At 62.5% G+C, this 55,456-nt stretch overlaps 2 protein-coding genes and 1 long non-coding RNA gene across 8 annotated transcripts; 2 read left to right on the top strand and 1 right to left on the bottom strand.

The window, feature by feature from the left end:
• Nucleotides 1–4,156: 4,156 nt before the first annotated feature.
• Nucleotides 4,157–18,729, top strand: FGFR3 (fibroblast growth factor receptor 3). Of its 5 annotated transcripts, none has more exons than XM_057705163.1 (18): nucleotides 4,200–4,334; nucleotides 4,704–4,914; nucleotides 10,338–10,604; nucleotides 10,744–10,797; nucleotides 11,628–11,800; nucleotides 11,884–12,007; nucleotides 12,084–12,274; nucleotides 13,017–13,167; nucleotides 14,435–14,625; nucleotides 14,964–15,109; nucleotides 15,406–15,527; nucleotides 15,608–15,718; nucleotides 15,816–16,006; nucleotides 16,089–16,211; nucleotides 16,290–16,360; nucleotides 16,548–16,685; nucleotides 16,819–16,924; nucleotides 17,010–18,729. In XM_057705163.1, the coding sequence occupies exons 2-18, from the start codon at nucleotides 4,806–4,808 to the stop codon at nucleotides 17,154–17,156; spliced, it is 2,415 nt and encodes an 804-aa protein (XP_057561146.1). In that variant the 5' UTR covers nucleotides 4,200–4,334; nucleotides 4,704–4,805; the 3' UTR covers nucleotides 17,157–18,729. The 5 variants fall into 5 exon arrangements, with proteins under 5 accessions (XP_057561148.1, XP_057561146.1, XP_057561144.1 ...); XM_057705161.1 differs by having other exon boundaries at nucleotides 14,961–15,109; XM_057705162.1 differs by having other exon boundaries at nucleotides 4,201–4,334; nucleotides 4,701–4,914; nucleotides 14,961–15,109.
• A 3,607-nt stretch (nucleotides 18,730–22,336) lies between these two features.
• LETM1 (leucine zipper and EF-hand containing transmembrane protein 1) lies at nucleotides 22,337–52,792 on the bottom strand. 2 transcript variants are annotated; one of them, XM_057705538.1, is made up of 14 exons: nucleotides 52,577–52,792; nucleotides 49,940–50,000; nucleotides 43,758–44,169; nucleotides 40,131–40,274; nucleotides 39,323–39,460; nucleotides 38,440–38,643; nucleotides 33,004–33,123; nucleotides 31,545–31,676; nucleotides 31,111–31,254; nucleotides 30,625–30,759; nucleotides 27,655–27,789; nucleotides 26,673–26,863; nucleotides 25,552–25,690; nucleotides 22,337–24,769 (listed from the first exon to the last, which is right to left on the bottom strand). In XM_057705538.1, the coding sequence occupies exons 1-14, from the start codon at nucleotides 52,653–52,655 to the stop codon at nucleotides 24,620–24,622; spliced, it is 2,184 nt and encodes a 727-aa protein (XP_057561521.1). In that variant the 5' UTR covers nucleotides 52,656–52,792; the 3' UTR covers nucleotides 22,337–24,619. The 2 variants fall into 2 exon arrangements, with proteins under 2 accessions (XP_057561521.1, XP_057561522.1); XM_057705539.1 differs by having other exon boundaries at nucleotides 30,625–30,756.
• A 218-nt stretch (nucleotides 52,793–53,010) lies between these two features.
• Nucleotides 53,011–55,134, top strand: LOC130834960 (uncharacterized). The gene is made up of 3 exons (XR_009048804.1): nucleotides 53,011–53,600; nucleotides 54,295–54,416; nucleotides 54,836–55,134. It is a non-coding gene; the product is annotated as an uncharacterized LOC130834960 (long non-coding RNA).
• The last annotated feature ends 322 nt before the right edge of the window (nucleotides 55,135–55,456 follow it).

The following is a 55,456-nucleotide window of genomic DNA, read 5'->3' as shown; positions in this document are numbered from 1 at the left end:
TTTTCAAAAAATAATAATAATAAAAACGCTCATTTAGAAGGCTCCCAAGACGTGCTGAACTCCAAAAGGGTCCTGGAAAAAATGCTGAGAAGGTTTAAGTGTAAATGGACCCAAAACACCATAATTAAATTTCCCTTAAATTTACCAGAGTTTGGGGTCAAAGAAAAAATAAAACTTAGGGAAAATACACTTGAGGTTTCAGGCAAATGCCAAGTGCTTAGGAAAATAGATTTCTGAGCTGCTCAGCGGCTACCGGCCTGGCCCCCGCCAGCCCCGGGAGCTGTAGAGGCCTTAACCCCTCCCTGGCCAGTGGTGGCCGCCTCTCTGCTGCCCTCATTCCCAGGCCCACTCCCTTGGGGGCCTCCCCCTAGCCCTGGCTGGCCCTCCCCAGCCAGACTCTCCACCCACTAGCACCTCCTGCCCTTTTGCACTGCAGAGCAGCCCTCTGTGCCAGGCTCCCAGCAGAAGGTGGGCCCCCTCCCCTCAAACCTGGGGTGGTGCCCAGGAGAAGCCTGAGGTTTCATCCCCCCCCCCCCCACTCTCCTGTGTCTACGGACAGCACTGGCCTCCTTTTTGGCTCATCTGGGAGCAACCACATTTTCCAAACCTAAAGTCAGGGTTTGAGGTCTAGCGGTCTGAGTGAACCAAGGGGCCAAAAGGCCAGAATGTTTGGACGGGAGCTGTCAGAGTACATCTGAGAAGACAGCCTCCTGACAGCACATGATTCACGGTGTTGCTCTTTTTGCCCAGCCTGCCAGGAAGCTCAGAGCTAAAATTAAGGACCTTGTACAGCCGTTAATACTGGCCAACGGATCCTGGAATATTTTCTCTTCTCCATGTTCTTAAAATTTCTGTTATAAGGAGCAAATCAATTGTTTTTTTTATTTTAATCCTCCTCCGATTTTCTGAGAATGAATTTAAACGGCAGAAATCACCCACGATGCACAACAGCCACGGCCTTTCTCAAACCTGCTCATTCTTCCTTAGGAGGAGGGGCCCCCAGCTCAGCCCGGCTCAGCAGGTCCATCCCTTGGTGACCTGCCCAGGTTCCTGGGGCCCAACGTCCCTGGCCCTGACAGCAGGAAGGGGCAGCCGTGGTTTCCAGAGAAGGTGGGGATGTGTGTTGGGAGATGGGGAGCTCCAAGGAGACCAGGCAGCCCCCACTGGGCGGTCCCAAGAGCCTCCAGGAGGAGGTGGACTGGGCACAGGAGACCTGAAGCCCCCTTGGGGCCTCAGTCTCCCCGACCCCGGCACTCAGCTTGTGGCAGGGCAGAGTGAAGCCCCCACCGGCAGCCCCTCCCCGGGCCGGGCACTCCATCCTGAGTCCCTGAGTGGGGCTAAGCAGAAGGCTGTGGCCGGGGCTCCCCCTGCCCTGGGTCCCAGGCCTGGCTCTGTCCTCGACGAGTGACTGGCGGGCATCGTGGCCGCCGCGGCTGGCAGGCAGGGTGGTGGCTCCAGTCCACGCCAGGAACAGCCCCATTGCTGAGCGTGCCCCACTGCCATGAGCCCAGCACCAGCCCGGCCAGCAGGGCAGGGGAGGCGAGGAAGGGCGGACGCAGGGCTGGCTGCTCACCGCCTGCTGTGCTCCCTGCACCCCGGGCGCCCTGCAGCCCGCGCACCAGCACAGGCCCCGGCAAGCCGGGCCGCCCCGCTCTGACTCACCGACCAGGCTGGGCCGGGCCGGGCTGCCCGTCAGCCTCCCACTCTTGCCTTGCCCTCAGCCTCCACACCCGCCTCCGTTCCCCGCAGTGCGCTCCCTGGGAGACGGGGTGGGCGTGCAGGGGCGTGGGGGGGGAGGAGTCAGCACCAAACCTGCAGCTCCGCTCCAACGGGCTGCGGAGCGCCTGTGGCACCAGGGGGCCAGGAGGACAGAGCCAGGCCGGTCCACGTTGCGGGAGGGTCTTGGGGGAGGCGCTCTGACAGGAGGGCAGCAGGAGGCGGTGGCTGCTCACACCCACTTCAGAGCAGCACTGCCCCGCTCTGGGGGGCAGGGCGCCCGCGCTGTGGACACCGGCTCGCCCGGCGTCTGGGGCAGGCCCGGCGGAGCAACCGGCTCCAGCTGAGCGTGCTGACTTGGAAACAATAATTGTGAACAAGAAAATTATTTTGTCAAGAAAAATAAAAACGCCTTGGAGGGATGCCCTCCCCCGGTGGCGAGGGGGAGGCAAAGGGGTCAGCGGCTCCTCCGGGGTTGGCGAGAGGCAGTGCTCGGACCCTCTGGAAGCAATGTGGCAGGATCAGACGCCGAGAGCTGTGAACATGCTCCTGAACGTCGACCTAAATGCCACCAGACAGCGCCACTGGAGACAGGCTGCCGTGAAGGGACCGCTTCCAACTGCGGGCGGCACCAAAGAAACCAGCCACCCTGGGGTGTACGAAGGGCAGGATGGGGGCCTCCAGAGGGAGAGCCGGGTCCTGACCTCCCGAACCTGGGACTGTGATCTTAATTGCAAGAAGAGTCTTGCAATCGTTACATTAAGGTCTTGAGATCAGGAGACCAGCTTGGATTATCTGCGTGGCCCTACATCCAATGACAGGAGAAGCCACGTGACTACGGGGGCAGAGACTGGAGCCACGCAGCCACAAGCCAAGGGATCCAGGAACCACTGAGGCAGGAAGAGGCGGGAAGGATCCTCCCCCGGAGCCTGGAGCAGGGCTGGGGGAACGGCCCCACCCACACCTTGATTTCAGACTGCTGGCCTCCAGAACTGGGAGAGACTAAATTTCCGCCAAGCAGTTTGTGGAAATTTGTGACAGCAACCCTAGGAAAGGAATCCAGGGTGTCTCGTACCCGGGCGTCAACTGAGGCCTGTCACTCAGGAAGATGGGGGCCCACGCCCCCCGCACAGGGGCAGTGCCCGTCTCCCTCTCCTGCTAGTGCTGTCCCTTGGCTAGACTCACAGAGGAGCTGATGATACCCCCGGCCAGCTGGAAGATGTGGGTGGGGCCAGAGCAGGCAACGAGGGCAGCATACAGCAGGGGCGCTGATCTGTCCGGTGGGCACAGGGGAGTGGGCTCTTCCAGGGTCCTGAGATCTAGCCTCAGAGGCTGCAACCTGGAGCCTGTGGGATGGCCAGAGCAGCAGGGGCTTTCATTGTCCATTTTCCTGATGGGCAAACTGAGTCGGAGAAGCCACAAGCCAGGTAGGCCAGAGACAGTTGGCTGGGGCAGCCCAGAGCCAGGCCCAGGAGTCCTCCTCTCCCCTCTGGCTCCTGCAGGTCCTCAGTCCCCCTGAGCTTGCCTGAAAGTGGGAGAAGAGCCCTCTTCCTCGTGAAGGGGGACCCAGAAGCCACAGACACATTGGGTCCTCCCGCCTGGCAGTGCCCCGGGACCCGGCACACCCCTCTGGCAGCTCAGGCTCTGCCACCAGCGGCCCCCTCGGCCTTCCTCAGAGCCCTGGGGTTGGCGTCCCCCACCCAGGGCCTCCCAGCCCCTGCTCTCCATTCTGATGTCCGCCAAGCACTCAATCTCCGAACTTTTTCCTCGGGGCGGGGGGGTAAGTGAGCCTCTCTGGCGAGGCACTCGGGCAGCGGAGCTCCGCGTGTGCAACAGGCACTTAACAAACGCAGCGGCGAGCCCCCAGCTCCCGGAGTTCAGTCCCCTAGCGTTTCCACCCGAGGAGGGCAGGCAGGGCTGTCCTCCGCCCCCAGGCTCTCTGTGCTGCTCACGCCTCGGGGCTCCGCCTGTGCAGCTCCTTCTCAGCGACGCCTCCTTGGTTTCACCCACAGAGACCACCCCTGCTGGTCCCCCTCCTCCGCAGGCTTCCCGGGCCTGAGCCCCCGGCTGGCGGCGGGTGGTAACCGGGACTGCGCGCTGTGCAAACAGAAGCCTGCGCTCGGCCTCTCTGTGCGCCCGCCCCGAGCGGGACCGCCCTCAGCGCCGGGCCCAGCCGAGCCACCGAGGGCCTCGCTGCGCAGCCGGGCTCCCACGCCCTCCGAGACCGCCGGGCGCCCGGGTCCCGCTCCGCCCCCTCTAATCCCCTCTGCGGGCAGGGGCGGGGCAAGACGCGGCCCCGCCCCCGGACCGCCCTAGGGGAGGGCGTGTCCCCGCGCCCGAGCGCGCCGGGCGGGCGTGGCCGGGGCGGGGCGGGACGGGGCGGGGCGGGGCGGGGCGGGCGCGGGCCGGCCCCCACTGGCTGCCGCGCGCCCAGCAGCCCGGGCTCAGTGCGCGGCGGCGGCGGCGGCGGCGCGGGGAGCTGGCGCCGTGCGGTCCAGCTCGGCCGGGCGCACGGACGCACCGCCCAGCCGACGGCCGGAGGGACGGGGCGCAGGCGCTGGGCCGGCAGGCAGCGAACGAGAGCCGCGCTCAGCGAGCCGGGCGCCCGCGGCCGCCAGGTCGGTGCGCGGGGAGCGGGCGGGCGCGAGGGGTCCCGGCGGGGGCGCGCGGCAGGTCCGGAGCGCGCGGCGGGCTCGGGTCCCGCGCGGTCTCTGCGGCGGGGCCCGGCCGAGGCCCGGGCTTCCCGCTCTGGAAAGTGTGCCGCCGCCGCCCTGGGAGGGCTCTGCAGCAGCCAGGGAGGGAAGGGGGAGGGAGGGACCGCGGCGGGGAGGCGGCGGCCGGCGCCAGGCGGCCCGGGAGCCCAGGGCGGCGGCGGGCGGGGCGGCCGGGGATCGGAGGGGCCGGGGCGCAGGAGCCCGGCCACCGCCGCCTCCGCCCCCGCGCGCCCCGGCCCGCCCGCGTAACGAGTTGCCTGCCGCGTCCAGCAGACTCCGGAGCGGCGCCCGCCTCCCGCCGGTGCCAGAGCCGGGCCATGGGGGGCCGCGTGCTGGCGCGCGCCGCCTGAGGACGCCGTGACCCCCGCCCCCGCTATGGGCGCCCCGGCTTGCGCCCTCGCCCTCTGCGTGGCCGTGGCCGTCGTGGTCGGTGCCGTCTCCGGGTCCCAGGGCATGGAGCAACGCGTCGTGCGCAGAGCGGCAGGTACGGAAGGACCCGACGGGTCCCGGGGAGGGGCCCCGGGCTCCGGCAGGCAGGGGCGTCGGGGCCGGGAAAGGGGCGCCGGAGATCTGAGAGGGCCCCAGGGCGCGCTCGGGGCTGGCACAGAGCAGCCAGCGTCCGGGTTTCTGCCGCCCTCCCTCCCCGGGGATCGGGGCCAGAGCTGGCGCGGCAGTTTGTGGGGCGCCCGGAGCCACAGGGCTGCCACCCAAGTGCTAGGCTGCGGCGGCGAGCGGGGCACCGCGGTGGCGTCCGCAGTCTCCGCCCCCCGTGGGTCCCCAGTGGGGCGCAACCTGCCCCCGGGCGCTGTCGGGGGGGCCCCGGGGCTGCGTTCCCACGATGTCCATCGTTCTGCGGGTTCTTCACTGACAGAAAGTTCTTGCTCTTGGTACCGCTTCCCCACTCTCCCTTCAGCCCCGGTTCATGCCCAGCCTCAGCCAAAGCGGGAGGCTGGACTTTGGAGGGAGGGCATGAGAGGGCGTCAGCCCGCCGCCGGGCCCCAAGCCCTCAGTGGCGTGCGTGACCAGGTGGCACTTTCCAGCCTCCTTTCCCCCCACCCAGCTCTCGTGCCCCGGGTTGAGATGACCGCCCCCCAGGGGTGCGCACCAAACCCCTGGCGGGGGCCGGGAGGGAGGGCGGATGTGCGAGCGATGTGGAGCCGCAGGACCCTGCTGGCTGTCCAGGTCCAGCGGGACGTCGAGGGTCTGCGGGGAGGGCCCGTGGGAAGTGGGCGGGGGAGGGGCGGGAGCGCGTCTTGGCACCGGGCCCCGCCCCACACACGCGCCGGGCCCTCGAGGTGCGGCGCGCGCGCTCCCCCGCCGAGCCCGGCCGAGCGCTTCCGGTGCCCACGCCCCGCACACGCGCTGCCAGGCTCCCGGCGGCGGCCGGGCAGAGAGGGGCGGCCTGGTGGGCGGCCGTAGGGCGACCCCCCCCCCCACTCCGGGGCGCTGGCCCGTGCGCACCCGCGTCCCCCGCCCGGCGGCCGCGCGGAGGGAGGCCTTCGCCCGGTGAGCTCACGCCCCACCCGGGCGAGCCCCGAACAGCCGCTCCTTTGTGCCTCGGCGCGGCCGCAGAGCGCGCCTTGACGGCGGCCGGGCCGCGCGGGGCGGTGTGAGGCGGGCGGCCGCGGGCGCGCGGGGCCAGGCGGGCGGCGGCCGCGGGCTGGGCGCGGGCAGATGGCGGCCCGCCCCCCCTGCGCCCCCGCGCCCCTTCCTCCGGCGGCGGCGGCCTCCCGGAACAATGTCATTTTTTTATGAATGGGACTGGGCCCGGCGCTTGAATGTGCGTGTCATTCAGCGGCGTGACAGAGGCCGTCGGGAGGTCAGCGCGCGCTTTTAGCGCCTGCCGAGTCGGCCCCCGCTTCCAGGGGCGCCGAATGGGCGGCCGCGGGGGGAGCCCCGAATGAGCTTTCGCATTCAGATAAAGATATTCCTCCCTGCGGCCCGGGAATGTCAACGAGCCCCGGGGGGCGGGGGCGGCGGCGGCGGGCGGGGCTCCAGAGCTCCCGGACCCCCTGCGGAGCGGCGGGGGCGAGCGCAGCGGCCCCCTCCCCCGCCTGCGGGAACGGGCGGCCGCCCCCACCAGAGGCGGGCCTGGGGTGCAGCGGCCCGAGGACCCCCCCCAGGGGCTGGGCGCCCGAGCCCCGGGGCCCCTGCGCCTGCAGGGAAGCTTGGTGAAACGGGTAGCGAGTTGATAGGTCAAGAAACTGAATGCGGTTCCTGAAGGAGCTGGGCCGCCGCCGGGCAGGAGAAATGCAAAGGCTTCGTGAAATCGACAAAGGCCCCAGCCTGGCACTTTCCCGGGACCGTAAATTGTGGAGCGGGAGCTGCCAGGGGTCAAGGACAGTGGGGAAGGTGTCCGCTGCTGGCCTGCCCTGGCCACCCCAGGCCCGACAGGGCAGCCTCCATCTCCACAGGAAGCCACAGTCTTAATGAGGGCCTGGGCAGGGGTCCCTACCAGGCAGCAAGGTTGATGGGGACCCCCCCAGCAGGGAGGGGTCTCTGGGGGGGTGCAGGGCACTTCCCAGCAAGGCCCTGGCTGCAACCTCCCCCACCTGTTCCTTGTCAGGGCTGGACTTTGAGCTCCACGGGCCTCTGGGTGGTTCATTAACCTGGGCTGAGCCGGAGGCTGGACTTCTGGCCTCTGAGCCCGGACTTCTGGCCTCTGAGCCCCTGCGCTGAACCGAGGAGCGCCCCCCCCCCCACTCCCCAGGGCCTGGAGTCCCACTTGGGGCCCTGTCTGGGGCCTGGTGCGCCTCCGTTTAACCGTTGAACCTAGAGAGGCGCCAGGGGTCTCCTTGAGGGAGGTAGCAGGGAGTCTGCCCAGACACGGGTTTGGGGGAGGGGGTGGCCGGGCAGCCCTGAGTGATTTACAAGTGAATGAAGGGTGAGGAGCCTCTTCTGGCTGGGAGGCTGGCGGCTCCCTGACCCCAGGCCCCGCTGGGCCCGAGGCTGCTGGCTGCCCACCCTGGCCCGGGTGCTTTCCTGCAGCCTCAGTTTCCTAGTCTGTCCAGGATAAGGGAAGGGTTGTGGGAGGATTAGGCTGGGTAATCCCGTAAGCCCTCATTAGGTCTCCTCCGGATCCCACCCCTTTCTTTTTCTAACTTTGCTGGAAGACTTTTCAGATTGTGTCAGAAAACTTTTCAGATCGTGTCCTGGTAGGGAGGCCAGTGGGGAGGCGGGAAGTCCATGACGTCAGGGTCCCTTAGGGGTGCCCCTCCCGGCTATTTAAAGCATACACCTGGCAGCGGAGAGCGCCATGCACCTCTGGAACCAGAGGGCCTTGCTCTTCCCTAGCTCCGGGGGCCTCCTTTGAATTTGATGCTTGTTCTCTGGGGTACTTCCCCAAGGCCCCTCTCGTGGAGGGTGGCCCGACCTGCGGCCCCTGTGCGTTGAGGGGGCCTCACCTGTAGTGACCCAGACCTGGAGCACGTCTCCCCCAGCGGGGTCGCGGCCCCCCCAGCAGACTGGCTGCGGCCGCGGCCAAGTGCGCATCACAGGGCCGGCCCGGGAGGGTCTCGAGCCCCCTGCTCTTCATCGGCTCCAGTGCTCTAACTGCTTGCTTGTGCGGGCCTCCCTGGCCCGCCAGGGAGGGAAACGGAGTCGCGGGGCCTGTGAGTGGCAGAGGCAGGAGGATTCTGGGCAGGGAGACGTGCCTGAAGGCCCGGCTTGGCCCCTCCGGGACACAGTACCTCCTGCCCCCGCCCCCCGCCCCATGGAGCTCAGGCCTTTGGGGGGGCGGGGTGCAGGCAGGAGCAGGTGCTGGGGGGCCCACAGTGGCCCGTGCCCACCCTCCCGTGGCACGTGGGCACCCACCACAGCACAGAGGACATCTGGCTTCCGACGTGTGTGGCCCCCGTGCCTGTGTGGGTGTGGGCGCGCCCCCTTTCGTGGGTGAGGAAAGCCTCCTGCCTGGGGCCATTGTGGGGGCGCTGAGCAGCGCCTGGCATGTGCCCCCACCAGCCCCCCGGGAGAGCGCCGCCTTGTCCCTGTCTGTCACTGTGTCCCCCTGCCTGGTGTCCTCCCTCCCAGCTTGGTGCTGCCTGGGGTCCCCGGGTCCTCTGTGGCGCGAGGTGGGCCTGGTGGATTGGACCTGCAGGAGGTGGAGGCGCGGCGGCCGCCCCTGCCCTGGTGTGGATGTCCCAGGGCAGGGTGGTGGGCAGGTCAGGGGCTGTGGCCGAGGGCAGGTCCCTGCCCCCCCCCACACCAGCGGATGGCTGCTGGGTCCTCCCAGCCCCTGCTGGACCAGGTTGAAGCGAATACGTGTGCGGATGGCGGGTCTGATGGCTTGACCCGCCGTCGCCACCCAGACCAAACCGGAACCAACCGCTGTTGCCCTTGGGCCGGGGCCTGGGGCCGAGGCTGCCACAGCCAGCCTGTTCTCGGCCTTCTGGGGGACCTCAGCCGGCTCCCAGCACTGGGTGGTCCCCACATAACGCTATGGCCAGGACGGGGGGGCCGGAAGTCGGGCCAGGAGCCCCCGGACTGTGGGGCCCCAGGGGGTGCAGACTCCAAGGACACTTCGGGGACCCTCCTGGTGGGCGCTGAACGGTGGGGCCTCCTGAGGTGGGCGGGCGGAACGGGGCCTGTCTCAGGAGCCAGGGCCTGGTGTGGCCAGAACGGGCAGCTGCGCCCTCGAATCTAGGCCACGCGTCGGCAGAATGACAAGTAACGGTGCGACCAACCCAGCTGGGTCTGCGTGGTGGGACCACCCACCCCTGTCCTGGGCCCAAAGCCCAGGCCGCCTGCCTGCGCCGTGCATTGTCCGGCTCTGGCAGGGAGACCTGGGGGGTGGTCAGCCCCTGGGTCTCAGGCCTTGTGGGCCCCTTGGGATCTGGGTAGCCACTGGGTGGGGGAGGGGCGCAGGGGCCACAGTGGCCCTCCGCCCTTGGCGAGGGCCCTCCCCCCCAGTTTCTCTGCACCTGCGAGGAGAGGTGGGGGTGGGCCAGGGCTCCTCGGCCTGGCCTGAGGGTCCCTGCTCCGGATGGTTTGCTGGCCAAGTCTGGAGTCTTCCTTCTCCTCATCTGTGCTCCTCAGCTGCCAGAGGGCGTCCTAGGTCCCCTCACCGCACTGGCCTGTGAGGCCCCACGGGCCAGAACGGGTACCACGTCTGTTTGCACTTCTGGCCTCTTTCTGGGTGTGTGTTTCCTCTAATGCATTGCTGAGGTGTAGTTTACACGTAAGAGGTTCCCCTCCGAGTTGGGGTACAGGCTGCTCACGCCCCCGAGAGCCCGCACCCCGGGCCGGCCTTGCCTGCGTCAGCGCGCAGCTGTCCTGGGAGGCTCCGTGGTGCGCGGGGGCTGCTGGGCCCCCTTCTAGTGCGGGGCCGTCTCAGGTTCCCAACTGCTCTTGAAGCCAAGGTGAGGGGTGGGGGCACCGCGTGGGCCCCCTCCCGGGGGGAACGGTCTTGTCCCTGTCCTGTCCCGTCCCCACCTCTGAGCCTCTGCTTAAGCCAGGGTCGCCAAACACAGCCCGCCCACCTCCCGCCACCGCCGCCCGTGAGGTCAGAGGGGGTCTTGCGTGTCTAACGTGTTGATGAAAGTGAAAGGAAGAGCACGTCCTGACCGTCGGAAGTCGGAGTGTTCGCTGTGGGATGGGAGCAGCCCCACTGGTGCCTGGCTTCTTCTCTACATAAGCGCTGCCACGGCAGGGTCGTCCTCAGGACGCACACCTGGTGGCACCACTCGCGGTGTCCGCCTCCCGGCCCTGTGGGACAGTTGGCAGGACCACAGGCTCCTCCCTGTCCCAGGGCTGCCTCAGCCCCCACCCTGCGCTCCCGGCCCCAGGTGCCCCCCGGCTGTGTCCTCCCCTGGCGTGTGCGGCGCCGCAGTGGCGGGTGTGGAGCACCTGGCGTCCCCGGTTTGGGGGCGCCGGCCTCACAGTCCCCCGCCCCCCCCGCCTTGCCCACAGAGGTCCCGGGCTCCGAGCCCAGCCAGCAGGAGCTGGTCTTCGGCAGCGGGGACACCGTGGAGCTGAGCTGCCACTTGCCTGAGGGGGCTCCCGTGGGGCCCACCGTCTGGGTGAAGGACGGCACGGGGCTGGCGCCTTCTGACCGCGTCCTGGTGGGGCCACAGCGGCTGCAGGTGCTCAACGCCTCCCACGAGGATGCCGGGGCCTACAGCTGCCGCCAGCGCCTGTCCCAGCGTGTTCTGTGCCACTTCAGCGTGCGCGTGACAGGTAGGGCCTGCGGGGGCCCAGGAAGCTCCCGGGCAGCACCCCGCCCTAGGGCCTGGGGGTCACAGGGGAGAGGGGGCCCCGGGAGGGGCACCCGCCTGCTGGCGGGGCCACCCGCATCGCCCCCTCGCCTGCGTTGCAGATGCTCCGTCCTCGGGAGACGATGAAGATGGGGAGGACGAGGCGGAAGACACAGGTGAGGCCTGGGTCCAGGCACGCGGGGCTGGGGGGGCTGGGGACCAGCCTTCCACCTGGGGCCCCTGCTCATCAGGCAGGGGAGAGACGGAGGCTGGGGCACCACCTCCGTGACGTCCCCTTGGGGGGGGGGCCGATGGGTGCCAGGCGAGGGCTGGGGGGGGCACCGTGCTGCCGGGGAGGAGACGGGCCCGGGGCTCCAGGAGCGGCCGGGGGTGGTGTGGCTGGGGCTGGGCGGGGAGGGCCCTGGAGGTAGGAGAGCCGTGGAGAACAGGACTGGGGAGCAGTGCCTCTCGGACTCCTGTCACTGCGTCCCCGCCTGCTGCCCAGGGTGCAGAGGGTGGCCCTGGGTCACGCACATTCCAGCAGGCTCCTGGTTGGTCTCAAGGCTCTGGGTTCTGCGGGTGGCTGGGCTGTGCCTCCTGGTAAACTCCCGAGACTGGCCCTGCCCATCCACCCAGCTGGGCTTCCTAACCTGGCTTGACCTGGTCCCTCTGCCAGCTGGGTCTCCCCTCTGGTGGGCCTGCCGCAAGTGTGCCTGCCTGGGTGGGTAGCTGTCTCCCCTGGGAGGACACCTTTGCGTCACGAAGGCTCCCGGCTGTGGTGGGGCGCCCTGGACCCTCTCGGCTGGAGCAGGTGCAGGAGGGAGATGGCCAGGAAGTGAGGGGACCTGGCTTCTGAATGCTGGGAGCTCCTGAAGACTTGTTCCCCCCGGGCGGGGTTCTTCAAAAGGTCAACATTCCCTACACAGGAGGGGAGACTGAGGCTGGAGGGGAGCAGGCAGGACTCCCCTCCCACCCTGGTCCCAGCCTTCGCGTGGCCCTCTACCAGCAGGGGCCCCTTACTGGACGCGGCCTGAGCGGATGGACAAGAAGCTGCTGGCGGTGCCGGCGGCCAACACGGTTCGCTTCCGCTGCCCGGCCGCCGGCAACCCCACCCCGTCCATCTCCTGGCTGAAGAACGGCAAGGAGTTCCGAGGCGAGCACCGCATCGGGGGCATCAAGGTGGGCCTGGCGGGGGTCACCGGGGCCTCGGCACTGGCCAGTGGGGCGCAGCCTGCCACCCGCTCACCCGTGTCCGCCTGCAGCTGCGGCACCAGCAGTGGAGCCTGGTCATGGAGAGCGTGGTGCCGTCGGACCGCGGCAACTACACGTGCGTGGTGGAGAACAAGTTCGGCAGCATCCGGCAGACCTACACCCTGGACGTGCTGGGTGAGGCCCGGGCTGGTGCGTGCGGGCGGCCAGCGGGCGCGGGTCAGGCAGCCTCTGAGCCCCCTCTGCCCCGCAGAGCGCTCGCCACACAGGCCCATCCTGCAGGCGGGGCTGCCCGCCAACCAGACAGCGGTGCTGGGCAGCGACGTGGAGTTCCACTGCAAGGTGTACAGCGACGCGCAGCCGCACATCCAGTGGCTGAAGCACGTGGAGGTGAACGGCAGCATGGTGGGGCCCGACGGCACGCCCTACGTCACCGTGCTCAAGGTGGGCGGGGCCGGCGGGCTGGGCGGGGCCCCTGGCAGGTGAGCTGGGAGGGCGTCCCGGGCGGGAGGCCTAGCGGGTTTGAGGGCGGGCGGTTGGCCACAAGTGCGGGACCTGCGGCGAGAAGCAGCGGGGGTCAGCTTGGGCCGGGGGGCCGCGGGCCCCGGCACACCAGGCCCTTCGGTGAATCCCGTGTCCCCGTCTGCCTGCGGAGTGGGGCCCTCCGCCCGCCTGCCTCGCTGGGCCCTCAGGGCAGGACGGCCTCGGCTTTGTTCCCGCGGCCCCGGGAGTGGGGGCCGCCCGAGTTGGGGTGATTGCAACACTTGCCGCCCAAAGAGAAACATCTGTAGAGACAAGACGGGCCTGAGGGGCGGTAGCGGGAGTGCAGACCAGCCGGGGGCGGTGCCGGGTGCCCCCAGCCTGGTGGTGTCCTGCCGGGACCCCAGCGGTGGGCAGGTCAAGGGAGGGCCCCTCTGAGGGCCACCAGCCGGGGGCCGCGCTCCAGGCTGTGGGGGTGGATGAGGGGAAGGCGCATCTGGTGACACCACAACTGCTGCTGTGAGGTGCCTCCACGCCTCCTCCAGGCAGCCTTCCTGGCTGGCACAGCCTAGTTCGCCCATCTGTTCCTTGCGGGTCTCTCACGTCTGCCCCAGAGCCTCAGGGTCTAGACGGGGCCCGCTCCTGCGCGGCCACTGCCATGCCCGGCGGGGCTGCCATGCCTGAGCCGGGTCTCTTGTCCCTGCAGTCGTGGATCAGTGAGAGTGTGGAGGCCGACGCGCGCCTCCGCCTGGCCAATGTGTCCGAGCGCGACGGGGGCGAGTACCTCTGTCGAGCCTCCAATTTCATAGGCGTGGCTGAGAAGGCCTTTTGGCTGCGTGTTCACGGGCCCCAAGCAGGTAACAACTCTGTCCCACGCCTGCCTGGCACGCCGAGCTCCAGCTCCAACGCCCTGGCCCTGCGCCCACCTGCACGCCCCGCTGCTCGCGCCCCGTCCCCGGCTCACTCTCTGCTCCTGGTGTGGCCGCCTCTGCGCCACGGCCCCTCTGGCCTCTGCAGGGACGGCCTGCTTTGGGCCCCCGTGGCCCGTGCTGACCCGCCTGCACCCCCGTGTGCACCCCTGGAGGTCCTCGCCCCCCCAGCGGGGCCCTGAGCGCCCGTCTCCTGCTGCTCTCTCCTCTCGCTCTCTCTGTCTCTCTCTCCATCTCGCTCTCTGGCCCCGGCTCCTGCTGCTCACTTCCTGCCCGTGTCTCCGCGTCTCCGTTGTCTGTCGTGTCTCCGTTGTCTGTCGCCTGCTGCCTGCCTGCCCTCTCCTGGTGTGCGCTAACCCCGCCTGCTGTGCTGCCGGCCGCACGCCTGGCTCACCTGGGACAGAGGATCGCCGGTGGAGGGACTGGCTTCGGGCTCGGTGTGGACGCACGAGGCAGAGGACCCTTGGCCGTCGTGGCCGTGGTGGCGGTGGCGGCGTTTTCCTTGCAGCCTGGCTGGATCGTCGCCGTGTGGACTCTTGCTGTGGTGCCCGCGGGAGGTGCTGGCGCTCTCCTATCGCGCTCTGTTCTCTCTTTGTAGACGGCGGGCGCTAACACCACCGACAAGGAGCTAGAGGTTCTGTCCTTGCGCAATGTCACCTTTGAGGACGCGGGGGAGTACACATGTCTGGCGGGCAATTCTATCGGGTTTTCCCATCACTCTGCGTGGCTGGTGGTGCTGCCAGGTACCGGCTCCTGCGGCTCTCTCGCTCTGCACCTGTCCTCTCGGGGCTGCAGCTTGGGACATGCCAACGCCACCGGGGACAGGCAGGGGATTGCAGAGCCCTCGAGCCAGGCCCTGCGCCTGCTATGGGGACAAAGTCCACATGGCCCTGTCTGCGCCCAGAGGGCCTCCCTCACGCGGCCCATCCCAGCAGGGGCCCCCGGCAGCTGACGCGGTGGCTTTGGCGTCTCCTGGGTGGCGGGTGAGGGTGCTGCTGGCTCTGCGGGGCGCTGTCTCTCCTGGCTCTGCCCCGGCGTCTCTGCCTGCTGGACCCTCCATGAGTAGGGCCTTGAGGCCTCGGCACCGCCCCAGGGGCTGAGCCCTCGCCCCGGCCTGCGTGCCTGCGGCTCAGGCCCAGGGCGGCCTCGGGGGCCTGAGAGGCTGGGTCAGGCCCCGACGCCCATGTCTCTGCAGCTGAAGAGGAGCTGGTGGAGGCTGGTGAGGCTGGCGGTGTGTACGCGGGGGTCTTCAGCTACGGGGTGGGCTTCGTCTTCTTCATCCTGGTGGTGGCTGCCGTGACGCTCTACCGCCTGCGCAGCCCCCCCAAGAAGGGCCTGGGCTCGCCCGCCGTGCACAAGGTCTCCCGCTTCCCACTCAAGCGACAGGTAACAGAAAGTAGATACCAGGTTCCGAGCCTCCTGTGCCCCCGCCCCGGCCTCCCGGGCTCCCGAGCTCAGTCCCCTGCATAGTGTCTGGGGCCCTGCCCGGGGACAGCACCTCTGCTGTGGGTGGGCCAAGCCCTCCCCGGTCTTTGGGGTCACGGCGCAGAGCCCGGTTACCTTGGGCACAAAACGTGTCAGAATCTTCACTCAGTGCTACGCACAGGTCAGGCACCCCTCCCAGGCCCAGGCTTGGCCTATGGTCCTCAGGGGCTGCACTCCTGCCCCCCCCCGCCCCGTGGTGTGGCCCCGTGGCACCAACCTGCCCCTGCCGACCCAAGCAGGTGTCCCTGGAGTCCAGCTCGTCCATGAGTTCCAACACGCCCCTGGTGCGCGTCGCCCGGCTGTCCTCGGGGGAGGGCCCCACGCTGGCCAACGTCTCGGAGCTTGAGCTGCCTGCAGACCCCAAGTGGGAGCTGTCCCGGGCCCGGTCAGTGGTGTGCGAAGGCCTAGGGCCCACACGGGGGGGTTCCGTGGCGGGGAGGGGCCCCCACTCACACGTGACTGAATTCAGATGGGAGTCAGTCAGGGAGGCCCCTGCCGGAGATGGGGCTGGGGGAGGGGAGGAAAAGTGCTCTCAAAGGCCAGGAGACCGGGGGCAGCGTCCTTCATCGTGGGCAGGGCCACATGGAGGGCTTCCTGGAGACGGCGGCACTTGACCTCAGGCTGCCTGGGACAGCCCCGCGCAACCGCCTGGGCTCACCTCGCCTCTGCTTTTGCCGCCAGGCTGACCCTGGGCAAGCCTCTCGGGGAGGGCTGCTTCGGCCAGGTGGTCATGGCGGAGGCCATCGGCATCGACAAGGACCGGGCCGCCAAGCCCGTCACGGTGGCTGTGAAGATGCTGAAAGGTGAGGGCGCGATGTGGCCGGGCTGGGGGGGCCCGGGCCGGGCTGGGGCGGCCCCGCCTGACGCGCCCCTCCCCGCGCAGATGACGCCACGGATAAGGACCTGTCAGACCTGGTGTCGGAGATGGAGATGATGAAGATGATCGGGAAGCACAAGAACATCATCAACTTGCTGGGCGCCTGCACGCAGGGCGGTGGGTGCGGGGCGCCTGCGCGCAGGGCGGTGGTGGGCGGCCTCCCCCCCCCCCCCCCCCCCAGGGCCACCCGCCTCTGAGACCCCCGTGCTCGCAGGACCTCTGTACGTGCTGGTGGAGTACGCGGCCAAGGGCAACCTGCGGGAGTACCTGCGGGCGCGGCGGCCCCCGGGCACAGACTACTCCTTCGACACCTGCCGGCTGCCCGAGGAGCAGCTCACCTTCAAAGACCTGGTGTCCTGCGCCTACCAGGTGGCGCGGGGCATGGAGTACCTGGCCTCGCAGAAGGTGAGCGCCGCCGGCGGGCCCGGCCGGGCGGGGCGCAGAGGGAGCGGCCGGTGGGACCCCCTCAACCCTGGCCCTGTCCCAGTGCATCCACAGGGACCTGGCGGCCCGCAACGTGCTGGTGACCGAGGACAGCGTGATGAAGATCGCGGACTTCGGCCTGGCCCGCGACGTGCACAACCTCGACTACTACAAAAAGACCACCAACGTGAGCCTGGTCCGGGAGGGTGGGGCCTCGAGCGGGAGGGCACCTGGCCGCCAACACGCCCCCTCCCCCCCCCCCCAGGGCCGCCTGCCCGTGAAGTGGATGGCGCCCGAGGCCTTGTTCGACCGCGTCTACACCCACCAGAGTGATGTGTGCGTGGCCCTCAGACCCGGGTGGGGAGGTGGGTTGGGGCAGGGGCAGGGGGAGCTGTGGGGCAGAGCCGGGGCCCCTTCGGTAGCCCCCCGCCCCCTGCGGTCCAGTGGGGTCTGCCCTGGGCCTGCTGAGGCGCGGGCGGCAGGGCGGGGCGGGCTGACGGTGCTGCACCCCCACCGCCCACAGCTGGTCCTTCGGGGTCCTGCTCTGGGAGATCTTCACGCTGGGGGGCTCGCCGTACCCCGGCATCCCCGTGGAGGAGCTCTTCAAGCTGCTGAAGGAAGGTCACCGCATGGACAAGCCGGCCAACTGCACACACGACCTGTAAGCGCGCGCTCCCCGCAGCCACCTCGGAGCCCCGCCCTGCCGCTCCCCACGCCCCACCCCACGGAGCCCCGCCCCCGGCAGGGAGGAGGGGCGGCGGGGAGGGCGGGGCCGACCTGAGCTCCGCCCCCAGGTACATGATCATGCGTGAGTGCTGGCACGCGGCGCCCTCGCAGAGGCCCACCTTCAAGCAGCTGGTGGAGGACCTGGACCGCGTGCTCACCGTGACGTCCACAGACGTGAGTGCGGCCCGCTCCCCACGCCGGGGCCGCTCGGGTGCGGAGGGGGCGCAGCTCTGACCGCAGGCCCCCTGCCCACCCTCAGGAGTACCTGGACCTGTCGGTGCCCTTCGAGCAGTACTCGCCGGGCGGCCAGGACACCCCCAGCTCCGGCTCCTCCGGGGACGATTCCGTGTTCGCCCACGACCTGCTGCCCCCGGCCCCCCCCAGCAGTGGGGGCTCGCGGACGTGAAGGGCCTCGGCCTGCAGGCTGAGCCCCCATCAATGTGAGAGTGGACCCCAGCCCACATGCTGCCGCTGGCCTGCCGGGACCACCGGGTCCTGCCGGCCCGGGCCCAAGACCTGGAACGGAGGACGGACAGACAACGTCTCGTGTGTGTGCGCGCGCACGCCTGTGCGCTCTGGGGTCCCTGGGGTGGGATGCCTGCCCTGCTGCACAGTGACCTCCTGGCCACCTGGGCCGGCAGCACCGGGGGACCAAACATAGAATGTAAGGGGCTCCTCCCGTGGGGCCCCTCAGGGTAGGGAGCTGGGCCCCTCCCCAAGCTCCCTTGCCCCCACACTGCCACCCCACAGGGAGCGCCGGGGTGGGCGGGGCTCTGGTGTCCAGAGGGGGCTGAGGCCCCTCCAGGTGCCCAAGCTGAGCCTACAGGGAAGCCCCCATGTGGCGCACCTCCCACCCACGTGGCACCTTGCGCCTGGGGTGAGTGCCAGCAGCCCCCCACCTCCAGGCCTCCCCACGTCCCACCCTGCCCCTCAGAGACTGAAATTACGGGTACCTGAAGGCGGGAGCCTTCACCTTCTATCCGAAAGGTCTATTCCAGAAATGAGTGTACGTTTATATAAACAGATGCTGTGTGTGTGATACACACATACATATATATATCTATCTATCTCTGTGGAAGAAGGACGCGTGAGGGTGCAGGGGCGGGGGTGCCCTGGGCGGGGGAGGCCCCCTGGGGGATTCGCTGTGGAGACAAACGCAAAAGCCAGCAGAGGATGGAGGGGCTTTTCTGGCACCGCAGTTTTGTTTTAACAGTTGTTCCTGGATCTGTGTATCTGTAAAGCTATGTATCAGCCCCAGAGCCCGTGTCCCCGTCGCTCCCCAGGCGCCCAGTGTTCAGCACAGCAGAGGTTTAAGTTTTAACTTATTAACAGTGAGAAGGTTTATGCCTCGTTTAGGGGGATTGCTGAGGGTGCGTCCAGCCCACAGCCCAAGGCCGGGGCCAGCCCCCGGCCCCCTAAAGGCTCGTTCATAGGTTGGGATGATTCCTGAGAATATTATATTTCCTTTGGCCTTCTTTTGCAGGAGAAGTAGATTTCTATAGAATTTTTCTTTAGGAGATTTATTTTTTTAGACTTCAAAGCAAGCTGGTATTTTCGTATGACTTCTTCTAATTGCCATATGTTCCAGGCAGGGAGGCAGTTTCAGGGGGGGCCAGCCCTGCACGCAGGTTCAGATGTTATTAGATGTTACAAGTTTATATATATCTATATATATATAATTTATTGAGTTTTTACAAGATGTATTTGCTGTAGATTTAACACTTCTTACGCAATGCTTCTAGACTTTTATAGCCCGGACTGCTACCTTTCAAAGCTTGGGAGAATAAGCCACAGATGCAGTTTTGTTACTTTTTGTTTTACTGTTAGTGGCCCTGAGTCTGGGCGGCTGTTCTCTGCTTGTCCACGGGCTCAGGGTGGTCTCTGTTCTCAGGGCCCCCAGCCTTGTGGGGGCCAAAGATGTTGGCCCAAACCGGCAGACGTGCTTTCCGAAAAAAAAATAAACAGATGACTGGTTCAGATCTGTGCTTTCCTGTCTCCTGTCCTGGGGTCCCGACAGCTCCCAGGTGCTCACCGCCCACCTGGGACAAGCCCCGTCATCTGTCCCCCGAGGAGGGAGGGGTCACTAGTTGCTGCGGGGGGCGGGGGCCTCTGGGCTGGACTGGCTGCCTGGCCTCGCACTCTCCAAGGCTTTCCAGCACAGGTCTCTGGCTTGGACAAGATGTGTCCTGGGCACAGCCAGAGTGAGGGTGGCCTGGTGTGCTCAGCTGCACAGGGGCCTGACACTGGCATGGCAGAACCTCAGGGTCACTGGTGGTCTTCACTGCCTTGGTCTGGGGTCTCCAAGGGCAGAGGATGCAGGTGGTGTGGTGTTTGTGGGAGGGGGCAATGGGAAAGAATCCAGGTCTGCCCGTCCCCCGTCCCCAGCTCATGGGGTTCAGGGGCCCTGGGGTGTCACGTCCAGGTACTGGTTCCAAGACCTCCCCCTCCTCACCCTGCGACCCTTGGTGTCTGCCTACCCAGTCAGCTGGGGAGGGGGAAGTTTCTAGGTGGGTCCCCCGCCCTAGCGCCAGGAGCCCCCTGTAAAGGAAGCCCTCACCACCTGGCCCCCCTGATTCAATGGTCGGCACCTCTTCCTCCTTCCAGGCTTGGCATCCCCCTTGGGCCCCACCACTGCCCCCTGCACACTGCTACCACTGCTTCAACTTTGGGCTAGTTGGGGTGCTGAGAACCCAGTGGTATGATCTGGGCCCATCTACTCCAGAGTTCACAGCCTGAGAGGGAAGACAAGAGCAGGGCACCCATGCAGCTGTGGTGGGGAGGAAGTCTGGGAAAGCTTCCTGGAGGAGGCGGCAGCGCCCAGGCCAAGTGGGGAGACTAGGATGGATTCAGGGACAGGGGGCTATGCAGATGCATCCTCCCTGGAATCCACTGCCTCCCAGGGCTGGCTGTCCCTCCCCCAATTGCCCCTGATTTGCAACTTGGTGCCCCTCCCTTGAGGGACTGATCATCCTCTGGACCGGTGTGCACCTTCACTCTGGCTTCCCAGAAACTCCCCTTAGGGCTGTGTCCAACTCACCTTCCAAGTGAGGGGGTTTCTGGGGCGGGAGAGGCTGCCAGGGCCTTGCTTCTGGACAACGGGTGTCGCCCAATACCTGACCGCCCTCGGGAAAGCGCCCCCAGCCCCAAGCCCCTCCAGCCTGCCAGAGGCCCCGTGTTTGTGCCCAGCGCTCGGGGGACACGCGGCGATAGTGCCGGGGACGGCACGGAGGCCAGCGAGGGCCAGAGCCTGGAGGGCGCGCGCGCGGCCGCTGCGGGAGCGGGGAGCGGGGAGCGGGGTGGCGGGGAGGCGGGTCCGGGCCCGGGCGGGCGCAGCGCGGGCGGGGGGCGCCCTCTAGCGGCGACTGGGCTCCGGCGCCCTCGGCCCTGCACGCGGCTGGACTCCGGGCTCGCGCTCCTGACACCCAGGGGCCCGGCTACGGGCGGGGGCGCGGCTTTCTGGGACCCCGGACGGGGACCCGGGGCGGAGCCCTGGCCAGAGACGGACGGGACAGGCGGGCAGGTTGCGGGGCCGGACAGGGGAGCAGCTCAGCCCTCCGCCCCGGAACCTCCCCGCCCCTCGCCCGCCTGGCCCGCCCCCACCCGCGGCCCCGCCCCTCCGCCACCGGTGCCCGCCCCTCGCCCGCCCGGCCCCGCCCCGCCCCTGCTGCCCCGCCCCTCGCGCTCCCGGCCCCGCCCCCCCCGGCGCGGCCTGCCCTGCGCGAGTCCTCTCTGAGCCCCAGAGCCCGCCGGGGTCCGGCCCAGGCCGCAGTGGGGCTTCGGGAGCAAGGCGCCGACACCCCGCCCGCCCTCGGAGGGTACGGAGCCCCCATCCTGGGGCCTCTAGGTCCGCCTCGCCCTCTGCCTTCCCTCGCGGGCCTGCGGCGACTCACCTGGGGTGTGTGTCCGCGCCTCCGTCCCGGCCCCCTGGCCGCCCCCACCCTGAGGGGGCCGCCCGCCCACCTCGCCAGCCTGGGCGCCGACCTCGCGGTGTCCGCCTCCCCAGGCGGGTGCGTGCATACACAGCTGTCCACGGCTCGGCCCGCGGGCTCGCCGGAGCGCATCATCGCATCACCGCAGGTGAGAACATGTGCCCCATCCCCCCCGGAATGGAGCGTCCCAGTCGCCTCCCCAGGGCCTGGTCTGGAATAAGCCTGTTCTTCCCCCCTCCTCCCGCATGTGGTTTTTGGAGGGGGACAGCCATGGACATGCTGGTGGCTCCTGTGGGGTCACCAGACTTCGCTGGCTGGGCGTCTGGGACAGTGCCTGGGGCACACGGCCAGTGGCCCGCACACCCTGCTCCCGGCCTGTCTTGTCAGCTCCCTGTCCCCATGACTCCAGGGCGGCCATCTGGGGGGCTGCACCGCAGGACAGGTGGGTTCCAGCGTCTGGTCCGTCAGCTGGAATTCTCCCCGAAGAGCTTCCTGGGATGGGCTCTGTTTCCTTCCAAGAAGGCAGGGTGGTCCCCAGTTCTTTCCTGTCTGTCCCCTCTTCTCACTAGAAGAACCTCCATCAGCAAGGGAAGACTTTCCTGAGTATCACCTGGGTGTGTGGATTTTTGTTTACGATCGATTTTGTCTTCACTGTTTTTGATACTCCTGTCCTCGCTTTGGCCAGAAGTGTCCCTTGAGGTTGGCTGCGGTGTCCCTGGATACAGCCCCATCCCCGTGAGCAGGCCCCGCCCCTGCCCTGGCTCAGCCTGGCCAGAGCCCTGGTGCCCCTTGACATGGCCTTCTGAGAAGCGGAAGTGAGACGCCTGCAGGCACACACGGCCCTGCCCCTGGCCATCTTCTCCCCGGGCCTGACCTGAGGAGGGTCCCAGCAGAGTGGACACATTCAGTCCACAGCATGAGGGGACTGGGTGCCTGCTGGGGGTAAGGTGAACCTGGACGGGAGCCACTGAGGCCCAGCAGCCCCCTGCCCACGCCCGCACCCCAGGAACTCTCTCTTCCACATGCAAGCCCGCAGAACCCGTGGGGACAGAGACCGTGGCCAAGGCCAGGCTCTGGGAGAGACAGGGTGCAGGTGAGGGTGTCCCTGGGCAGGGTGTCAGGGTTCAGCAAGGGTGGAAAGTGTCTACCACTGCTGAGGCGGGCTGGACATCCCAGCTCACGGTGGGCAGTCTGTCCACGTCGGGAGGGTGGAGAGAGAGGACACTGTGCCTGTCCTACTGCTCGGACCCTCTGCCTGGTGGTCCTCCCAGCTGGGCCTCAGCTCTCTGCCCAGGGTAGGGTGCCCCCAACTGGGGCCCAGAGATGTGGGTCAAGGAGGGAGCGGGCGAGGTGGGGTGTGTGGGCTGGCTCCCTCTCCACATGCCCTGTCGGCTCTCTGGGCCCTGCCCAGGTGTCAGGGAGCCCGTAGCGCCCCGGGACCCCCTCAGACAGTGGAGGGCACGGCCCTTGGGCAGGATCCCAGGGTCTCTCACAGCAGAATTTCACCCTCCTGTGTGATCCCTCGGCCAGGGTCCCCACCTTACCACCAGCGACCAGCCTCTGGGCCCGCTGAGGGCTGAGGGGAGAGGAGAGGCTGGTCAGGCAGTGGCTGCCTCACCAGCCTGGACAAACAGACCATCCCATGCAGCCAGGTCATCAAGACAGCGCTTTATTCAACCTTCTCCTGACATCGAATCGAGTGTCTAGTCCCCGGCACAGTCTGAGGGGACGGGCGGAGCGCAGTCACAGAACGGGGGACACCGGAGGCCAGGGCTGGAGTGCTGGAGGCCCCCTCGGCACCCCCTTCTGCCGTGAGGCCAGAACCTGATGCTCAGACAACTCGGCCATGTCCCACCCCGACTCACGTGGTTCAGAAATCTTGCTCTGAGCTGTTACAGGAACGTGAATTTGATATTTTAATAAAAACACTATGTCTAAAAAAGATGTTTACACACAGCGCGAGGAGGCGGCCCTCAGGCGAAGCCGACCCTGGGCCCCTGGAGGACGTGGGGACAGCGCGGCTGCGGCCCCGGCCCGCTGCCTGGAGGCGACCCTTCACAAGTTACGAGGCGCCCTTCATTTCTAAAGTCTGGATTTTGATATTCCAAAGTGACTGTGGCAGCCGTGTGCCAATTTCCTAAATCCCTAATAAAAAGTGGGTGCTCAGGTGGAGTGAGGGAGGAGGAATTCCCACGGCGTCAGAGCTCCTGAGGACAAGGGCGCTCCTGAGAAAGCTCGGGAAGGCCGGGCGCTCCGTGGACACAGAGCCGCCCCGACGCCCCGTCACACACGCCTCTCGCTCCCGGGACCACGTTCCATCCGCCTGCGCCGGGCGCGCCTCTCAGCTGCAATAAATAAAGTTCAGGGCCGTAAAAACAAGCGAGGCGGAGGGGAAGCCGGCAGCAGACTGTGGCCCAGGGTACAGACGCCGGGGAAGGGCCCCGCCGCGCCATGGGGAGGGGGCCTGCCTGCTGCAGCGGGGGACACAGGCCGGGGCGCCGGGCGAAGGCAGCGAGGTGAGGACGGAGCCGCCGGAAAGACGGCCCCGTCGCGGGCACGGGGGCGACCGCAGCTCACGCGGAAAACCCGGCTGCGGAGACCGCGCGAGGTGCGTCGTAGACGGCACCCGCCGTGGACAGCGTGCCCCTTACACAGCCGGAACACAGACCCCTTAGAGCCCACTGTCCCTTTACAGAGGTTTACACGTGAGGACACAGACTCTCATTCCTATCTTGTCAAGTTTCTTCTTTCGCGGCTGAGGGACGTTTCAGGTCACGTGGAAGCTCCCTCCTCGTCCCCCGCCCGCCCCTTCCTATGCTTGGTGTCCCCCAAAGCACCTTCTTGCCGAATGAGCCGCCGTCGCGGGACGAGCCGGGCTCGAGGAGCTGGGGCCGCAGGCTGCCCGCCCCCCCAGGCCGCCGGGTGTGGGCGCAGCTGGTGCCTCGCCCAGAAACATGCAGGCCCCTCGGGTGCCCCCCGGCCTCCGGGGTGAAGGGTGGGCGCGGTGGGCATGCGGAGGCCCTGAGCTGTCACCCGACGAGCAGCGGAACCCGCCCTGAACACCCACGGGGCGGTGAGGCGCGGACAGCCCAAACGAGGGCACTTTCTAAAAGTGCAGCGCACGACTGCTCGGGAGACGCTTTCCAGGGCTTCCTTATACCTGTCCCGGCACAAGCCACGTGCCGTCTACTCAGCTGCGCAGGCTGTTGAGGAGGACGTTCTGTACCAGTTAATTGGTTGAAGGATTAGGCGAGAATCAAAGGTAACTCGAGAGAGCTCGGCTACAGTCGTTAAGAGGGAACTCGGAGACCTGACATTCCGTCCAAGAACAAGGTTCTCCAGAGGCCACGGAGACGCCGGAGATGACGGCCGTGTCTGCTCACTCGTTACACGTGGGACCTTGGAAACATGCACGAGTCGCTACTGTTTACACGGATACTTGGGAATCCAAGTCCACGACTCACGAAGCACCTTCTCCAGGCCAAGGAGGCTGTGTCTGCGCGACTCCAATCCTCAAGCCTGGGGCTCCATGGCCATGGGGCGTGCACGCAGCCAGCCCTCTCCTCCCGTGGCAGACACCACCAGGTGACACGCAGGGAAGCCCAAGGCGCCTCGGGACCCAAGGGGGCTGTGCAGGGCCGCAACCCCTGGCCGCCGGCAGGCCGTCCACTTGCCCGCCACAGCTGGGACCACGGTAGCGCTGGGCCGCTGTAGGAATCCAGAGAAGACTCCCTGGAGGGTTCAGGGATTCCAGACTGAATCTTCGTGGAATGATGAAAATTAAAAATTACTTGATTATGAAGTTTGATTTATTCCAGACAAAATATTAGATCTGTCACTAAGAATCACTTCAAAGCAATCATTATCACATCAGGACCGCCGCGGCAGGATGGAGGAGACGTGTGGAGGGCCACCAAGGCGCCTGAGAGTCGGGAGGGCCCTAGTTCTTCACTTCCGCGGCCTCTTTCTCGGCCTTCTCCTTGGCTTTCTCCTTCTCCTCCACCTTCTCCTCCTTCTCCAGCATGGCCACAATCTCAGCCACCTGGCTGGTGGAGATGTGAATGTCTTCTTTGTCCACCAGCTCGATCACCTGCACACACGGGAAGAGACAAGAAACTCAGAGGCGGCTCTGGCCCTTCATAGCCTGAACCCCCCCTCAGAACACGGACAGCAGACGGGACACAGCCACCAGGGTGGGGTGGCCTTTGTCCTCTGGGGGCCCTGGGGGCCTCCATCTGCCTTGGTCTTCTGAGGACCAGACCCCCACCCACCCCCACACAGAGCCAAGAGGCTCCAAAGCCCGAGGCCAGGTTATGAGCCACCAGGGAGAGAGGCTTAGAGAGCAGGAAGCCCACGGTCACTGGATCCAGGCGAGGGCGCCAGCTGTGTGTCCCATGGGGCCCAGGGCCGCAGGGAGGTGGGCCAGACCCTGCTCGGGCTTGCTCCCAAATGAAGTGAAGTCAGCTGACATCCGGCCAAAAGTCCTTGATGGGCTGGAGACCCTGGGAGCCTCGAGAGCCTCCCGCAAAGGCGCCCTCTCCACAGACACAGCCCAGTCCACGAGCTTCCTTTTGAAGGTGGAGCCCCGTGCAGGTGTCCTGGGCTGCCCGAGATCTCAGCACCAGGCACCCTCTCAGTCCTCAGGCGGCCCCCACGCCCCAGCTGCCCCAACACCGCGCTTCCCAGACCCAGCCAGGGCTCTGCTAGGCTGAGAGGCCAGGCATCCAGGCCCACGCAGGCAGCCTGCGCCAGAGGGACAGCCTCATTGCCCTTTCTCCACCTGTGTTTACAGCGAAGGCGAGAGCAGGCCCAGGGGCCTCTCGGGTGGACACACAGGTGGAAAAGGCTACAGGCGAGACCCCTCCGACCCACCTTGACGAGATCGTTGATGTTGACCTTGCCATCCTTATTTTCGTCCAGTGCCGAGGCCAGGCTGACAAGCTTGCTTTCGGGAATGTGCTTGATCTGCTTCATGGCGCTAATGAGCTCGCTGACGCTGATGACGGTCTCCCTGGGGGGACACAGCCTGCATGTGGCACGGCTGGTGGCACCCACAGCCTCACCGCCCCTTGGGTCAGCCCCGACCCAGACAGCCCCGCCCTGCAGGGCTCCCTCGCCCGTCCTCTGGGGACACCCGGCCAATGTGGACACAGACACAGAAACCACCCCTCAGTCCGGGGTCATCTGCGTACACAGCCACGCGTGAGCCCGGCTCCTCCCGAGGGGATGAGGACAGAGGCCTGCCGCGACAGGGTGGGTCCTCAGGCCTGTCTGCGCCCTGTCTGGTCAGGGTGGGAGGGGCCGAGTATGGCCATCCTGCCCTCTCTGACCAGGGAGGGCAGCTGGGCCCACAGAGCACAGCAGGTCAACCCAAGAGGGGACACTGGCCTCCTCCAGGGGGAAGAGCTGCCAGCCTGCCTGCCCCCTGGAGACGTGGGCGCTCCCAGCACGGTGCCTGGCCTACAGGAGCGCTGCGTGTCAGCTGCTACCACCTGGGGCGGTGTGTAGGGGGGGAGCTCACTCGCCTGGCAGCCACTCACGTGAGGCTGGCCACTGTCCCAGGCATCTGGGACACACCAGTGCAGAGCCGGCCTTGCCTGGGGGTCATTATTGAGTGCCTGTGTGTAGGGGGTTCAGGAAAAGGGAGGAGGCTGGAGGGAGGGGAGAAGGGGCAGGGAGAGGCCAGGGGTTCCCAGGGAGCCGAGATCCAACAGACACTCTGGAAGGCCTGGTGACGGCAGCCTGGAGAGGTGTGGGTGGGGTGGAGGCAGGGAGAGCAGGCAGCCACAGCTGAGGTCCTGCAGACACGGGCCAAGGGTGCTGGTGTGTCCGCGCACATCCAGGGAAGGCCTGACTCAGGGCCAGTGCTGTGGACAGCCTGGGTTCTGGCTGCAGCTGCCAGGTCTGAGGGAAGGGCGGCTGGTCACCAAGGTGGAGACGCGCTCTGGAGTCAGAAAGGCCCCAGGCCCCCGCTGGCTGCAGCGCACACGCACCCCGCGGGCGAGCCCTCGGCGGCCGGGCCCAGCCTGCCGGCCTCCTGGTCGGCCTCCAGCTGCGCGAGCAGGCTGTCCATCTGCCCGATCATGTGCTGCACCCGCCGGGTCAGCCTCTTGCTGGCTTTGGACTCCTCCACGTGTATTTCTTCGCCGGTCTTTGAGAGTTCCTTCTTGATCTCCTGTAAGTCCTAATAGAAGTACTTAGTTGTAAACAGGCTGCCTTAAAAAGAGAAAGAAACCTTACGTTCACCTTGTAGAATTAACTGGATTAATCCAGACACAAGATGAAGGTGGAAAGGTCCCGGCTGTGGGCAGAGCAGGCCCACTGACTCCAGCCGCAAAGCCGCAGGCCTCCTGTCTATCATGCAAACTTGTTCTCATCTTTGCAAGTTCAAGTCAAAGACTGTTTTCCTAGCAAAGCAAACGGACTCTGTTCTGAGCCCTGACTTTCTCCCTAGTAGATGAAGGAATCGAGGACTGGAGAGTGGCTTCTTAGATTCCAGCCTGCGGCCTTCCCTGTGAGCAAGCGTTACAGGTTAATGGAGGTGAGGTGGGGACGAGAGGACCCACACAGCAAGAGGGCTGCCATGAGAAAGCTCAGAAAATGGCAGATTATTTTTACCAATCTCAAAAATAATAAATAAGTAAATAAAATGAACTAGTGTGTAAGAAAGAAGTCTCTTTTGGGGAATCATGAACAAAAGTAAGATTTCAAATACCAAGTGACCAGACTATTCACCGGACACCTTCAGGCATAGCACTGAGAAACTAAGAAGATACACGCTCGTCACCTGCGAGGGCGCATGGCCAGCACTGCAGGGGGAGCGGCCAGTGCGATGACTGGAAAAGCTAGCGAATGAGATTCACTTAAACTCAGCTCTCTCTCCAAAGACCACTTGGCCAACTTATCGCTTATCTGAAGGAGGCCCTGCCCGGCCTGGGCTTCCTGTCTGCAGTCTCAGCTCCGTCCCCGCCGCACCTCACTGTAGTCCTGGACGTCCTCCTTCAGCAGCTCCAGCTCCTCCTTCTCCTTCATCAGGGACTTCTTCTGCTCCTTCAGTTTCGAGCAGGCGTCACTGAGTATGTCAATTTCCTCCTGAGTTATTTCCTCTTCCTGGAAAGGAAACACACAAGCAAACCAAAACACCTACATGAAGGGGAACAACTGGCTTTTCCCTGAAGGCTTGGCCACTCTTCTGCCCGTGTCCTGTGTCCACGCTGCATGTGGCAGAGCGTCGGGCTCTGTGCGAAGCAGGCACGTGCAGTCGTCGCCTTTACTCTCCGAGGTGCTTCCTGCACCCGAGTGCACCTGTGTAGCACGTCTGGCAGACGTGCACACCCAGGGAGCCACCACCCGTCACCCCAAAGCTCTCCTTGTGCCCACCCCCCCACCCCCACCGGCCTGCCTTCTGTCACGACAGACCCTCATTGTCTGGGATTCTGACAAGCGGTGTCACACAGCTCGAGCTCTGTCGCTCGGAGAGTCACGCACGTGACGGCGTGTTCCTTCTGACTGCGGCACGCCATTCCACCCACCGATAACACCAGGCCTGCCTGTCCATCATCGTGGCCATTCTAGGTCCTCTGAGCATCCACATACGTTTTAGAATACGTTTGTCAAGGTCAACAAAAAAGCCTGCTGGGATTTTGATGGTCGTGAATCCACAGATCAGCTGGGGAGAATTAACATGTGACTAACACCAAGTCTTCACATTCACGAGTACAGTGGAGCTCTCCATTCACTTACTGCTTTAACTGTCCTCTGCAACATTTTATGGCGTCCGTACAGGTCTGCACATCTATTTCCAACTTTACCCTTAAGCAGTTCACTGGATGCTGCTGTACAATACGCTTCTTAAAACGTCAGCTCGACTGTTGTTCCACACTAGCACAAAGGCTTTCAGGCGACGGGCTTTCAGGCGCTCACGCTGTCTGTGGATAAAGAGTTTCCTTTCTGTGTGATTTGATTTGCTCCTTATTTAACCATCCTGGCTGGACCCTCAATGCTAAAAGCTGGAGAAAGCGCCGTCCCTGCCACCGTCAGCGGGCCTCTGACCACAGGTGCTTCTCCAACTGCCTCACATCGGGTTGAGAAGCTTCACTTCCACTGGTTTGCTGAGAAACTTTAATAGAGAACAGATGCTGGATTCTGTCCAGTGCTTTTTGTGCATCTACTGAGATGATCACAGCGGTTTTTCTCCTGAGGCTGTTCATGTGCTTGTTACACTGACTAATTTTTTTGCATTCCTGGGGCAAACCCCATGAGGTCGTGATGTATCATCCTTTCTCCAGGACAGCTGCATTTCACTGGCTAGAAGCTTGCTGAGAACCACACACCCGTGTTTGGGACAGACACTGGTCTGCAGCTGCCTCGCATCCATCGAGCTTGGCATCAGGGATGCTCATCTCAGAACATCACCATCTCTTCAACTTTCTGACGAGGGTTTGTGCAGCACGGGAAGGATTTATTCCTTACATGTCTGGACTCACCAGCAACTTCACCCCTGAAGCCATGTGGGTGTGGGGCTCTCCCTGTGGAGAGGTTTCAGCTACAAACTCGATTTCCTAGAGCTATTCAGGTTCTCTGTCCGAGCAGAGGGTCAATACCGATACCAGGCCCACACTGCAAACAGGAAACGGTGGTGCCCCCACTCTCTGTAGCATCTTTCCAACAAACCAAGGTTCTTTACTGTAAGTTTTTAAAGGTTTGTGCTCTTTGCTAAGAAATCTTTGGCAATCCTTAGTTCATAAGCTCTCCTGAGAGTTTAAATGTCCTCTCACATCTAGGTCTTTAATCCACTGAAAATGGAACGCATCTGTTTCCATGGAGAGCGCCAACCATCTAGCTCCTGCTGCTGACGGGTGATCTCTTCTCTCAGACCAATCGGTGGGCCTGACCAGGCCCCGTCTCTGTTCAGCTTCCTGGCCTCAGCCCCACACCGCCTTCCAAATGACCCTGGTACGTCCGTCCCTGACCCTTCCGAGGGTCACCCTTTGAGCCTAGGTCAGCCTGGGCTCCTGGAACCCTCTTCCTCCCAGCCTTGCATCAGTGACGTGTCAGGTCATGTCTCCTGGGCCATCACTGGGTGGAGCAGGGGCTCATGGGGCTTTTGTCCCAGAGGCCACGTCAGCCTCTGTCCACCACGGCCCCGCCCCCAGCTCGCTTCTGCAAGACCCCCAGTGTTGCTGCTCTATGCTCTCTCTTCTCACACGAACAGCCCCGTGCCCCTTTCAGGAGTCCTCCCTACCCACTGGCCTGGAAGAGGCTGGTGTCCTCCCAGCTCCTCCCTGAGGCCCTGCAGTGGGGCTTTCCCCGCCACCTCCGAGGACCCCACACTGCCCATCGGGGGCCGCATCCACCTGGCCCTCAGCACACCTGACAAAGGCCACCCCCCCACCCAGCGGTGGACAGGCTCGACTTCATGCACCCCCCAAGCCCAAGGCCTCGACCCCTCTGACCTCTGAATGCAGAGGTCCTGGCCCCCCACCCCGGGGGCCTCGCTGGGATCCCCAGATGTAAAGCTGCCATCCTGCTCTCTCTCCTGCTCCAGCTGCCACACCTTGCTGCCACCTGCCTGTGCAGTCAACACTCCCTCCACCCCACAGGCCTTCAGAAGCCGCTCCACCCGCTCGCGTCGCGTGCCAGGTCCACCTGGCGGTACCCAGACATCGGGCGCCTCATGAGAAACACGGGCTACAACCAGGACGGCGAGGCTGCAGAGGCGAGCACCCGGGGGGCGCACGGCGCGTCAGGCCCCTGCGCAGGGCAGCAGGGCAGGGGGCAGCAAGGCGGCCTTCCCCGCGGGGCCGCCTCGCCCTCCGGCCTCACTCGTCTCACCCGCGGCCGTCCACATCCCCCGGGGCAGCCAGGCTGCGGCCTTCCGGCCCCGCGTCCTCGGAGCCCCGGGCCTGCGGGCGGCGCGCTGGCCCTCCGGGCGGCCGCCGTTACCTTCAAGCCTTCCAGGACGGGCGCGCTGTCCTTCAGGGCCTCAGACGGCAGGGTCACCTCAGGCTCTTGCGGCTGCGGCCCGGCCACCGGCCTCCCCGGGGCACCTTCCGCCGCCACCTCGGGCTCCGCTTCCTTCTGAAACGCAAGGCCGTTGCTGGCTGAGCACCCGCGTCCGAGCGCGGCGTCCACACGGCCCTCAAGCCTCTGCGGGGGCGCAGGGCCGGAGGCCCCGACCGGCAGCGGGGTCGGCCTCGCGCGCTTGCGACGCAGGACCCCCCCGTGGGGCACCGCACGGGCCGGGGGCGTTCACGCAGCTCCCGCCTGCGCGCGTGTCCGCAGGGCGGCCGGAGGCCTCCAGGAAGCCGCTGTGGCCTCGGACCTCAGCTTCAGGGCCTCGGGGCCGGACGGGCCACCCGCGCGGACGGGCACCTGACCCGCGAGAGCGTCCGCCTCGCCCCCCGCCCCGCGCCTCCCCCCGCCGCTCACCGCCGCCTGCGCGCGCCGCTGCAGCTCCTTCTCCCGGTGCTCCTGCCGGATGGCCTCCTCCTCCTGCAGCGTGGCCTCCAGCTTCGCCTTGTTGTCCACCTGCTCGCCCTCCACCTCGGCCACCTTCACCTGGGCTTCCTTCGCCTTCAGGGAGGGGGCCCTGTGAGCGCGCCCCCGCCCGAGCGGCCCCCGCGGCGCCCCACCCGGGTCTCCGGGCATCGTGGCCTCCCCAGCTTGCTTCCCCCGGAGCAGGACCCCCGAGTGCTGGGACGCGTCCTGAGGACCCCGAGAGTCACCTTCCATGCGTACCGCAGGGCCCCCCACGCACGGCGGAGGACAGACAAGCAAGAGGGGAGGGGCGAGGGCGCCAGCAGAGGCCCGGGGCTGAGGAGGGGGGTCTCCCCCAGCGGCCAGAGGCGCCTGGCAACACGCACCACGATCTCCGGGAGGGTCTGCAGGGTGGACTTGAGCTGGTCGGCGGGCGAGAGCGTGTCGGGGAGGTACATCGCGCGGGACAGGATGAGCAGCGACGTGGGGATCTCCTGGTGCAGGTGCAGCTCCAGCCACTGCAAGGGATCGGAGGCCCAGACTCACCTGCCGGCCTCGTCCCCCCCGCGTCTCCTGTGAGCCGGGCCAGGGCTTTTGGCTCTGGAACGTTCCTCCCTTCTGGGTCGTGTGGGGGGGGATGCTGGTGGCAAGAACCACAACAGCCCCGGAATGGACAGGCCCGAGTCACCTGAGCGGCTCTCCCGAGAGACACCGCGAGCTCCGAAAGGCCTCCTCGCTGCTGCGTGAGTGGCTGCTGCCCACGTCAGTCCAGCGAGCAGGAGATGCCCCTGCCGCGAGGCCGCCGGGCTTGGAAAACACAGAGCGAGAGGATGGGTTCTGTTCCCAAAGTTCTTCACTTAAAAATGGCACAGAAACTCCAAAGGTGGCCCTGGTGAATTCACTTGACGTTTGAGGTTTGCACGACTACTGTGAGCCGGGCACTGTTTCAGGCTAAATTTTTAGTGACACAAAGACAATGTTCAAACTGACAAAAAAGACCACGACGATGCTGGGACACAAAGCAGACTCGGGACAAAAGGGGAGACGAGAAGGAACTCTCAGGACGGGGAGAAGGTGCTGAGCACAGGTGAAACGACGGGAGAGGAAGACATCTGAGCCCTCGGAGCCCAGCGCCCCCAACGCCTGGCATCTCTCGGGCGCAGCACCCGAGTACACTCCAGCCCGGCAGACCCGGGGCACCCCACGGAGGAGGGTCCGGGAGGGGACCCTGTTGAAGACGAGGTCAGTGAAGACAAGGACGACAACAAGGTGCTGCCCGTTAAGCACCGTGTGTGTCAGCGGGGACCGCGGGCGTCACACGCCCTCGTCCGCACTGGGACGTGAAGCGTTCGTGGTGTAGCGGTCAGCGTCTACACCGGGAAGACAACCCGGGGGACGCCCAGCTTTATGAGCGACTGACGTGAAGGCTGAGCTGCTGCGATGTCGCCTACCCAACATCTCATCTACTCGGACCCACGTGGCGTGGCCAGCCTGCGGCCCTGCAGAGCTGGCCCCTGGCTTCTGCCCGAGGGCCCCCGAGGGGCCAGAGAAGGCAGACCCACTCAGAGCTGGGCTGTCGAGAGCAGGGGCTTCAGAGGTCGGGCTGGCCTGGGTCCTACGTCCCCAAATGCCCTGACCTCAGTTGAGAGACACACTGGAATGTCACAGGAAGCCAGCCACGTCCTCGTGTGTCCACAGGAGGCCGGGTGGACGGGACAGTAAGGCCGCCGGCAGCACGCAGGCGCCGGTGGGGGAGACCAGCGCACACCCAGGAGCGGAGGCCGGCCAGGTCCCCGGCCCGGGCGCAGCTGAGCCCCCGCGGCCTCCCGCCCCCGCCCCACGCACCTGCTTCAGCTGGTCCCGCAGACGGTCTTCCGTGACGCCCAGGGCCCGCATGCCTCGCGCCCGACACGCCGCCTGCAGCTCCTTGACGTTGAGGCTGTCCACCCCTTCCTCGGCGATGAGCTGCCGAAGGGAGCGGGACAGTTACCGCCTGAAGGGCCACGGCAGCTCTGTGCCGTCGGCGCTCACACACCTGGGAGCTGAGTGTCTGATGAGACGCCACCTTCCCGCTACGCTCTGCCAAACACAAGATAACCCCCGACCGCCTAGGCCCCCGTTCCGGTTTGCAGTGACTGGACCGTCTGACAGAGGGCAGGGACCTCGGGGGCGACGGCCAGGATGCCCCTGTGATTCGAAGACGCCCCCAGCCCCCCACCCCGGCCCAGGCCCCGCTTTCTGCCCAGGGAGCAATCCCGGTGCCCGAACCCCACGCTTCTCCCGTCCCTGCACCACCATGCCCCGTGTCCGCCGAGTGCCCAGGATGGAAGAGGAAAGAGGGGACCGGGGTGACCCTGACGCTCTGAAGACGTCTCCTGAGCTGCCTCCTCCTCAGCCTGAGGCCACAGGGACCCAAGCGGGAAAGCACACGGGAGCCCCCGAGCCACAGGACATGGCGCGTGGCATTCTGAGGAGACCGGGCAGGGACGAGGGGAGAGGAGAGAAGGGACAGAGGGCGACAGTGCCGCCTGCTCCCCCCCACGTAAGCCCCCCCGTGACCCCGCGAGGAGGACACAACTGCTACCCACGTCAGTTCTGGGACAACTGTAGACGGACGTGCCGCGGTACCGTTCCTCCCTGTGGTGACGCCTTACAACGTACATACCAAACCACTGCCAGGATGCAACGCCTGGCCAGCCCAGGCAGAAAACACCCCTGTCCCCTCAAGGACCTCACAATGGCCTTCACAGACACACCCCCCCCCCCCCAACCCCTGGGAACCACTAATCTGCTCTTCGTTTCTGTAATCCTGTCATTTGAAGCACATCACAGGAACGGACCACATGACTCCTTGGAGACCCAGCAGCTGTGTAGTAAGAATCCGCCCCTTTCATTCACGAGTGCTCCGCACGGTACAAACGTGCTGCTACACCGTTTGCCCAGCGAAGGACGCCTGGGTTGTTTCCAGCTCGTGGTTATTAGGCAAACACTGTTTTTTGTTTGTTTCCTTTTCCCCATCTTCCTGTGGGGCACGTGGGTCCCATCCGCTCTGCTCTCCTGCGCTTCTGAGTGTATCGCAGGGTCCGTTTTCGGGGCTTGCTCCTGTATCACACGATGCGCCTGTCTCATCACGGAGCGAACTGTAGTGGCCCACCCCCACCTGGCGAGCTCATCCCAAGGTCTCCTACTGACCTAGAGCCACGTGGCACGTGCCCCATTTCTGCTTCCACCATCACACGTCACTCAGAAGACACATGCGCAGAAGCAAAGCCTGCTGCTTATCACGGTCTTTCCTCCTGATGCCCCGAGGCTCTCCAGGGCAGCCCTGCTGCTGTCAGACTGTCTTCGTCTTCCTTCATCAGAGAATGTCTTGATTTCCCCCCCTTTCTGTTGTTGTTTTTTTTTAATTTTTATTTTTGCTGTATATAGCACTGAGTGGACAGTTCTTTCTTTAAAACTATTTTTGGCTGCATTGGGTCTTTGTTGCTGCACGTGGACTTTCTCTAGTTGTGGTGAGTGGGGGCTACTCTTCATTGCAGTGCACCGGTTTCTCACTGCAGTGGCTTCTCTTGTTGTGGCGTGGGGGCTTCAGCAGTTGTGGCTTGCAGGATTGGTTGCTTCACAGCATATGGGATCTTCCCGGACCAGGGATGGAACCCACGTCCCCTACACTGGTGGGCAGATTCATAACCACTGCGCCACCCGGGAAGCCCGACAATTCTTTTTCTTCAGCACACAAAAAATACTTTCCGGTTCCTTCTGGCCGCCATGGTTTCTAATGAGAAACGCATGTTATTCGAACTGTTCTACCTGCAGGTAAGAGGCCTTTCTCTTTCACTGCTTTCAAAATTCTTTCTTTGTCCTTCACATTTGCTCGTGTGACTGTGTGTCTTGTGTGACTCTGTGCTTATCCTGTCTGAGGTGCACTCGGTCTCTTAAATCTGTAGATTTATGTCTTTTACTGAATCTGAGAAGTGGCCAATGGTCAAGATGGTCCATTTTCTCTGTACTCTCCGCGCTGGCGTCCACTGCTGCCTTTTTTCACTCACTCTGGCGTCCTCCAGGTTTTCAGCATGAGGAGTGCTTTTCGGCTGGAGCTGGGTTGGGGGTGCTGTGTGCTCAGATTCCGGGGCACACGTCAGTCTTCCAGCCTAGCGGGCTCCCCGACAGCACTCGGGCGCAGGTGTGACACCAGTGTTACAGGCGTGTAGTTGACAACCTGCATCTACAGATCCAAACGAGTGGCCAAGGTTGTCTGTACGTCCCCTGCAGCCTGGCTTCCCCGGGCCTGCAAAAATCGTATTTCAGATCCTCCAGCCACAAACCCTGACCTCTTTCACTTCCTGCCCAATCAAAAATGTCTCCAGCTGACCACTCCCGCGGCACCAGTGATAAAGGCCAAGTCCCAGTTCCTCCTTCCCCTCACTTCCTGGTCTTGTTCCTGGGGAACTGTGAGCACAAGTTCCTTCCAGTGGCCCTGAGCTCTCCGCGACATCACTCAATCATACCCATAAATTACATCCCGGGTATCTTTCGGAACAGGTGGGATGTGGGAGGCTGCTTCTGACTCTGCCGGGATGGTGGGTGGGCTCTGGGCTCCCCGCTAGGCTCCGCAGGCCTCCCGGGCTGGGAGGGGCAGGAGAACCTCATTACTGGCCCCTCCTGACAACATTCCAGCTGGGAAGTCTGGGGACTGTGGGGTGGGGGGTGGGGTGATGGTGGAGGTCAGGCCCCCTGCTGGTCTCTACTGACACCGCAGGGGGAGGGGGCCGGGGATGCATGAGCCAGCAGCTTGCAGCCTTCCCTGAGAGCATCCCAGCTGTTACAGCCCGAGGAGCTTGGCGGTCCCGAGCCCCACCCGCCACTGTGTGTGTGTGTTGGTGGGGGTGGGGTGGGAGGTGGGGTGGTGGTTGGGATATCAGGACATAGTGTTTCCTGTGGTCTGGCTGGAGCACAGTGGTCCCTCTCTGAAGTCTGTCCTGCTTGGCGGCCCCTTTCCTTCAGCCAGAGGATGGGCTTTTAAAATCTGTCCTTGTCAGCGCTTCTGGCTTCTCTAGCCCCAAGGCTGGATCTACGAGGCACAAAGACCTCGTGTGCCACTCCTGGGGTCCCAGGGGCTTCTCCCCACTTTTCAGCGTCTTTTTTTTTTTTAAACGTTTATTTATTCTGTCTTTGGCTGCGTCAGGCTGCGCTGTGGCTTCTCTCTAGTTCTGGCGCTCCAGAGTGCGTAGGCTTTCTAGTTGTGGCCCGCATGCTCAGTAGTTGCGGCACGCAGACTTAGTTGCTCTGTGGCACATGTGATCTTAGTTCCCTGACCAGGGATCGAACCTGCGTCCAACTGTACTGGAAGGCAGATTCTTAACCACCGGACCACAAGGGAAGTCCTCCAGAGTCCTCTTAGGTATGTCTTCTACCTAATGTCCATCAGAAAGTATGCCCCCTCCCCCGTCTCAACAGCAGAGGCCTGGCCGCTGCCACACCTCACGGGCATCTGAAGCACTAAGGTTAGGGGGCCTGTTCACAGTCACAAAGTGAGTGAGAGGCCAGGACCCAACTCTGGCCACCTGCCTCCAGGCTGCCTCTCCCGAGCAGAGCGGAGACACAATTTCTCTTCATCCTCGCAAAATGCAGTGGTGATCTGCTTTCAGAGATCAAAATGGACAGTTTTACCTGAAAGCAGAAATCTCAGAGGATGGGTTTAAGAGTAATCAGACCAAGAAGAGGGGATACGTCAACCAAATGTACAAAAGGATGTAAAATACAGATAATGCAGTGATGAAAGCACCACAACCAGGGAACGGGATGAGCACAGACACAGAGGCGCCCAGGATGTTCCTGTAAGGCGGCTAAAATCCAAACAGGGACATCTCAGATGCTGCCAGAGAAAGACAGACGTCTTCAAAGGCACAACAGCAGGCCTGCTGGCTGAGACACACTCAACAGCATCTTTAAATGTAGAGAACAGAACTGCAGGCCTGGAGTCCTGCAGGCTGCAGCAATGCACTGCAGGAGGGAAGGTTAACAGAGACACATCCACACAAGCAGGAACTGAGGGGACTCCTCTAGCAGAGGAGACGGCCTGGGCAGAACTGCAGGAAGGAAGGAACGGGGTCAGGAGGGTGGATACGCGGTGCACACACATCAACTCAGGCGCCAAAATGCACATGACGCGACGGCCGGAGGGAGTGCAGCTGAGACACCGCGTGGCCCCAGCACACACTCCCATTAAACTCCAGTGTATCAAGGAAGCTGGCTGTAAACGCTAGAGAAACGGCTAAAATCGTAAAGAAGTAACAAGCTAATGGAGAGCGGACAGAATAGTAAATACTTGATGAATCCAAAAGAAGGCAAGCAAGGGGATGAAGTGCAGCATGACACAGGGAGGACACACAGGGCTCCAAGTACGGGACAGGGTCATCAGGGCAGCTCAGAGCACACAGGCGCAGGCAGAGACGAGGAGTCAGGACGCCTGCAAGTAACAAGGTGACAAGAGCCCAGAGCGAGCCGGCTCCGCTGCTGGAACGCCAGACACCACAGACCGGAAGGCAAGAAACAGCACTAGAGAGAACGGGGGGCGCTTCGTGACTTCCTGAGAAACGCCCACTTGGGGTGCACGCTGCAGGGGCAGCCAGGCGGCACAGCTCCAGAGCGATCTGGTCGTGCGCCAGGACTTGCTTTTGACGTCCTGCCCTTCTACTCAGGAGGCCCAATTCTAGGTCACTATTTTTATATGACCTATCAAAGATCTGAAGCAAAATCCACATGAAAAGGTATTTACTAGCGTGTTCTCTAGGGTAGCACACGATTAGCTAACGTAACAGTTAATAAATCATGACACACCTATATGATGAGACAGTGGGCTGTCGTTAAAATCCACCTTTTCGGGGGCCAAAGGGGAAGCCGGGACGAAGTGAGAGACTAGCACTGACATATACACACCACCAAGTGTAAGACAGGTAGCTAGTGGGAAGCTGCTGCATAGCACAGGGAGATCAACTCGATGATGGGTGATGGGGATATATGTATGAATACAGCTGATTCACTTTCGTGTACAACAAAAACTGGCACAACAGTGTAAAGCAACTATATTCCAATAAAGAGCTTAAAAAAAAAAAAGGAACAAGCTGTTGATACACACCAAAGGAAAAAAAAAAAAACCACCTTTTCAGTGACCACGTCCCACCTCAGAAGATGTGCCCGTTAGGGCGGCTGGACGCCTTGTGGCCCCAGCACTCACTCCAGGACGCACACAGACGCGCAGTGGGGGGCCCGGGCGCTCACCTTGTCATCGGCCTTGATGGAGCGCAGCCTCATGGTGAGCTGGAAGCGCAGGAAGTTGTTGGTGCCGATGGACTGCAGCTCCAGCAGCTTGCACAGCGCCACCAGCTGCGGGCGCGTGAGGTTGTCCAGGGTCAGCTCATCCTCAAACAGTTTGGAAAAACGCATAATCTCCTCATTGCTGGGCCTCTCACCCGTCTCTCGGATCTGCGGGAGCCGTCATAAGGGTCACCGGGGGCAGGCTGTGTGTCCCCCAGCACCCCACGGCCTCGGGCCACACGCCTCAAGTCAGGAAACAAAGCACAGGGGCTGCCCACAGCCTCCCTCAGCTCGGCACGCACGTCTCCCGTGGGGCATTGCCTCTGGGACCCAGAGCCCCGAGCACTGCCTGGCTGGCTCCTGTGAGCGAGCGAGCGAGGCGCCCACACAGCCCACGGTGTCTGGCCGGGAAGAGGCTGGGGTCCCCATGCTGGGCGGGCGGCCCTGCCTCCCCCCTACTGCGGACGTGGCTATGGGGCAGTCTGTCCCCTCCTTCCCCAGCCCAGCCCCCTCTGCTCACACCTGTGGGGTCTTAGGTTCCTGCCAAACTCTACCTCCCCCAGGGCTGCTGCAGAGACTGGAGACCCAGGCGGGGACGTGTGAACGTCCGTGCAGGATCTCGGGACAGCAGACCTGACCTCCAGGGGCGGGGTGGGGGCACGGCCGGGTCGCCTCCCTAGAGCACCTGTCCGCGCCTGGCCAGGAGTGCCACCCTCATCGTGCACAGTAAAAAAGCGGGAGGAGGGAGGCCAGGAACGTTCCCCAGATACGGCAGGGCAGCCCCGGGGCTCTAACCAGCACTGGGGGCCGACGGGCCGAGGCCACCAGGGGTAACACATTACAGCACCTTCTGGAAAAACACGGAGAAGTCTTTGGTGGCGCTGCCCTTGGCTGCCTTGTTCTTCAAGGCCATCTCCTCGATGGTGTCCTGGAGGAACTTGGCCAGCTCCAGCTTGACCCGCAGCTCCTTCTTCAGCCTCTCCTCCTGCGAGGGCAGAGAGCGCGCTGCACCCCGTGCTCCTGCCCCGCATGGCTTCCTGGACGGCGCCGGCCCGGCCCCGCTGCCAGCCCTCTGTTGGAGCCCAGTAGGTACACCCCAACCCATCGCCCCCGATGCCTCCTGAACAGCAAGAGCTTCCTTCACCCACAAGCTGTGCATTCGGAAACTTTCTATTTCACGATTTAAAAAAAAATTTGTGTGGCCCCCACCCCAGAGAAGGGGTCAGCAAATTCCACAAAGAACCAGCCTGTAAAGCTCTGAGGCCCTGTGGGCCAAGCCGTGTGAAGGGCGAAGGCCACCAGACAATACACAGATGACGGGACATCTGTGTCCCCAAAAGGCCTTACTGACCAAAGTGCGCAGGGCTGGCGTGGCCCACGGGCTGTAGTCGGCTCATCCTGCCCTAGACCCTCCTCACCCCCCACAAGTGGGCCTCGACCTGTGGCTTGAGGAACAGTGGTCTAGAGAAACCGTAATTTAAGACCCCTTTACAGAGGAACAAAGCTGAAACCAGCACCTACTAAATAATCATAGCACAGCAGGACTGAATTATGAAGAAAACAACATTCAATAGCATCTAACATCTGACATGTCAGTCACAAAAGAATGCAGCCTGGAAACTACTTTCAAACTGGGTGTGGAACGAGCGGGTCACCTTGATGGACTGGGTCTCGAACGTGGACGGCAGCATGTTGGGGAAAAGCTTCACGGCGACAGGAAGCAGGAACTCCATGAAGGGCACCACCACGAAGACCAGGAAGGGCACCAGGCGGAAGAGGTCGGCGCAGATCCGCAGGAACTGGAAGGGCAGGGGGGGCACGGGGTGACCAGGGAGCATGGCCCACACAGCTGCCCGCAGCAGCGAGGGCAGTGCCTCCCGGGGAGCAGACAGGGGCCCCCCGCGGCACGGCGGCGCTCACCAGAGCTGGGCGGAAGCCAACTCCCTGCGCGGAGCAGCACCCATCACTGGACGCTGCCTGCGCGCGCCCTCAAGGGCATTCGCCAGGTGCCCACCGGCCTGGCGGACAGCTGGGCAAGACCGACAGGCGGAGGGCTGGCCGCCGCTGGCGGCACGGAGGGCCCCGAGGACGTCTGTGGCCACACCACACACGCCACGGCTCCGCAGAAAGGAGGGCCGAGTGCTGGCGGGGCACTTCCCTTGTGTTTCCTGAGACGACAGCTTAGATCTGAGACCATGCTACACGGCAAGATCAGGGAAAAAAATCCAAGTGCCTCGCTGATGTGAACAAACTACTGCTGCTGACGACTTTAAAGAAATTCGCAACTCGAACGAATCGACAGTCCCTGAGAACAGTGCACCATCACTTTCGGGGCCCCAGCAGCCCACCTGCCCTCTGCACCAGCGCCTGCTCTGCACACCCTCCTTCCACTCGGAACTGCCTGGGTGCACGCCGCCAAGACTACGCTCTCCCTGTCCTCAGCCGGACAAGACCAGCTGCCGAGGAGTGACGTCATTTCTACCAAGGGCCTTGTTTCTGGCTCGAGCACCACTTCCCGCAATGGCTGCCCTCCTGGGGTCAGGCATCACCTACCCTGAGAGAGTGGTCACCTGCAAGGGGACACCCCGAGAGCACGAAAATAATCACACCTCTCTCTCTGGACACTCGTCATGGTTCCTCCCAAACCAGCCTCTGCTCTGATGGTCACAAAACAGCAATTACCTAACTGAAGCCCATCTCTCCATTTAGAACCTCGCTTTCTTGCACGTTCATTTTTCTATGTATCATCAAACTGGTCAAGGACGCCTATATTTTCATGTGTTTATATTTCATTACTATTTATATTTTTATGCTCAAATGGTCCCAGATATGACCCTTCAAGTTGGTGCCTGTGTTTTTTGACATTCCTCCATTAAATTTCTTCAGCAGTTCTATTAAGGTTTAATTTACATACCATACCATTCATTCATTATACGTATGTAATTCAATAAACTCTGGTAAATTTATAGACTGTGAAACCGTCCCCCAAATCCAGGTTTAGAACATTTTCGTTGTGACAGAAAGTCCCACGGGTCCATCTGTAGTTACCCTCCACTCCCACTCTCGGGCCTGGCACAGTGATTTGATTTCTTTCTACAAATTTGCCTTTTCTGGGCATTTGCCACACATGGAGCCATACAACGTGTCTGGCGTCTGGCTTCTGTTACTGGTGCACAAGCGTCCAGGAATATCATGTCCTCTTGATGACCGGACCCTCTCGTCACCATGAATGACCTCTTCCACCCTGGTAATCCCAGCGCTGACGTCAACTTTGTCTGATATTAACGTGGGCTTTCTTGGACTAGTTTAGCATCACTTACCTTTTCTCATTCTTTTCCTTTTAACCTATTGTGTCTTTACATTTAAATGTGTTTCTTGTAGAATGCACAGAGTTGAGTCTTGCTTTCTTACTTAATCTGACAAATATCAACCATTTAGTTAATAAAACTAGAAAAAAAAAAAACCAAATTGGGACTTCCCTGGCGGTCCAGTGGTTAAGACTCTGCGCTTCCGTGCAGGGAACGCAGGTTCAATCCCTGATTGGGGGCTAAGACCCCACATGCTGCGCAGTGCGGCCAAGAGGGGGAAAAAAAAGGAAAAAGAAAAAACCATGTGACTATCTAAATAGACGCAGAAAAGGTAAGCAACAAGAATTTACTGTGTAGCACAGAGACCTATATTCAACATAACCTCTCACGGAAAATCATCTGAAAAATATGTATATATAATTGAATCACTTTGCTGTACACCTGAAACTAACACAATATGGGAAGTCAACTATACGTCAAAAAAATTAAAAATAAATAGTAAAAAAATAAATAGATGCAAAAAAAGCATCTGACAAAATCCAAAATCTGTTCCCGATAAAAAGACAGAATTTACAAAAAAGATGCTAGAACTAATAACCGAGTTTGGTAAGTCTGCAAGATACAAGATCAATATATAAAGACCACCTGTATTTCTATATACTAGCAATAAACAAATGGAAAATGAAATTTTACAAATTTCATTTACCTACAATAGACAAAACGTGGAAGCAACCCAAGTGTCCACGGACGGACGGTGGATACACAAAGCATGGTCCACCCACACACTGGAGCATGATTCAGCCTTAAGCAGGACGGGGATTCTGACACCTGCTGCGACGAGGGTGGATCCTGAGGACGTGACGCTCAGTGAAACAAACCCCTGTCACCAAGGACAGATCCTGTGTGACTCCACTGGTAGGAGGTCCCTGGAGGAGTCAGATTGCAAGAGACAGAAAGTAGAATGGCAGGTGCCAGGGGCTGGGGGCAAAGGCAGGGAGTCGATACGGAATGGGTGCAGCTCCAGCTTAGCAAGGTGAGAAGAGAGGAAGAGCTCTGGAGACGGCTGGCGGTATGAGCCCACTGCAGTATGCGTGCACGTAATGACACACAGCTGTGTACTGAGACACGCTTAAAAGGGTGCCCTTCAGACTGTGTAATCTGCCGCAAGAAAAACTCCCTCCACAGTACCATGGGAAACCATGACACCACACGCTGTTGCTGAGGGACATGGAGAAAGCCCATTTCTGGCCAGCCCCAGAAGGGCCTGCATTGTTTATTTTCGAGCCTTTTTTAATTTTCTGACACAGGTTGTCCTAACACCACTGCTGTCCCAGCCCTCGATCAGCTATGTTCCAGAGAGCCCTGGTTCCTCTTCATGGGGGTGGCGAGAAGCCAAGGGCTGGGGGTCCGCGTGCTCACTGCCACGGGGGTGTCCATGCTGCTCCGCCGGGTCCCCACACCGAAAAGGGGGAGAAGGTCGGACAGCACGAAGGACCAAGGATCCCATGAGAGCAATTTAACAAAGCCAGAAACTGAGTCACGAAACAGCAGCTGCATCCGTGACAGCCCAAAGACACGACGTGGTGACTTCCGGTAACACACCTGGCATGACAAGAAGGGTGGATCCGCAGCTCAGTCATCCTAAAAGAACCACTCACATGGTGAGGGTGTCAGCCCTGCAACACGCTCCACCTTTAGCAACTGCAGCTCCAAAGGAGGAGCGGTGAGCACCCTTCAGGCGGAGAACAACCCCCCCAGAGCCCCTGGGAGCCCACCAGCAGGGCTGTGACTGCACCTTCTCTGCAAAGCTGTGCCAGCCACCCTGTCCCAGCCCGCACAGCAGGAACCGACGCGTCCGAGAGGCAAATCCAGCCAACTCGGGCGAGACCTAACGCGACTGTGATACCGTCTCTTGCTGTGACGTGAGACACGAGGCAGCAAACAGGTGCCCCGAGCGGGGTGCACGCCCATTACCTGCCTGCGCTCGCGGCGGGTCAGGCCGTGGCCGTGGAGGATGCGCCAGAGCGTGCGGGCGGCGATCTTGGTGTCGATCCAGAGCAGACGGAAGCCGTGGTAGTAGTGCTTCAGCTCGTCCAGGACCCGCTGCCCCAGGGGCTTCCGCACCACGGCCTCTGCGGGAGGGCTGTACACAGGGCCGCCTTCTTCCAGCTTCTTGTTCTTGTCCTTTAGGGACCTGAGGGACTTCTCCACCACGGAGTCGTCGCCCAGCGGGCGTGACGCGTGCCAGCAGCGCACAGGAAGGAGCCTCGGCCCCGCGACCACCACGCACGTGCGCTTGGGCCTCAGCGTCCAGCAGCCGAGGGGGTCGCCTCGGAGGGGAAGGTGCACGGGGCGGACGGGAGTGTGGCCGCCCAACGGCAGACTCCTTGAAAAAGGAAAAAAGAAGCCAGTGGTGAGGGGCCAGCCACTTGCTGTGGCCTGCCGGCAGCAGCACGGCCCACAGCTGGGTCACAAGCGTGCGCCCAGCTCTCCCAGACTCGCTGTCCCCGCCTGACGCGGAGACACACACCCCGCGGAGCCGTGCCCCACAGGCAGAGGCGGGGCTGCTCGCCAAGGTCCTGTAAGAGAGGCCATGGGGGGCAGGTCAGACACAAACAACCAGCAAAGGCTTGACTCCCAGACAAGACAGACCCAAGCTCTGGGTGGGTCCCCCAGGCCAGTCCTCTCCCCTAACAGGTAACTTTCTGCAAAGACCTGCGGTTCCTGAGCAAGTCCTGAAAATCAGGGAGGATGTTCCCATCAACACTGACCCAGACCCACGCATCCACTGAGCAGAGGCCTTTGTGCAAAAGGACACAAAACTGGCCCGTACAGCCCAAAGCCCAGGCCTCCCTCTCCTCCCTCTGCTGCTCGCTCGGCCCCACACTGGCCTCCTCGCCCAGGTGCACCGGAAGACCCTGGGCCCGAGCCTCTGCAGCCGTGCCCGCCTGGACACCCCACAGGTGCTGACGCCACCCTGGGCTTGCTCAGCCCTCCCGCCCTGCGGGGCTCCCCTAGTGCCCACTCCCCTCAAGTCCTCACGTGCGGGCCATCCCCACTGGACCACAGGCTCGAGGCCCAGAGGGGGACGGCGAGAGCTGCCCCCACAGCACAGCGGGAAGGCGCAGGGGCTTCCGGGAGTGGGAAGCTCAGGGCCCTCTGTCAGCACCCTATCAGGCCTACAGGGCTGCCCAGACCCCCGGCAGCAAGAGGAGGCCCGTCTGCTCTTCCGGGCCCCGGGCGGCCGTGCCCTCGGTGTCTGCCTGCAGGAGGGCCGCTCGCTGCAGCCCAAGTGTCTGGAGCCTGGACCCAGCCATCCCCAGCTTTCGGTGCCCAGCCAGACCCAGCACAGCCCAAGGTCTGGGCGTGATGAAGAAGTCCTCTTCCAACAGCAGCACGTGGCGGAAGGCCACTTACAGTCCGACACTGAAACAACTCACCTACACGGCCCTCCTTCCGTGCTTCACCGCCTTCTTCTCTCACTTGCCCCTTTAGAAACCTCTCCCCACTCACGCACAAATCCATCCCTGGGTGGCCAGAGGCCCAGCTCACTTGAGAGGCAGGCTGTTTATCACCACACACACCCAGCTTCTTCCCCAGTCGTCTCTGTGCGCCTGGCCTGCTGCCAGCAGCGAGGACCTGAGCTCTGAGCACTGTCCCAGGTCAAACTCCAGCACCACCAAGGACTGCCGTGACCTTGGGCAAAAGCCTCACACACTGGGAGCTCCTCTCGTGGACGTGTGGCTAACACACAGGAAGTACCCAGAACAGTGCCCGGGCCCCAGCAACCCCCATTAAAGCAGCTGAGAAGCCGCCAGTCAGGGCTGGAAGACAGCCGGGAAAGGTTGAGCTTAGCTGCTCCTTTTACACACGGGGCCCCTGAAGGACAAGCAGGGATGGGCCCACCTTGGCTCTGGCCTGTGCGGGTGGGGACAGCTGGCAGAGGACACTCCTGCCGGCCTCTCTTCTGTCCCGCAGCCAACACCTAAGCCAGGAAAGGCGGGTCCCTCGAACCTGCCCCGTCCTGAGTCCCGGCGGCCAGGGACCAGCCTTGACCGGGCATAGCAGCGCCACCGGCTCAGACGCCGAAGCCCCAGCCCACACCCTGTGCCTCAGCTGCACCTCTCAAAGCGGGACGTGACCATGCCCACACAGGAAGAACCCCACCTCCTGTCTTCATCAGGCTTAATTATCCAATTTTCCAACCCAGTTACCAAGGAAGCACATGGCTTCCTCAAGGTGTGAGGTCAGTCACCAGGGGTGGCCAAGAGGCAAAGACAGACCCAGTAGAGAAGCAGGGGGTGCACCCGCCAGGGCCCCGAAGTCTGGCTGTCTTCACGCACATTAGAGAGGGTATTAACGATCTAGCCAGAGAGATTTAGCTATTTTCAAAAAGCACAAAGTTGCATAATTATTAAAAAATTTCCATCAAAACAAAACTAACCTGGGCACTGCTGCCTTTCCTTGGGCAGCTGGGACTGACGGTATCTCGGAGAAAGTGGCTCCTGCTCTGCCCCAACCCGCCAGAGCCCAGTGGCAGCGTCCTGGAAGCCCCGCTCCCCTCACTGCACCGGCCAGCGGGCCCAGCACCCCGCCACCCATCCCCAAATCTCTCAGTCTTTCTTTCTTTTTCCCAGCTGTGCTGCGTGGGTACCCTAGTACCCTAACCAGGGATCGAACCCATGCCCCCTGCAGTGGACGTGTGGAGTCTTAACCATGAGACCACCAGGGAAGTCCCTCAGTTTTTCTTTTCTTTCTCTTTTTTGGGATAAATCACCTTCAAAGTGTGTGTGTGGAGGGGTGGGGGAGAGACTACTCCAGGTAAAAGCAATGTCTCAACAAGAAATACATGGTCACGGGAGGAAGATCCCGCTGGTTCTCATTTAAAAGCTTGGGGCTTAGGTTACAGCCGCTCGTTTGACTTTAGCACGCTGACCCCTACACCCACTTCAACCTGATGTCTCGCCATCACCTCCAGGAAGAGAGCAACGAAGCAGCGCTGGCAGAGGGACGGGGGGCAGGGCCCCCACATGCCCAATGGCGTCAGCTGCACAGCCCTGGGTGCCAGTGCAGGGACTCAACCAGCTTTCCACACAGCAACTTCTTGCCTTTGAACACACCTGCCAACTCATGGGAACGTCCCCTCCCCAGGGGGGCAGCGTGCAACATAGTGGCCCGAGGCCGGCCCAGGGTGGACGCCAACCCTCCACGTGCCCCCCCTCAGCTCCTCAGGGCAAACAGGAAAGGGAAGGCAGGATGGGGCAGCAGGCACTGTGACCCATGGGTGTTCCGGAAGTGCCTGTGCCTGGAGACAAGAGGGGACCCCACGACTGCCTGCAGGACAACGTGCCCCCTCAGCTGGGACCCACAGCCCTGGAGCCCACATGGCATCCACGCGAGGGCAGCACCTGCCACCAGCAGCTCGGTGATTTCCTCAGCGAGCCTTACACACAGGCCCGCTAAGTCAGACTTAAAGACAGAGGTAGCCCGTCAGCTCAGGATTTCCCACTGAATGGGGTTCGCCGCCTGCGGGGTTTCAGAACCGCCTGCCATCGCACGGTCTGACGGCTCATTCCAGTTGTGGGTGCTTCCTCTCTGCCTTCATCTCTATGATAAGGGAGGTCGAGAACAGCTGGACAACGTCCACAATGATGTCCTGGATCAGAAACTCTCCCCCTACCCACCCTTCAGGGGTCTGGACCACTTCAGTTAAGACTGAGATTCCAAAACTGTTAAAAAAAAAAACTAACACAAATGATTACCACTTGCAACTGCGTATCTGTGTGACTCAAGTTTTCTCACACTGCATGATCAAGCGATCAAAATAAAAAATATAACTTCTTGGATGCTGAGACAGGCATGAGACTTCAACTCTCATCCATAATTCCTAATCTGAAGTGTGTGAGTTCAGGACAACAGCTCTACAGTTCTGTTTCAACTTTCTAAACAAAGTGTTTAACTTTCTAAACACTGTGAACTCACAAAACGCTAGAGCCTCTTTTTTTGCTGTTGTGATGATGTGTGAATGACTGCAGCTCTCCCATAACAGACCTGGCTACTGAGGTTAAAAAACAACGGAAACCACCACAGAAGTAAATGTACTGGGAAGGAAGAGACAAAAATCACCGCTGTGCACTGGGCGGCCGATTAGCTAAAGCTGCGCTTTCGCGGGCACGAAAAACAACCACTGGAGCTGCGTGAAGCGGCCAGGCACGGGGAACTGTACCCGAGTTAGGCACGTCCATGCCGGCAGCCACCACTGAGAACAGACAACGTAGGACGACTCCGCCCCCCCCCCCCCCCCCCCAACAGAGCAGGTCTGGGCACCGTCTTAAAGGCCATGCATGGGGCCCATGTAAAGAATATGACTTACCCTTTCCAAAAGAGAGAAAACAATTTACACATGGAAAGACTAGCCGTGACTTTAAAAGTTAATATTCCCAAATAATGTTATGGGTTTAATGACATTCTGGTTACAACCCCCAAAAGACCACCTTAGAACTGAAATAATTCAAAAGTTTGTCTAGAAAGACTGTGGAGAAAGGAGACAGGGGAGGCCTGGCCCCCTGGTAAGTGACAGATGCACACTGTCCCCGTGCAAGCGACGCAGGCACCACCAGCCCTGCAAGTGCGGGGATCACTGACCCTCGACGCTGCCCCCGCCACCTGGGGTGGTCCAAGCAGGGAAACCCAGTGCACACAGCGGTACTAACCTGCCTCATCACTCAGTCCTTTAAAACCAGAGACTTCACACCAAAGCCCAGACTTCCAGCTTCTCCTGAAACACACTGACAGCTGACCCTGCAGGACCACATCCTTTACGGCAACCGTGACTGCATCTCCAGGTCAACGGTCACCCGTTTCCAGCCACCCAGTGGGCCCCAAGCCCCTGAAATGCCAGCTGCAGATTACAGAGTTCACTCAGAACTCTGAAATCTAGAAAAGCACACTTCGGCAAGAGTAAAGATGTTCTATGCTCATACATTAATGCCTCCACATCATAAAAAAGAGAGGTTTTGTGGCGACAGTCTGCTGACTACCAGAAGAGAAATCTAATTAAAATCAAAGCCTAGAGATGGCTGGGAGCACTCTGGCCGCAAGTGGGGGCCTGCAGGGGCTGCTGCTGGGAGGGGCTGCTGAAAATACTTGCTCGTGTCCCCCCCAAACACTGCACACACGCCCACACCCCTCCACAAAGACACCTGCTCGCGGGCAGAAAGGCCGGGCCGGCTACTCATTTTAGTGCTTCATAAGAGCCAGAGAACTGGAAACAGTGTTTGCTTCAGGGAATTAAATCTGTCCCAGGAAGCATCCCCAAGAAAAGGTTCACAGCCAAGATGAGGCAACAAATCACCAATCTCGAATGAACCAGAAAATCCGAAAGAGCCCACAGCTCCGCGGACAACGGTCATGAGGGGCCAGACGCTCTCACACAGGAGTATCAGGGGCATCAAGGGGCACCAGCTCCACTTCAGGCACCCGGGGCAGCTGGACGTGGACCAGGTGCTGAGAGCGCTCTGGGCACCCCATCACACACGTGAGGGGTGTCAGTAGCCTAAGCTCAGGGGCACGGGCGGGGCTGATGGCTGGCAGGGAGAGCACAGCAGCCCTGCAGGAAGCTCAAGTCCATGGGTGATAGTGGACAGTGACGTATGAGTGCCACTCCCTCCAGGAAGCCCTCCAGCCTGTCAGCAGTACCATAGGCCTCCCACCACACTCCAGGTATGTCCCCCGAACCAGCAGGAAAAGCCCTGCGGTCAGCGATTGGTCCACACAGTCCTCTGTGAAGGACCAAGCGTGGTACGAGGGAGCGTCTGTCTGTGTGTCCACACAAAAAGCCACTGGAAATGGCAGCTGTGTGAGTATGGACATAGACTGCAGTTACCAACGCATGTTTTAAAAAACTGATAACGTGAGGGGAAAAGACCAGAAGAGAAGACACCAAAAGGCTAACAATATCTGTTCCAGGTACTGGGATTATGAGTGTTTATTTTCCAAACATTCACTAATGTATGTGGCTACTTATTTCCAGAGGAAAAGATACAGATTTAAAAGAACAAAGAGCAGGAAGGCAAGATATACCACCTCCCCAAATCGAGAGCCCCAGGTCACCTGAGCACCTTCAAATAGGCAGAAAGTGACGTTAATTTACTTACACGCAGCTCATCAACCCCATGGTGTTGGCACAACTGAGGCAGACACAATCCCCCACACGACCTGCGACGGAAACAGGAAAACAAGAAAGTCAGTCTCACACCAGGCACTTTACATGGGCACAGTCTTTCAGAGCCTTCTGCAGAGCAAGTTGCTGGAAACCTGTTCTGAGTGTTGCTAAGTGAAGGCTCTGCCCCAACTGGAACGCAGTGTCTTGGAGGCAGTCCCTAGCTCCACGCACCCCAACAGGGGGACCAGTTGCAAGTGGTGTCCCCAGACTACCCACACTTCTGCCAACTACAAATTCGAGGTTTCCATGACCCCCTCAGTTTTGATAATTTGCTGGAATGGCCTCAGAACTCAGGAAGTGCTCCATCCACTACTGCAGTTTAATATAAAGGACACAGAGGAGCAGCCGGATGGAAAGGTGTACAGTGTGAGGCCTGGGAGAGTCCTAGGGCATAGGAGCTTCTGTCTCCATTGACTGGCATGTGCCAACAACCCCAGAGCTCTCCAAGCCTCCCTGTCCCAGAGTTCCTGCTCTCACTGCCTAGGCATGACTGGTTCCATCCTTGGCCACTGGCAACTGAACTCCTCCCATGAGGTTGGGCGTGAGTCTGGGAGGTCCAACCCTCTAATCACAGGTACCCCATTAGCATAAACTCTGGGGCGTGGGAGAGGGGCTCATTCTGAGCAACAAAAGACATTCCTGCACCTCACCCTCAACAGCTCCAAGAACTCCTGGCTCCCCCAGCCTGCTCCTCTCTGGTGCTCCCTTGATGGAATAATGGCCAGAGACCAGGCCCTCTGCTCTCACACCCAGTCCTTGGCAAATCTGGTCAGCCCACCTCTACAAGTCCCAGCCTACTCCCAGGTCCATGCCACACATAGCAACTTCCTCCCAAAGAGCACAGTGTGCAAAGAGCAGGAAGTAATTCTAGATTAGGCTCCACCTCAGCCCAGTGATCAAGGTTAGCACGGCCACAGTAAGTCCTACTACTGCAGGCACCCTTGATAGATGTGATGAGAAGGAGATACTTCACCCTGGGGTCTTCCCCCCCAAAACCCTCAACCCCAGTCTAACCATGAGAGAAACACCAGGCAAATCCCAATAGACGGGCATCCTACAGTATCTGACAAGTCCTCCTCAAAACTGTCCAGGGAAGTCTGAGAAACTGTTACAGCCAAGACACCAGAAAGAAATGCTGACTAAGCGTAATGGGGTGTCCTGGATGGGGTCCTGGCACAAAAAAAGGACATCAGGATAAAGTACGTGCAGAGTCAGGGAACTCTGAACACACTGTGGACCTCAGCTAATAACAACGTATTAACGCTGGTTTACTAATTATGACAAGGACCCCAACTGACGATGTTGATAATGGGGGAAAGGTGCTCCAGAAGAGGGCGGGCTGCCACACTCAGCTGGGAGCTTCACTCCCAAGGGTTCAGGGACCAGCTCCCCACCGTCCGGCCCCAGATTCTGCAGGCTCTGGACGCCCTGGAAGTCCTACAGCAAAATCGCCTGTCTGACCAACTCTCAGCCCCTTAGTGTCTGAGAGTATAAAGCATAGTGCCTGCTACGGGAAACACCCGTGTGCCTGGAATGATACAACCACAAAGCAAATTCAGCTAACTTCTAAAGTGTAAACATGCTACAGAAACGTGGGAGGCCAGTGAATTTTAACCACCACCCTTAAGAGGCAAGAGATACAGAGCGCTCTGACAGCGGAGGAAAGGACTAAAAGCTGGACCGGGCGCCCAGCCTGCCCCTTCACACCGCAGCGCTTGCTGCTCCATGCCCTAATCCTGGCTCCGAAGGTCTAAGCAGCCGATCAGCCATTACTGTTAAAAACGACAAGGACCACGTTTTCCAGAGTACCTTTGAGAATCTCAATCTCATAGGACAAGTAATAAGGAACAAACTCAGCAAGGTTGATGGAAAAAGAGACAGGGAGTGAAGGTCAGTGCAGGTGCTCTACACGTGACCTCCTAAGAGCCCAGCCTTAGGTGTGATCTCCGGGTCACAGCTCGGGTCACTGAGGTTCCTGAGGCCACGGGGAAAGGCCTGGGGACGCTGCACGACGCCGACAGCGCCATAAAGATATCAGTCCCGGGGACGTCCTGCAAGCCGGCAGGGCCTGCTCGCCAGGATGTGCCAGCGCCCGCCGTGCGCCCGGCCATCCCCGGAGCCCAGAACGTGGCCCGAGGGCAAGCCCGTCCTCGCGAGCGGGCGCCAGGTCCACGGGGCCTAGCCACGCGAGGAGCGCCGACACCGCGCCAGGGCCGGCGCTCAGCGCGCTCCCCTGAGACCGTTCCCCACCCCGCTCCCGAAGCGGCGGCCGGTGGCTGGGCCACTAAGGTCACGGCGCGAGCGAGTCACTGACCGCCCCCCGCGGGCACCCACGGCCCCGGCGCTCCCCACGCCGGCGACCGGCCGGCCGGGGCGCGGCGGACGGGCAAGGCCGCGCAAGGCCCCCGCTGGCGCGACCCCGGCCCCGGGCTGGTCCGAGCGCCGCGACCCACCCAGCGCCGAGCCGCCCCGACCTGGGGGCGCCGGGGCCGTCCCCGCCCCTCCCGCCCCGGCCCCGGCCCCGGCCCCGGCCCCGGCCCCGCGCCGTCGGCGAGCGCCGGCCGCTTACCCCGCGGCACGGCGGCGCGGGGCGGCGGGAGGCGGGCGGGCCCCCGGCCGCGGCAGCTCCTCAGTAAGATGGACGCCATGTGCCCGGCGCGGCGGCTCCTCCCCCGCGGCGGCCGCGACTCCTCGGCCCGCCCGCGGACGGCTGAGGACGGCGGTTGCCTGTAGGCGGCGGGCGCTCAGCTCCAGGAGCCGGCACCGGCGGCGGCCATGTCCCGGCACAGACGTCTGGCGGCGCGGGGCGGGGCGGCCGGGCAGCCGCTCCCATTGGGCCCCTCGGGCGTCCGGCGCCGGCCAGGTGAGGGGCGGGCCCGCGCCGCCGCGGACTGCCCGTCCCGGCGTGCCCCGCGGCCGCGGCCGCGCCCCGTCCCGGCGTGCCCCGGGCGGCCGCCCCTGCAGCGCGCTGCCTTCTGGGTCGCGGCTGGCCGCGCGGCGCTCTTGCCAGCTCGCCGGCCGCAGGGCCTTCGCGGAGCGGGCGGCGCATGCGTGCTGCCCCCCCCGCCACGTGCGGGCGGTGGCTGCTGCGTGGGGTCCGCGTGCGGCGGGACTGGCGCCGCAGGTGCCTCCGGGACGTCTGGGGCCGGGCCCCGCCGGGGGCTGAGGGGCGTCGGCGGCCGGGCCTGTCTGGCACCGGGCGGCGCCCCCAGGGCAGAGCTGGGCGCCGCGCCCGCGGGTCCGGCCCGCTGACCGCTCGCTGCAGCGCCCGTTCGCTGGCGGGGAGGACCGGGCAGCCGTGACCTTGGAGCCCCACCTTCCCCTTCCCTCAGATGCGGCCGGCAGGTCGTGGGGGGACGATGAGGTGATGCAGGGAAGGCGGGCTGGGGCCCAGCGTCGCCTCCCCAGCGGGTCACTCCCAGCGGCCTGCACCTCCGTCCTTCCCCGGGACTCCCTGCCCTGCTTCCCACCCCCAGCCTTTGCCCCTCTCCGGCCCTCCTGCGCCCGGAAGGTCTTTTTCGGCCTACTCGCCCCATCTGCCTGTCTGTCTAGTTCGCACTTGTTGCCGAGGTCCTGCGGTGCACAGACAGTCAGTGAGTATCTTCCCTGTGGTGCGGGAGTGGGAGCTGCTGGTCGCAGCAGGCGCCCCAGTCTTCAGGGGCTGCTTGGGTGGCAGGCTCCCTAGGAGGCTCCCCCAGCACGTAGCCCTCACTATCTGGAGGAAGTAGCCTGCCTGGGGTGGTGTTCCTGATCCTCCCTGAGCCAGAACTGCCAGCTCCTGGGCTGGGATGGGCCTAGAGTCCCCACCTTGGGTGGGAGAGGGTGGTGCTGGTCAGCGCGGGGCACTTGGAAGGTGACGGGAAGTGCCTGTATTGGCCCTGGGCAGGGCTCGCTATAGACTTAAAATGCAAGGTTAATCTAAGCTCACAGGTACCTGAAACCCAGGCCTCCACTGCCAGCAGACCATAAAGGCAGAATCCTACCCATGCCTCAGGAGCGGGGAAGGTCACAAGGAAGGATAGTCCTTGTTCCCCCTCCCCCCACCCAGGGCTAGGCCTGAGCCAGGGCCAGCAGGCACTCAGGGTTGGGCAAGACTGGCCTTTTAATGCCCAAAGTGTAGGAGTATGCTTGTCTGAGCACTGGTAACTGATATTGAACCTGAGCTCCTGCTGGTAACTGATATTGAACCTGAGCTCCTGAGGGCTGTGTTTCAGAGCTTTCGAGGGGCGGAGAGGGAGGCCCTACAGAGGGGACACGAATCAAAGCTGGTCCCTGATGATGCTTCAGGGTTCCAGCCGGCCGGAGACAGGGCGGAGCAGGAGGCAGCGACCACCCAGTGTCTGCGTGCAGGACTCTGAATAGCAACGCTGCTCACTGCCCTTGGAATGGCTCACCCCTGGCCCAGCCAGGTGAGGTGGGGAGGAGAAACCAAGAGTAGGGTCTTCGTACAGGCTTGGGGGTGCTGTGTCTGGGGCTTCTGGGCACCATCTCTGATGCTTTCTGCACCCTGGGCAGGGTGGAGTTTTAGAGAAACTCATTTTTCAACAATCAATAACTTAAAAAAAAAACCCAATAACTTGTGTTTCCTGCTTATTGGAACATATGCTTGTTGTAGTCATTTCAAGTCTATAAAAATAAGTGTAAAGAAACACGTAGAAATCTGGTATCCTGCTGGGGCTTGCCTTGCACGCCCTTATTGCCAGATGAATGGCTGCCTTCCTGCCCTGCATCCCTTCACACAAGAAGAATGCAGTACAGGAACGCAGAATCATGGTGCAGCAAGCTTGTTTTAAAATCATGACCTCTCGGGACTTCCCTGGAGGTGCAGGGGTTAAGAATCCGCCTGCCAATGAAGGGGACACGGGTTCGAGCCCTGGTCCGGGAAGCTCGCACATGCCGTGGAGCAACTAAGCCCGCGCACCACTACTGAAGCCCACGCGTCTAGAGCCTGCGCTCCACAGCAAGGGAAGCCATTGCATTGAGAAGCCTGTGCACCACAAGGAAGAGCAGCCACAGCTAGAGAAATCCCGCGCACAGCAACGAAGGCCCAACACAGCCAAAGATAAATAAGTATAAAATAAATAATAACTCTAAAAGAATTTTTAACAAATAAAATCATGAACTCTCTCCGCCTTTTTCTGTTCTCCTCTCTTTCCTGGGGTGCTTCCTTTTCCTCTTCACTGGGCTCCCCACATATTCTCCATAAACTTCCACAGTCGCTGAGCATTTACACAAATGACAGCGTCGAGAGAAGCAAGCTACAATGGTCCAGGCAGCACAGATGCCCCTGGTAGGGAGGGTGGGGAGGTTAGAGGTGGGGTTAAGGAGTCAATTTAGAGACCACGTGAGGTTAGGGATCCAGTTAGGGGTTCAGGTTAGAGATCAGCTTAGGGAATCAGGTTAGGAGTCAGGGTACCAGAGGAGGACTGGGCAGGATTGTGTACTGTGC

This window comes from Hippopotamus amphibius, chromosome 13 (assembly GCF_030028045.1).
Source record: "Hippopotamus amphibius kiboko isolate mHipAmp2 chromosome 13, mHipAmp2.hap2, whole genome shotgun sequence".
NCBI lineage: Eukaryota > Metazoa > Chordata > Mammalia > Artiodactyla > Hippopotamidae > Hippopotamus > Hippopotamus amphibius.
The sequence above is the reverse complement of the archived record's forward strand: the minus strand, read 5'-3'. Positions and strand labels throughout refer to the sequence as shown.

What these genes read in the sequence shown, in the direction of transcription:
- FGFR3 (XM_057705161.1), top strand. Translation starts at nt 4,806, where the DNA reads ATGGGCGCCCCGGCTTGCGCCCTCGCCCTCTGCGTGGCCGTGGCCGTC. An exon ending in AGTACCTGGCCTCGCAGAAG is followed by an intron (nt 16,007 to 16,088) that starts GTGAGCGCCGCC and finishes GCCCTGTCCCAG; the next exon opens with TGCATCCACAGGGACCTGGC. An exon ending in ACTACAAAAAGACCACCAAC is followed by an intron (nt 16,212 to 16,289) that starts GTGAGCCTGGTC and finishes CCCCCCCCCCAG; the next exon opens with GGCCGCCTGCCCGTGAAGTG.
- LETM1 (XM_057705538.1), bottom strand. Translation starts at nt 52,655, where the DNA reads ATGGCGTCCATCTTACTGAGGAGCTGCCGCGGCCGGGGGCCCGCCCGC. An exon ending in AGACCCTCCCGGAGATCGTG is followed by an intron (nt 31,255 to 31,544) that starts GTGCGTGTTGCC and finishes CCCTCCCTGAAG; the next exon opens with GCGAAGGAAGCCCAGGTGAA. An exon ending in AGCGGCGCGCGCAGGCGGCG is followed by an intron (nt 30,760 to 31,110) that starts GTGAGCGGCGGG and finishes CTTGCGTTTCAG; the next exon opens with AAGGAAGCGGAGCCCGAGGT.